The 60,939-nt window shown below is 38.4% G+C and overlaps 1 non-coding gene across 1 annotated transcript; it reads left to right on the top strand.

The window, feature by feature from the left end:
* Positions 1-21,666: 21,666 nt before the first annotated feature.
* On the top strand, positions 21,667-21,830 carry LOC119469794. Its single transcript, XR_005198634.1, has one exon. It is a non-coding gene; the product is annotated as a U1 spliceosomal RNA (small nuclear RNA).
* Positions 21,831-60,939: the final 39,109 nt, after the last annotated feature.

Here is a 60,939-nt window from a genome sequence, read left to right as displayed (position 1 = left end):
AAAAAAAAGCAGCCAGATCACATCTTGAAGTCTTTGCTGCTTAGAAATGTATTCTACCAGATATTCTTCATCACTCTGAAGTTCAAACTTCCACAAATTCCTACAGCATGGACACAGTGTAGCCAAGTTCTTTGCTAGGACATGACAGGGTGACCTTTGCTCCAGTTCCCAATACCTTCCTCATTTCCATCTGAGAGTTCATCAGCCTGGCCTTATGTCCATATTTCTATCAGCATTTTAGTCACAACCACTTAAGTCTCTAAGAAGTTCCAAACTTTCCCTCATCTTCTTGCCTTCTTCTGAGACCTTCAAACTCTTCCACCCTCTGCCTGTTACCCAACTCCAAAGCTGCTTCTGCATTTTCAGATATCAATGCCCCACTCCTCAGTTCCAATTTTCTCTTAGTCTTTTTTGCATTGCTATAAGGAAATACCTGAGACTGGGTAATTTATCAAAAAAATTGGTTTATCTTGATTCATGGTTCTTGGTTCAGGTGATACAGGAAACATGTTGCTGGCATCTGCTTCTAGTGAGGCTTTCAAGAAGCTTCCAATCATGGTGGAAGGTGAAGAAGGACATGTGCCATATGGCAATAGCAGGAGTGGGAAGTGTAGGTGCCACACTTTTAAACAATCAGATCTCATGGGAATCACCAGAGTGAGAACTCAGTCATCATCGGGAGAATGGTGTTAAGCCATTTGTGAGGGATGTGCACCCATGATCCAAACACCTTCCACCAGGCCCCTCCTCCAACACTGGGGATGACATTTCAACATGAGATTTGGTGGGAACAAACATCCAAACCATATCAACAGTCAAGCTGGTTAACTCATCCACCACCTCATGTAGTTACCTTTGTGTGTGTGTGTGTGTGTGTGTGTGTGTGTGTGTGTGTGTGTGTGTACTGTTGACCACCCATATCTATGTGTTTCACTTCCATTTCAACCAACTAGGTATTTTAAATATATGAAAAAATTATATGTGTACTTAACCCGTACACTATTTTTCTTGTCATAATTCCCTAAACAATGTAGTATAATAGCCATTTACACAGCATTTGCATTGTATTAGGTATTATAGGCTTTATAAGTAATTTAGAGATAATTTAAACTATTGACATGTAGATAGATGTGGATAGGCTCTATGCAAATATTATGCTGTTTTATATGAGAGACTTGAGCATCTATGGATTTGGGTATTCATAGGTGTTCTTGGAACCAATCCCCCACAGACACCAAGGAACTACTATATATACATGTTTTCATGTCCTGGCTACTGTGAATAATGCTGCAATAAACAAAAGGGTACAGACATCGCTTCAAGATACTGATTTCATTTCATCACATATCCAGAAGTAGGATTGCTGGGTCATCTGGTAGTTCTATTTTTAATTTTTTGAAACATTCATACTGTTTTCCATAATAGCTGTATCAATTTACATTTCCACCAATATTGCACAAGGGTTCACTTTTCTCCACATCCTCAACAACATTTGTTATGTATTGTCTTTTCAATAATCATCTTAAGAAGTGAGAGGTGATATCTCATTGTGGTTTTGATTTGCATTTCCCTGATTATTAATGATGTTGAGCATTTTTCATATACCTATTAGTCATGTCCCTGTTTGTATGTCTTCTTTGGGAAAATGTTTATTCAGATACTTTATTAGTCAGTTTTCATGTTGCTGATAAAGATATCCCCAAGACTGGGCAATTTACAAAAGAAAGAGGTTTAATTGACTTACAGTTCCACTTGGCTGGAGAGGCCACACAACTGTGGCAGAAGGTGAAAGGTATGTCTCATATGGTGGTAGATAAGAGAAGAGGGCTTGTGCAAAAAAAACTTCCCTTTTTAAAAACCACCTGATCTCATGAGACTTATTCACTATCACAAGAACAACACAGGAAGGACCTGCTCCCATGATTCAATTACCTCCCACCGGGTCCCTCCAACAACACATGGGAATTCAAGATGAGGTTTGGGTGGGGACACAGCTAAACTATATCACTCCACCCCGACCCCTCCCAAATCTCATGTCCTCACTTTTCAAAACCAATCATGCCTTCCCAACAGTTCCCCAAAATCTTAACTCATTTCAGCATTAACTCAAAAGTTCACAGACCAAAGTCTCATCCGAGACAAGGCAAATCCTTTATGCCTATGATCCTGTAAAATCAAAAGCAAGTTAGTTACTTCCTAGATACAATGGGGATATGGGCATTGGATAAATACAGCCATTCCAAATGGGAGACATTGGCCAAAACAAAAGGGCTACAGGCCCCATGCAAGTCCAAAACCCAGCAGGGCAGTCAAATCTTAAAGCTCCAAAATGATATTCTTTGACTTCATGTCTCATATCTGGGTCATGCTGATGTTGATGTGGGTTCCCATGGTCTTGGGCAGCTCCACCCCTGTGGCTTTGCAGGGTACAGCCTGCCTGCCAGCTGCTTTCATGGGCTGGTGTTGAGTGTCTGTGGCTTTTCTAGGCACATGTTGCAAGCTGTCAGTGGATCTACCATTCTGGGGGCTGGAGAACAGTGGCCCTCTTCTCACAGCTCCACTAGGCAGTGCCCCAGTAGGGACTCTGTCTGGGGGCTCCAACCTCACATTTCTCTTCTCCACTGCCATAGAAGAGGTTCTCCATGAGGGTCCTGGCCCTGCAGCAAACTTCTGCCTGGGAATCCAGGCGTTACCGTACATCTTCTGAAATCTAGATGGAGGTTCCCAAATAATTACTGACTTCTGTTAACTCGCAGGCTCAACACCACATAGAAGCTGCCAAGGCTTTGGGCTGGCACCCTCTGAAGCCATGGTCCAAGCTCTATGCTGCTCCCTTTCAGCCATGCCTGGAGCAGCTGGTACACAGTCCCAGGTTGTGCACCAAGTCCCTAGGTTGCACACAGTACAAGGACCCTGGGCCCAGCCCACCAAATCACTTTTTCCTCCTAGGCCTCCAAGCATGTGATGGAAGGGGCTGCCATGAAAACCTCTGAAATGGCTTGGAGATATTTTCCCCCTTGTCTTGGGGATTAATATTCAGCTCCTTGTTACTTAGGCAAATTTCTGCAGTGGGCTTGAATTTCTCCCTAGAAAATGGGATTTTCTTTTCTATTATGTTGTCAGGTGCAAATTTTTCGAACTTTATGCTCTGCTTCCCTTATAAAACTGAATGCCTTCAACAGCACCCAAGTCATCTCTTGAATGTTTCACTGCTTAGAAATTTCTTCCACCAGATACCCTAAATCATCTCTCTTAAGTTCAAAGTTCCACAAATCTCTAGGGCTCTTTGCTAAAACATAACAAGAGTCACCTTTGCTCCAGTTCCCAACAAGTTCTTCATCTCCATCTGAGACCACCTCAGCTTGGATTTCATTGTCCATATCATTAACAGCATTTTGGTCAAAGCCACTTAGCAAGTATCTAGGGAGTTCCAAACTTTCCCACATTTTCCTGTCTTCTTCTGAGCCCTTCAAACTGTTCCAACCTCTTCATGTTACCCAATTCCAAAGTTGCTTCCACATTTTTGGACATCTTTTCAGCAGTGTCCCACTATACTGGTGCCAATTTACTGTATTAGTCCATTTTCATGCTGCTGATAAAGACATAACCAAGACTGGGCAATTTACAAAACAAAGAAGTTTAAGCGACTTACAGCTCCACATGGCTGGGGAGGCCTCACAATCATGGCAGAAGGTGAAAGACATGTCTCACATGGTGGCAGACAAGAGAAGAGGGCCTGTGCAGAGAAACTCTCCTTTTTAAAAAGCATTAGATCTCATGAGACATATTCACTATAAGGAGAACAGCATGGGAAAGACCTGTCCCAATGATGAATTACCTCCCACCAGGTCGCTCCCACAACACATGGGAACTCCAGATGAGATTTGGGTGGGGACACAGCCAAACCAAATCAGGTACTTTGCCCATTTTTATTTGGATTATTTGTTCCTTTTTGGTATTGGGTTGTATGAATTCCTTATGTATTTTGTAAATTAACTTATTAGATATGTTATTGACAGATATTTTCTCACATTCTCTAGGCTTTTCATTTTAATGCTTGGTTCCTTTGCTATGCAGTTTCGTTTTGCTTTTGTGGCCTGTGCTTTTGGTGTCACATTCAAAAAGTCATTGTCAAGACCAATGTCAAGGAGCTCTACCCCCATGTTTTCTTTAAAAAGTTTTATGGTTTCAGATCCTACGTTTAAGTCTTTAATTAATTTCAAGTTAATTTTTGTAAGTGGTGTAAGATAGGAGACTAATTTCATTCTTTTACATGTGGATATGCAGTTTTCCCAACACCATTTATTGAAGAGACTGTCCTTTCCCCAGAGTGTACCAGCTGTCAGGGAGTGGGGTGGCCTGAGTCAGTGACAGAGAGTAAAATAAGCCACACTTGATAGTGGGGGAGTAGGAATGGCCAGGGGAACATGTGGGACAGCACCTCTAAGATGCGCTGCAAGCAAGTGAGGGCTGAGAACCCCCAACCCAGGCAGATGGAAAGGAGGCCCCAGAGAGAAGCCCCAACATGAGCTACAACCCATGTCACATGAACAGCAGTAGGTACAAAAAGGGGTGTTTACCTAGACAGGAGAAGGACCTGTGACTCACCTTGAACCATATGAAGAGGAGTCACGGTGCAGGGTCCCACACCAGGACACTAAGGTATGGATTCCTGCTCATTATAAGGACTCCACAGGAAAGGCCAGGTCAGGACACAGCTAAGGTTTTCCCCAAGGGGAAGGGGTCTTGAGAAATGGCAGTTCCTGCCCCTGATGGTTTTCTAGGGAAAGCTGAGTGACCGCCTGATGGAGGCTGCAGAGAAGAGCTGCTCTTCTCAGACAAGAATGAAGAGCACAGCCGCCAAGGGCTCAGTCAGTTAGCGCCTTCCAAATCTGTGGACTCTAAAAGGCAGTGACAAGTGAGCTTATAGAGCACCGGCTTCCTTGGGGTGCATGGGCTGAGTTTTCCATTGTCCCGAAACCTTCTATAAGCAATAGGAAGGAACTATATATAGCATGATTGGTGGCCTGGGTTCTAAAAAAAAAAAAAAAAAAAAAGATTTGAAATAAAGTTTAAAATCAGTATCATACCTCCAGCGTTTTCTTCTTTCTCAAAATTTCTTTGGCTATTTAGAGTATTTTTTAGATCCATACAAATTTTAGGTTTTTTTTTTTATTTTGATATAAAAATGCCATTGGAACTGTGATAGAGATTGCCTTGAATCTGTATATTGCTTTGGGTAGTATAAATTTTTATTTTAATGTTTTTATCACATCACTCTTACAAGAGTAATTTCATTTGTAATGAATTTAACAATATTCTTCCAATCCATGAATACAAGATGTCATTCCATTTATTTATGTCTTTTTAATTTCTGTCATAAATGTTTTATAGTATATAGACGTTTTACCTCCTTGGCTATATTTATTCCTAAGTATTTTATTCTTTTCAATGCTATTGGGTCAAAACATGGGCTTGTTTCCTCTATTTCCCTTTTGGATAGTTTTATTGTTACTGTATAGTATTGCCACTGATTTTTGTATGTTGATTTTGTATCTTGCAACTTTACTAAATTATTTTATTATTGCTAAGGGTTTTTGCTGGAGTGTTTAGGGTTTTCTACGTATAAGATTATGTACTTTGCAAACAGAGGCAATTTTACTTCTTCCTTCCTGATTTAAATGCTTTTTCTTTTTCTTGTCTACTTCCTCTGGCTAGGACTTCCAGTATTATGTTGAATAGAAATGGTAAGAATAAGCACCCTTGTCTTATTCCTCATCTTAGGGAAAGTGTTCAGCTTTTCACCATTGAATATGATGTTAGCAGTGGGCATGTTGCATATGGCTTTTGTTATGTTGAAGTACATTCCTTCTATATCCAGTTTGTTGAAAGTTCTTATGAAAGAATGTTAAATTCTTTCAAATGCTTTTGCTGCATCTATGAGGTAATCATATGATTTTTATCTTTCATTATGTTAATATGGTGTAACACATTTATTGATTTGTGTATGTTGAATCAACTGTACATCTTGTAATAAATCCAACTTAGTCATTGTGTATGATTCTTTTAATGTAATGTTGAATTCAGTTTGCTAGCATTTTGTTGAGCGTGTTTGCGTCTATGTTCATCACGGTATTGGCCTGTAATTTTCTTTTTTGTAATGTCTTTATCTAGCTTTGATATGAGGTTAATGCTGGCCTTTTAAAATGAGTTTGAAAGTGTTACTTTCTATTCAGTTTTTTTTTTTTCTTGGAAAAGTTTGAAGGGAATTGACATTAATTAAAAAAAAATACATTTGGTAGAATTTACCAGTGAAGCCATCTGTTCCTGAGCTTTTCCTTGTTGGGAAGTTTTTGATTACCAATTCAATCTTACTCATTATTGGTCTGTGCAGATTTCCTCTTTTCTTCATCATTCAGTCTTGGTAGGTGGTATGTTTCTAGGAATTTATCCATTTTTATAGGCTTTCCAATTTGTTGGCATATGATGGTTCTTTCAGATTCTTATGATTCTCCATCAGTTATAATATCTCATCTTTCATTTATTATTTCATTCATTTGAGTCCTCTATCTTTTTTCCTTAGTTCAACTAAAGGTTTGCCATTTTATAAAATCTTTGGCTTGGCATGGTGGCTCACACCCATAATGCTAGCACTTTGGAAGGCCAATGCAGGAGGATAGCTTGAAGCCAGGAGTTCAAGGTCAGCTTGGGCAATATGATGAGACCCTGACTCAAAAAAAAAAAAAAAAAAAAAAAAAAAAAAGAAACCATTTTAAAAAATAATAAAAATGTTTTCCAAAAATCAACTCTTAATTTCTTTCATCTTATCTATTGTTTTTTAGTGCCTACATTATTTATTTGTGCTCTAATTAGCATTGTTTTATTCCCTTTGCAGATGTTGTGGTTAGTTTATTCTTTTTTGTAGTTCTTTGAGGTATAACATTAACTTATTCATTGGAGATCTGTTTTTCTGACTCTAAGGGTTTATAGCTACAAAATTCCCTCTTAGAACTGCTATTGTTTTATCCCATAAGTTTTTGTTTGTTGTGTTTCTATTTTCAATTGTCTTAAGATATCGTTTGATTTTCCCTTAGAATTCTTCTTTGGCCCATTGGCTGTTCATAAGTATTTGTTTAACTTTCATGTATTTGAGATTTTTCCAAATTCCTCCTGTTATCGATTTATAGTTTTATGTTATTGTGTTCAGAAAAAATACCTAATATGAGTTTAATCTTCTTAAATTTATTATGAGTTGTTTTGTGGCCTGCTGTATGAAGTATCCCAAGAACATTTCATGTTTGCTTTAGAAAAATGTATATTTTGCTCCTGTTAGATGAAATGTTTTGTATATGTCTCTTGTTCATTCAATCTATAGTGTTATTGAAATCACAGTTTCCTTCTTGATTTTTTGTCTGAATTGCCTAATCATTTTGGAGAGGGCAGTATTAAAATCCCCTGCTATCATTATATTTCTATTTACTTCTCATTTCAATTATGCCAATATTTGCTTTATAAATTAAGATTCTCGAATGTTAGATGCATAAGTATTTTAAATTTTTATATCATTTGATGAATTGTCCCCTTTATTATTATATAATTATCTTCTTTGTTTCTCATGACACTTTTTGAATAAAAAGGCTATTTTATCTGGTAAACAGCTACTCCTTTATTTTGATTTCCATTTGTATGGGAATTGTTATCTTTTCTCTTTTTACACTTTTGAATAAAAAGGCTATTTTTCTGGCATAATTATAGCCACCTCTGATCTCTTTTAGGTACCAATTACATGGAGTATGTGTTTCTATCCCTTCCCGATCAGGCTATGTGTGTCTCTAAAGCTAAATTGAATGTCTTATACATAGCATATTTTTGTATCCTGTTTTTTATTCATTCAGCCTTCAGTGTCTTTTGATTGAATAACTTAATCCATTGTCATTTAAATAGCTATTATATGTAAACAACTTACTATTGACATTTTATTCATTGTTTCCTGACTGTTTTGTAGGTGCTTTGTTACTTTCTTCCTTTCTTTCTTTGTGATTTGATGACTTTGTGGTAGTATGCTTTGATTTTTTTCTCTTTATCTTTTTTGGTATCCACTACAGGTTTTTTTTTAATGTGATTACTATCAGGTTTATATTAAATATCTTATAGTTATAACATCCCATTTGAAGCTGTTAACAACTTAATTTATATCACATACAAAAACTGTATTTTTACTTTTTCCCTGCTACATTTTAGGTTATTGATGTTACAGTTTATGTCTTTTCTATACAGTATACCCAATAACAAATTTATTAAAGTGGTAAAATATCAATACCACTAGGCTGTGATGAGATACATGTGCATATGGCAATACATAAGGTAAACAGAAAACAATGGAAATTAATATACTCAAATATTGTAAATAAAAATAGAGGTCTATAAACTGTTCATGTAGCCTACAGGAAGACAACACAAAAGAACCAAAAAATTAGAAACAAAGGAATTAAATAGAAAAAAATAATAACATGGAACATTTAAGCCTTAACATATTAATAACTATTTTAAACATATTCAAGTACACCAAATATAATACAAAGATTGGTAAAGTAGATTTTTTTTAAATGCACCTCTGTGTTGTGTACAGCAGACTGATTTCAAGTGTAACAAATTAGGAAGACTGAAAGGAGAAGGAAGAAAATATATCTCATACAAATATTAATCAAAAAAGTAGTTGTGGCTTTATCAATGTCAGACAAAGTAAATTTTAGGGTAAAGAAATGACTGCAATTGTAGGTATAATTGGAGATACCATATGATATGGTTTGGCTCTGTGTCCCCATCCAAATCTCGCCTGGAATTGTAATAATCCCCATGAGTCATGGGATAGACCCAGATGGAGGTAATTGAATCATGGAGGCAGGTGTTTCCCATGCTTTTCTCCTGACAGTGAATAAGTCTCATGAGATCTTACAGTTTTATAAACGGGAGTTCCCCTGCAAACACTTGCTCTTGCCTGCTACCATATAAGATGTGACTGCTCCTCATTTGCCTTCTGCCATAATTGTGAGGCCTCCCCAACCATGTGGAACTGTGAGTCAATTAAACCTCTTTCCCTTATAAATTACTCAGTTTCCGGTATGTCTTTATTACCAGAATGAGAATAGACTGATACAGTAAATTGGTACTGGAAAGTGGGGTGCTGCTTGTAAAGATACCCAAAAATGTGGAAGTCACTTTGGAAGTGGGTAACAGGCAGAGGTTGGAATAGTTTGGAGGACTCAGAAGAAGACAGGAAAATGTGGGAAAGTTTGGAACTTCCTAGAGACTTGGAGGGCTCAGAAGACAGGAAGATGTGAGAAAGTCTGAAACTTCCTAGAGACTTGAATGACTTTGACCAAAATGCTGGTAGTGATATGGACAATAAGGTCCAGGCTGAGGTGGTCTCAGGTGGAGATGGGGAACTTATTGGGAACTGGAGTAAAGGTCAGTCTTGCTATGCAAAGAGACTGGCAGCATTTTGCCCCTGCCCTAGAGATCTGTGTAACTTTGAACTTGAAAGAGATGATTTAGGGTATCTGGGGGAAGAAATTTCTAAGCAGAAAAGCATTCAAGAGGAAGCAGAGCTGTTTAGAAAATTTGCAGCCTAACAATGCAAAAGAAAAACCTATTTTCTGGGGAAGAAATTCAAACCACCTGCAGAGATTTGCATATGTAATGAGGATCCAAATGCTAATCACCAAGACAATGGGGAAAATGTCTCCAGGGCATGTCAGAGACCCCCGTGGAAGCTCCACTGATCAGAGGGCTGAGGCCTAGAAGGGAAAAATGTTTTCATGAGTCAGGCCCAGGATCTCACTGCTCTATGCAGCCTCTGAACATGGTGCCCTGCATCCCAGCTGTTTCAGCTCCAGCCATGGCTAAAAGGGGCCAACGTACAGCTCAGACCATTGCTTCAGAGAATGCAGGCCCCAAGCCTTGGCAGCTTACATGTGCTGCTGGGACTGTAGGTGCACAGAAGTCAAGAACTGAGGTTTGGGAACCTCCACCTACATTTCAGAGGATGTATGGAAACACCTGAAGTTCCAGGCAGAAGCATGCTGCAGGGGCAGGGACCTCATGGAGAACCTCTGCTAGCCCCCACACATAGTCTCTACTGGGACATAGTCTCTATTGGAGCACTGCCTAGTGGAGCTATGAGAAGAGGGTAGCCCTCCTCCAGACCCCAGAATGGTAGATCCACCGACAGCTTATACCATGCACCTGGAAAAGCCACAGACACTCAATGGCAGCCTGTTAAAGCAGCCAGGAGGGGAGCTATACCCTGAGAAGCCATAGGGGTTGAGCTGCCCAAGGCTGTGGCAGCCCACCTCTTGCATCGGCATGACCTGGATGGGAGACATGGAATCAAAGGAGATCCTTTTGGAACTTTAAGGTTTAATGACTGCCCTATTGGATTTCTGACTTGCATGGGGCCTGTAGCCACTTCATTTTGGCCAATTTCTCCTATTTGGAACAGGTGAATTTACCCAAAGCCTGTAACACATTTTATCTAAGAAGTATCTATCTTGCTTTTGATTTTACTGGCTTATACGTAGAGGGACTTGCCTTGTCTCAGATGAAACTTTGGACTGTGGACTTTTGAGTTAATGCTGAAATGCGTTAAGACTCTGGGGGGAATGTTGGGAAGGCATGATCGGTTTTGAAATGTGAGAACATGAGATTTGGGAGGGGCCAGGGATTAAATGATATGGTTTGGCTCTCTGTCCCCATTCAAATCTCACCTTGAATTGTAATAATCCCCACATCATGGGAGGGACCCAGTAGGAGGTAACTGAATCATGGGGATGAGTTTTTTACATGCTGTTCTCATGATAGTGAATATGTCTCATGAGATCTGATGATTTTATAAAGGAGAGTTCCCCTGCAAACACTTGCTCTTGCCTGCCACCCTGTAAGATGTGACTTTGCTCCTCATTTACCTTCCCATGATTGTAAGGCCTCCCCAGCCATATGGAACTGTGAGTCAATTAAACCTCTTCCCTTTATAAATTACTCAGTCTCAGGTATGTCTTTATTAGCAATGTAAGCAAAGACTAATACACTATATAACAATAAAAGGATCAATCCACCAGGAAGACATAGTGATCATAAATGTGTATGTGTGAAACAACGGAGTTTAAAAGCATGTAAAGAAAAAAAAGAACTGAAAGGAGAAACGGACAAATATGTAGTTATACTTGGGACTTCAGTACTCTACTGTCAAAAATTTATTAAAGTACTAGGTAAAAAATCAAAAATTATATAGAGGAATTGAACAGCACCATTATTATGGCTTGAATGTTTCCCAAAAAAGTTCATATGTTGAAAACTCGCTTGCCACTGTGGCGGTGCTAAGAGGTTGGGTGTTTGGGAGGTAATTAGGTCATGAGAGCTCTGCCCTCATAAATGGAATAACACTGTTACTGTGAGAGTGGATGTGTTATTATGGGAGTCTGGCCCCTTTTTCCTCTGTCTCATGTGCTCACTTGCCATGAGATATCTTTCCACGATGGGATGACCCTCACAGATGGTAGCATCATGCTCTTGGACTTCCCAGACTCCACAACCATGAGCCAAATAAGCTTCTATTCTTTATATATTACCCAGTCTGTGGTATTCTATTATAGCAGCAGAAAATGGACTAAGGCCTAAAATTGGTACTGAGAAGTGGCTTGTTGCTGTAACATATACCTGAAAATATGAAAGTGGCTTTGAAGCCGGGTAATGGATAGAGGCTGGAAGAATTTGGATAATCAGGCTGATAAAAGCCTGCATTTCAATGAACAGTGCATTAAGGATGATTCTGGTAGGGGCGCAGGGGAGGAGAGCTGTAGGGAAAGTCTGAATCTTCTTGGTGATTACTTAAGTGGTTATGATCAGCATATTGGTAGAAATATTGACAAATTAAGGCCATTCTGATGAAGCCTCAGATGGAAATGAGGAATAAGATACTACACACTGGAGTAATGACCATCCTTATTATAAAGTAGCAAAGTCTTTGGTTGAATTGTGTCTATTTCCTAGGACTTTACGAAATGCAAAATTCAAGAGTGATAAGCTAGACTATCTGTTGGAAGAGATAGCTAAAGAGCAAAGCATTTGGTTACTTCTAACCACAAACAGTGAGATGTGAGGGCAAAGAAATGACTTAAAGATGGAATTTATAATTAAAAGGAAAGCATAGTATAAATATTTGGAAAGCTTGTATCCTGGCCATGTAGAGTAAAAAAGCATATTTGGGGGAATACTAAGGTGTAGCCAAGTAACCATTTGTAAAGAGATTAATATGTATAGAAGAAATCTAGGTGTTATTCATCAAGACAATAGAAGAAGGACCACAAAAGCATTTCAGAGATCTTTGAGGCTGCCCCTCCCATCCCAGGCCAAGAGCTCTAAAAGAGCAGATTAATTTCAGGGAATGGGCTTAGGTCACCCTTCTCAGGCTCATTGCCCAGAACCACCTTGAGACTCTGTTCACCACATTCTGTGCAGTCATTCCTGGCCACTCTAGCTGGGCTCAAGTGGTCCCAGCGGTGGCTCAACCTGCCACTCCAGAAGGTACAGGCCATAAATCTTGGTGGCATCTACTTGGGGTTGACTCTACAGACACACAGGAGAATGCAAGAGCTGTGGAGGTATGTCTTCTTTCACCTAGATTTTAAAGGATCCTACAGATCACCTGGAACCCCAGGAAGAAACTTGCTGCATGGTTAGAACTCCTGCAGAGAAGCTGGACTAGTCCAATGACTAGTGGAGCTGTGAAAGCTGGGCCACCACTGAAACCACAGAACTGTACGGCCACCAGCATGCAACTCCAGCCTGGGAGAGCTCAAGCATGGGCTGAGCCCAGTACAGACATGAAGAGCAGAGCTGCCTAAGGCTTTGGGCCCCCTACTCCCAGGGTATCTAGAAAGTGAAACATGGAATCAAAGGAGATTATTCTCTAGCTTTAAGGCTCAATGTTGTTTTCCCTGTTGGGTTTTGACCTTATTTGAGACATTATGCCTCTTTTCTTGCCTATTTCTCCCTTTTTATTTATTTTTATTTTAAAAAATTTGTGTGGGTACATAGTAGGTATATAGATTTATGGGCTACATGAGCTATTTTGATACAGGCATGCAATGTGAAATAAGTACATCCTGAAGAATGGGGTATTCATCTTCTCAAGCATTTATCCATTGAGTTACAAACAATCCAGTTACACCCATCAAGTTATTTTACAATGTACAGTTAAATTCTTGTTGATTATAGTCACCCTGTTGTGCTATCGAATAGGTCTTATTTATTCTTTCTATTTTTCTGAACTCATTAACCATCCTCATCTTCCCAACAGCTTCCCACTACCCCTCCCAGCCTGTGGTAACCATCCTTCTACTCTCTTATCTCCATGAGTTAAATTGTTTTGATCTTTGGATCCCACAAATGAGTGAGAACATGTAATGTTTGTCTTTCTGTTCCTGGCTTATTTTACTCAACATAACTATCTCCACTTCCATACTTATTGTTGCAATTAATTAAATCTCATTCTTTTTATAACAATATTATTTCATTGTGAAAAAAATAGTATTTCATTGTGTATATGTTCCACATTTTCTCTATCCATTCGCCTCTTGATGGACACAGGTTGCTTCCAGATCTTAGCTATTGTAAACAGTGTTGCAACAAACATAGGAGAGCAGATATCTCTTTGATATACTGATTTCCTTTCTTTTGGGTATATACCCAGCAGTAGGATTGCTGAATCATATGGTAGCTCAGTTTTTAGTTTCTTGAATAACCTCCAAACTGTTCTTCATAGTGGTTGTACTAATTTACATTCCCACCAACAGTGAACCAAGATTCCCTTTTCTTCACATCCTTGACAGCATTTGTTATTGCTTTTCTTTTGAACAAAAGCCATTTTAACTGGGGTGAGATGATATTTCATGGTAGTTTTGATTTACATTTCTCTGATCAATGATGTTGAGCACCTTTTCATATGCCTGTTTACTATTTGTATGCCTTCTTTTGAGGACCATCTATGCAAATCTTTTGCCTATCTTTTGATCAGATAATTAGATTATTTTCTATAGAATTGTTTGAGCTTCTTATATATTCTGCTTATTAATCCCTTGTCAGATGGATAGTTTGCAAATATTTTCTTCCATTCTGTGGGTTGTCTCTTCACTTTGTTGATTGTATCCTTTGCTGTGCAGAAGCTTTTTAACTTGATATGATCCCATTAGTCTATTTTTGCTTTGGTTTCCTGGGCTTGTGGGGTATGGCTCAAGAAATTTTCACTAAGACCATTGTAGTGGAGATTTTTCCTAATGTTTTTTGTAGTAATTTCAAGGTTTGAGGTCTTAGATTTTAGTCTTTAATCCATTTTGATTTGATTTTTGTATATGGCAGGAGGGGTCTAGTTTCATCCTTGTGCATATGGATATCCAGTTTTCCCAGCCCCATTAATTGAAGAGGCTGTCTCCCCCAATGCATATTTTTGGCATCTTTGTTGAAAATGACTTCACTGTAGGTATGTGGATTTGTCTCCCTTTTAAAATGGAATGTTTATCCTCTGCCTGTCCCACCATTGTATTTTGGAAGTAGATAACTTGTTTTGATTTCACAGGTTCACAGCTGGAGGAATTTGTATAAGAATGAATTGTGCTTTGAGTCTCACCCATATCTGGTTTAGATGAAACTTTGGGCGTTGGACTTTTGAGTTGGTGCTAGAATGAGTTAAGACTTTTTGGACTATTGGAATGAAACAGATGTATTCTGCATGTGAGAAGGACATGAATATTAGGTGCCAGATGTGGAATGCTATGGTTTGAATGCATCCCCCAAGGGTTCATGTGTTGGAAACTTGTCATTGTGGTAGTGTTAAGAGGTAGGGCCTTTGGTAGGCGACTGAGTTATGAGGGCTCTGCCTTCATGAATGAACTAATGACATTACTGTGGGAACGAATTAGTTATCATGGGAGTAGTTTATTTATCACAGTTCAGCTCCATTTTCTTCTCTTTCTGGCATTTTCCCATCCCATGTGTGGTCTTCTGCCATAAGATGAGCCTCACCCCAGATGCTGGTGCCACAGCTTCCAGAACTATAAGCCAAACAGAGTTTTGTTTTTATAAATTACCTAGTCTATGATATTCTATCAGCAGAAAACAGACTAAGACAATAATTAACCAAGAATATCTGATATTTTTAAAATATTGATATAAAAGTCTTAATGTAACTACTCATTATATAAAAAGCCTAAGTCCTCATGACTGAGACTGTCCAAGAGACACAGAGACAGAATTATAATAATTGGTATCCATGGGGTATATTAACAAATAATTTTCTTAGCAGATGCTGATATAGTTTGATAAAACTCTTTAGCAAAGGATTCTTCTTAAAAATTATAAAATGTATGAATAGGGGAAAACAATCTTCTCAACAAAGTTTCTGATGTTGTACTTAATTGTGAAACAAATAACCAAAAAATGTACTCAATGATAAAATACTGGGGGCAGTTTCAAAAAAGTAAGAGAGTTAACAGAGTCATTGCAATCTAATAGTGTGAAAGTTCTGATCATTATAATACAGCGTGAAGCAGAAATAAGAGTTATAACCCCTAGAAAAATGGACATATTATTTAGATATGATGATTATATTCCTAGCAAAAGCAGCTTAAACACTATTAAAATAAGTAGATTGGCTAGATAAAAGATAAGCTAATAAAAATGTATTACTTTGCTAAGTTATCAGTTGGAAAATATCAAAGAAATTCTTTCAAAGTTTGGATGTGACACTCCACCTTAAGCCAAATTTAGTTAATTCTTTTTCCCTCTGAAATAGGGAAATTATCAAAGAAATGTAAAAATCCGCTTCAGCTCTGGAAACCAGTGCAGAGTGTTACCCATTGGATAAAGCAAATTTCTTCAGAACAATCCACTTAGGAAAACAAGTGCAAGGAACCCTGCACCAGCGTGGAAGGCTTTAGGGTGGAACTGAGGAAAGGCATGAGAGAATGGGTGAAGCTAAGCCTCAAGTCTACTTCAGCTTTGATATGTACATTAGGGTAAGAAATTGCCACCTCAGGAGCCAGTGCAGCTTCTCATTGGCTTGAAAGCTGGAGCATGAACTCTAATAATTAAAGGAGAGGGCAGGCTCTAAGTATCTCTAGACTGCCCCCTCTACAGTGAGGAAGCCGCTGGGAAGAGTGAAAACACAGCAAACCCATACTTACTCCTTCTCTCATTCTCTGGTAGTATTGAAATATTTGAATAGGGACTCCAATAAATCAAAATCCATCTTAATTCCCCATACTGAACCATATTTTGTAAGGATGAGCAAAAAGAGAAAATGATTGGTAATTTGGCAGGACCAACAGGGGAACTAATGGGAAGAAAAGTAAACATTTCTTTGTGAGAGATCTTAATTTGAGAAATAGTTGGAAATTTAAAATAAACTCTTATTTGTTTTTAACACAAGCTTTGAGGGGCTGTTGCATCTATGAAGAGGTCAGGAAATACTGATTTTAAATAAAAACATAATTACAAAATTTAAAATGCAACAGAAGCAATGAAGAGCAGATAATCTCTTAATCTTAAAATTTCATCTGAAGTATTTCAGAATTCACTTAGAAATCAGAAAACAAAGATGAAAGAAATGAGATTAGAAAAACAGTAAGGGACATGGAAAGTACACCAGGGGGAAACAATTATGCGTAGTACTAACTCTGAAAAGGAGAGCAGAACAGAGGGTAAGGAACTGAAAAAAAAAAAAAAATTAAAGGAAAATTTCCCTGAACCAGACATCTGTCTTTAGATTAGACGCTTTCAGCAATTGTAGAAAAATACACTAAAAATCTCTAAACATACACGTATTCTGATATGAGTATTTTTGTCTTTTGAGACAGGGTCTCACTGTCTTATCCAGGCTGGAGTACAGTGGCAGGATCATAGCTCACTGCAGCTTCAACCTCCTGGGCTCAGGTAATCAGGTGATCCTCCCACCTCAGCCTCTCAAGTAGCTGGGACTACAAGGCACATGCTAGCCACTACACCTGGCCGAGTTTTTAATTTTTTGTAGAGATGAGGTTGCCCATGCTGGTCTTCAACTCCTGGGCTCAAGCTTTCTGCCTGCCTCAGCCTCCCAAAGTATTGTGATTACAGGCTTGGTGGGATTATGCCACTGTGCCCAGCCTGATATGGTTTTTTAAAAAATATATAAAGAATAAAGAAAAATTTTTAATGCATGCAAGCAGAAATTACAATATATCTAAAATGAAAAAAAAAAATCAGATGGCAGCAGATTGCTTCACTAAACTGAATGCCAGAAGACCATGGAACAAGGTCTAAAGAATTTAGAGAGAAAATGATTGTTATCTAATAGCTCTACAGTTAGCCAAACTATTTTTCAGAAGCTAAAGCATTCATTTAATTTTATCTTTTTATTGCTTAGTGATTTTTTCAAGTCATAATGTATTTATTTTATTGAGGTAATAACACTTAACATGAGAGCTACATGCTTAACAAGTTTTAAGTGTACAATACATTATTGTTAACTATAGGCACAAAGTTGTAAAGCAGATCTCTAAAGTTTATTCATTTCATTTCACTGAAACTCTATGCCTATTGGTTAACAAGTCCCCATTACCTCCTCCCTATAGCTTTGTATGCTTCATGTTAGTGAAATGATGCAGTACTAGTCTGTTTGTAACTGGCTCATTTCACTTAGCATAAGTCTTCAAGGTCAGCCCATGTTGTTGCGTATTACAGAATTTCCTTTTTGCATAAAGTTGAATAGTATTCATATATATGTATATATATGAATAAATATATATAATGTTCTCTATCCATTATTCTGCCAATGGACATTTAGGTTTTTTCCACATCTTAGCTATTATAAATGAATAGTGCTTCAATGAATATGTAAATGGTAATAGCTCTTTGAGATCCAAATTTTATTTTTTTATATATACACAGAAGTGGGATTCCTGGGTCACATGGTAGCATTATTTTTAATTTTTGAGAAGTGTCCATACTGTTTTTTATAGCGGCTGTATTGGCAAAACCAAACCAAAAATAAACAAGTGGGACTACCTCAAACTAAAGAGCTTCTGCAGAACAAAACAGACAATCAACAGATTGAAAAAGGAAACTATAGAATGGGAGAAAATATTTTGCAAACCGTATATCTGATAAGGTGTTAATCTCCAAAATATATATGAAATTCATATAACTCAATAACAAAAAATGAATTACATAATTTGAAAAATGAATTAAGTACTTGGACATTTCTCCAAAGAAGACATACAAATGGCCAATTAGTATATGAAAAATTGCTCTATATCACTAATCATCAGGGAAATGCAAATCAAGACTACAACAAGATATCATCTCACACCTTTAAGGATGGCTATCATCAAGGAAATGAAAAACAAGTAATTGAGATTTATAGAAGACTGATCAATAACAGCAGGATTAATATTCTTTACAAGTGCTCAATGGAACTTTCACCAAGATGAATCATGAAACAAATCTGAATATATATTTTTTAAATTTAATTATGCTGAGTCTGTTCTCTGACCATAATGGACTCAAACTAGAAGGAAGTAACAGAAATACAATAGTAAATCCCCAAACATTTGGAAATTGAAAAACACATCTGTAAATCTGTAAATACTCTGTGGATCATATGGTGGAATATTATATAGTAGTGTGTTAGTTCACATTTTTTCTCAAGTCTGCTTTCAGTAATGTCATGTTAGTGATAGTAGCAGTGGCCCATCTAGAGGGGCCACTGCCAAGATGCCAGATGCAACTGGGAGGGGGGCCTGGGCCTCCTACTCCACAGAGCAGAAAGAGCCTCCATCCTCCCCAGGTGCTGCTGCAGCTGCCCTGCCCCAGCTCCAGACTCAGGTATCCCTGCCCTCCTCAGGCTCAGAAGTGCCTGCTCCCACTGCCTGGCCTCTCCCTGCTCCCAGCACCTTCTCCAATTGTGGAGCAAGCTTGGGGCCAAACCTGGGCACTGTGACAGCCTAGCCAGGTGGGTGCACAGTTGAGGAAACACTGACACGCCAGCCTCTGGCTGTCTCAGCCCCTTCTGGTCTTTGGGTGTTGAGGAGCATGGGAAGGAAGCTGATGAGGGGCTAAGGGCAGCTCAGTGCTGGCCTGCAGATGTCCCTTGGCATTAACAGCCTGGGTGCCATGAACAGCTGCAGCAGGTGCCAGAAGGCAGACAGGTTCTTGGGCAGAAGGAGGTGGGTCCCCATTGAAGACCAACCTTCAGGCTGGGGAAGGCCTGAAGCCTGGGACGGGGCTGCCAGTCCTGTGAACTGAAGGGGAAGCTCATGGTGCTTTTTCCTGGGCTCATCCATGGCTGCCCATGAACCAGTGAGCACACGCTTCCTCCCCTCTGAAGACCATAAAAACTCCAGACTCAGCTGGAGCAGCAGATGTCAGGAGGACCAGTTGCAGAGAGGAGCTACCCTCTCCAGGGCTTCCTCTCTGCTGAGCGCTGCAGACATCAGGATGACCTGCTTGCAGAAAGGAGCCACTCTCTCCAGGGCCTCCTCTCTGCTGAGAGCTGAGCACTCATCAGGATGGCAGCCATTCATTCCAGGCCTCCTCTCTGCTGACAGCTGCAGTGATAATGGATGATCTGTCTGCAGAGAGGAGCTATCCATTCCAGGACCTCCTCTCTGCTGAGAGATGAACACTCAATGGGACAACCTGCCTACAGAGAGGAGCTACCCACTGTGGGTCTCTTCTGAGCTGTTCTAACACTCAATGACGCTCCTCTTCACCTTGCCCACCATCCGCTTGTTGGCATATCTCATTCTTCCTGGACATAGAGGGCAAGAACTTCGGCAAAGGTGCCACCAGCCACAGAGGTTTCTGGCCAGAAAAGTGACACCCCAAAGATCCCATTACATTAGTAACTTGAAATTAGCTGTGATGGGAGTATTTACAACACATAAATTGACAAATACTACAGTCAGGCCTTTCTTTCTTTCTTTTTTTTTTTTAATAACTAAACACAACACAGGCTTAGGGTTTAAGCTGCTCCAGCAGTGTTTACCTTGGGCTCTTTCATTCACTCACTATTGGGAAAAGCAAACCATCGCCTTTTTAGCTATTGTTCTCAAATTGGCCTGCTGTGTTTTCCACTGAATATCTACCGGTTATTTTGTTGTTCTCCTGTCTTAGGTCCATCAGATTGTATGCCATTACTTTCTCCTTTTACTCACACAGATGCCTGTGTGTTTCTGTGGCTATTGGTGGTTTGTCTCCATCTACTTGGATTTTAAGATCTGTGAGAATAATTTGTCATGATGTTTTGTTATAAACATTGTTGATGGGTTTTTGGTTTTGTTATCTAGTTGCTCTGCCTGTTTTTGTGTGGAGACTATTAATAGAGACTAGCAAACTATGTTCCTTCCACCACCATTTTCTCGGATTCCCTATCTATTATTTAGATTTCAGTCTTATTAACTTTACCATATTTGCTACATTTATTTTTCAAGTATTTAAAAGTAAATAGCCACAGACATTGTTTCAATTTCCTCTGAAATATTTTAGCAGGTATGTCTTAAATAAAAAGACATTTTTCTCAACAAAAATCATCATACCACTGCCACACCTGAAAAACTAACAATAATTTTCCAATTTCATCATCTCACACTCAGCCCATACCTAGATTCCTCTTTTGTCCTGACAATAGCTTTTAGAAGTGGGATTTTTTTCAAACCAGTTTCCTTATGTTGCAAGAGTCCTTCAAGTATCTCTTAATCAAGGACGATCTTCATGATAAACCTTTTTTTCTTTTATTTTTAGATTATGATATTTTCTCTATGAAATTAAAGAGTAGTACATTTTGTTTTAGAGAGTAGTGCATTTAAGGAAATCGATATCCAGAAAAGATAAGACCATCAAAAATTCTCGTCTTCCATAACTATATTCCACCCTTCAGAGTATATGCCATTGTAATTTGTGTTAAATATTTCAAAAGTAAGTAGTGAAAATAATGTATTAATAAAATTCTTTGTGCCTATCATTTAGCTTCAACAATCATTGACTAACTACCCTTCTAGTTTTCATCAATTCTTCTACACTCCATTTAAGTGACTATAATTTAAACATTTTGGATTACATCTTTTCCAATGTCCTAGGCAGATGTCACATGATACCGATGACATTATCCTAGGGAAACACATGAGAATGTACCAAGTAATACCTTGTGACTGTCACTAGAAATACAGTGGAGAGTAAAAACAAAGTTAAAGGTCATATCTATCACCAACATTGCACTCAGATATGATTGTGCCTACCAACTTTCAAAAGACATTTTGGGGACAACCATGAACATTTGCTTCTAGGCCTGGGATGAATTTTTAAAATCTTGTTAGTCTTGTTGGATATTATAATAAGAGTTTAGGATTTCTAAGAAAATACCTTTAAGTTGTGGATATGCATTCTGAGTGTTTGAATGTGAAATATTAGCAGCCCTGGACTTATCTTACAAAGGGCTAAGTCCACTGAGGGTCCCTCCCCTCTATTTCCAGGTGACTCTGGCCTTTTCCTCACTTCTCCCTCACTCTCAGAAAATTTTAATTCTGGTTTTCGCCTTTACTGGGCAGTCCAACTCAAAGAAGATAGAAAAGTTTTTGGATACTTATCTGGTAGGGTAAATACCATGATCCTGGAGGTGGTTTTCCCAGGGTGAGGCTTGTCTATTGCACTCCAAATGTGCCGACCCCTGAGATTTCTGCAAATATGGGAAACTTGACTGCATAATTTGTGGTAGTAGGGGACTGTGTTCATGCTTTCCCCTGGTCTTTAAAAAACCCAAAAAAAGAAGTATTTCTGAAGATGGTGGAAAAGCTGCAGGATGGTCACGTGTCTCCTGGTGCCTGAGTCAGGGTGAGGTTTGGGGACAGGGTACAGAGACAGCCTTTATGAGGAAATTATCCAATTTTGCTTTTATTTTACAGCTTAATTATTTGAACTGTAAAATAAATCACATAATGGCTCAGAATTCAATTAGTTAGATGAGATAAAAAGCAAATTATTTCTCTAAAATCCTGTCTCCCATTTGCCTTTTCCACAGGCAGGTGGGTAATGACTGTTATTAGATAATTTGTGTTTTTTCCAGAGATATTTTGTATATACTCAAGTGGTAGAAAACAACGTAGAGGGGTTTACACTTGCTTCTTGTTGTTGTGCTATGTCATGGAGATGCATGTGCCTAGAGTCCATAGCATAGCTGGGGCAAAGGAGTTCTTCCAAGCTCCTTCTCAGTTTCAAATGCTGTGGGCAGTCGGCCAAAACCAGGTAAATAGGAATTCTGACACCCTTTCCAAGATTAGGCCTGATGCCTGGGCAAAAATTAGGTAGAGAGGCCACAGGACAGCAACCGCAGGAACCACCCTAACCGTCTCAGGAAAACAAAACGCCTCAGGGTAGCAGTGTTCAAAGTTATTATTGGCACCGCAGAGGTCATATAATCTAGTTAGTGACTTCAAAAATCCAAAGTCTGAGCTCATAACTCTGGAGACTGTGGGTTCCGTAAGCTTGGCCCTGGGCAGATGTAGCGATGAGGACACCTAGTTCCTCCCTTAGAGGTAATTGCGGATCCTGCCTAAAAAGCAAGCATTTTAAGGCCTCAGTATTATTTATAGATGGAAAGTAGAATTTTCCTTATATTTCCATGCTTTAAATTTTTTTTTCTCTAAGTTATTGATAGAGTTTCCATACTTAAAAAATCCCATCCTAGAGGCAAAATCATAGGTCTGTATCCTGCAGGCAGAACCCTGGCTTACAGAAATAGCTGGGTGCTTGACACGCAGAGGTCACTGGGGGAGTTGGCAGCAGGGTACAGGAATAGTTAGGATATTTTTCCTCAAGTTTGTCTTCCCCGGCTTTGTGCTAATGATCATGGAGTCAGATAGGTAACATGAGGAATGCTTCTCAGTCCAAATAATTGAAACTAGGAAACCTGTGAGAAAACTGAGAGAAGACTGTAGCAAAAGTCCTCCAAAGGGCAGTGTGCTTTCCTTCACTGGAGGGCTTGCAAGCTGCCATTTGACATGCAGGTGGCAGCATTTTTCCTTTTGTCTAATGAAGCCAATCCCATAGTCACAGATTGGTCCTGTTTTCCCCAGTACCCACTAGCGGATTTTAATAGGGTGAGGCTACAGAAAGATCTCTATTGGTTTCTAACAACACCCATAGAAAATTTCAGAAACCCTCTCTTGGTTTATAAGGCCCTGTAGGGTCTCCCTTCACTCTACCTTACATAGTGCTACTCTCCTCTAGCTCACTGTATATCCTCCCTGTCCCCTGAAACATGTACTTCCCACATCCCTAGCTCAGGGTGTTTGCGTTAGCTGTTCCCTATGTCTGGAAAGGTCCCCATACCCTCTCTCCTTGGAAGCTATAGAGTTTGCTCATCTTCCTTATTTGTGGCCTAGGAAGCTCTCTGTACTTAAAGAAACACCTTCCACTTCTATCTCCCTATGCCTTGTGTTGTTTTATTTTTTACCACACAGTTACCATCTCCTAACATGATGTCAAATATTGCAATCTGTTTCTCTGTTTACTGTTTTAATTCTGTCACCCATAACAGAAGCCCACAAGATTCCGCACATGTTTTGTGACACAGCAGACACTCAATAATGCATATTCAATGAAAGCAGGATAGACACCGTGCCAGCACTTACTCCATCGCCACCTGCTTTTGAGATCTGGCTGTCTCCAACTCAATCTCTCTTTTCCTTCACAGCAGAAAATCTGGATATGAAGATTGAGAACTTGCTTAACTGAGTTACAGTAACAGTTTTTAAAATGTGAGTTTAGGGACTAAGCTAGCTGGCTTAGCTCGGAGAGAAAGGCCTGGGCTTTGATGACTCTGCATCTTCATCTGTGGAATCTGGAGGTACCTGTTACATTTTGAGAGGGAGTGGAGAGCTGAGTGCTTTGCTTACTCCATAGCTCTCTTTCTCTTCTCTGGGCCAGTGAAACAAAAAGCCAGTGAAGAGGTAAGAGAGACTTGTGCCCTCTGGGAGTCTAAACAGAAGGAAGTAGATTCATGTAAATGATGCAAGAAGAACACAATAAAGTTCCATTATATGTCTGAACCCTAAATCCCCTGCTGTCCCTAAACCCTGGAATCCAGATACTTAGATTTTTCAATATGGCTCCCAAAGCCCACTTGGGTACGCTGCTATATATTTAACTTCAACTTCTATCTCTCACCCTTCTCCCACTTTGATGACAACAAAACACTAACAGAGCACACTCCCACCTCAAGAGCTTAAAAAAACTTTTAGGTTCAGTGTTACATGTGCAAGTTTATTACACAGGTAAACTCATGTCAAAGGGGTTTGTTGTATGAATTATTTCATCAACCAGGTATTAAGCCCAGAACTGAATAACTATCTTTTCTGCTCCTCTCTTTCCTCCCATCCTCCACTCTCAAGTAGACTCCAATGTCTGTTGTTCCCTTCTTTGTGTTCATGAGTTCTCATTTAGCTCACACTTATAAGTGAGAACGTGTGTATTTAGTTTTCTGTTCCTGGTTCGTTTGCTAAAAATAATGGCCTCCAGCTCCATCCATGTTTCTTCAAAAGACATGATCTTGTTCTTTTATATGGCTGCATAGTATTCCAGAGTGTATATGTACCATATTTTCTTTATCCTATCTGTCATTGATGAGCATTTAGGCTGATTCCATGTTTTGCTATTGTGAATAATGCTGCAATGAACATACATTGTGTCTTTATGGTAGAATGATTTATATTTCTCTGGGTATATACCCAATAGTGATATTGCTGGGTCAAATGATCTGTTTTTAGCTCTTCGAGGAATAGCCATACTGCTTTCTACAATGGTTGAAATTTATACTCCCACTGATAGTGTATAAGTGTTCCCTTTTCTCCACAACCTTGCCAGCATCTGTTATTTTTTGACTTTTAATTAATAGCCATTCTGACTGCTGTGAGATGGTATCTTATTGTGGTTTTGATTTGCATTTCTCACATGATCAGTGATATTGAGCTTTTTTCTCCCCCATATTCTTGCCTACTTTTGGAATTGTATGTTCATGCTCTTTGCCCACTTTTTAATGGGTTTGTCTTTCTCTTAAAATGTAAGTTCCTTACAGGTACTGGATATTATATCTTTGTCAGAAGCAGTTTGCAAAATTTTTTTCCCATTCTGTAGGTTGTCTGTTCAAAATCTCTTAAGATTAATTAGATCTCACTTGCCAATTTTTGCTTTTGTTGTGTTTGTTTTTGGTGTCTTTCTCATGAAACTTTTGCCCATTCTTATGTCCAGTATGGTATTGCCTTGGTTGCTTTCCAGGGTTTTTATGGTTTTGGGATTTACATTTATGGTTTTGGGGTTTACATTTAAGTGTTTAATCCATCTTGAAGTAATTTTTTAAATATAGTGTAATGAAAGTGTCCAGCTTCAGTTTTCTGCATATGGCTAGCCAGTCATCATGGCACTATTTATCGAATAAGGAAACTTTTCCCCATTGCTTGTTTGTGTCAGTTTTGTTGAAGATCAGATGGATGTAGGTGTGTAGCCTTATTTGTGGGCTCTCTATTCTGTTTCATTGCTCTATGTGCCAATTTTTGTTGTTGTTGTTGTTGTTGTTTTTTCCAGTACCATGCTGTTTTGGTCACTGTAGCCCTGTAGTATAGTTTGTTTGTTTGATCTAGGGATGGAGTCTTGCTCTGTCACCCAGGCTGGAGTGCAGTGGTGCAATCTTGGTTCACTTTAACCTCCACCTCCCAGGTTCAAGCAATTCTCATGCGTCAGCCTCCTGTGTAGCTGGGATTACAGGCAAGCACCACACTCCCAAATAATTTTCAAATTTTTAGTAGAGACAGGGTTTCACCCTGTTGGCCAGGCTGTTCTCAAACTCATGACTTCAGGTTATGTGCCCAGCTCAATCCGCCCAAAGTGCTGGGATTATAAGCATGAGCCACAGCACCTGGCCCCCTGTAGTATAGTCTGAAGTTGGGTGACACAATGCTTCCAGCTTTGTTCTTTTTGCTTAGGATTGCCTTGGCCATTGGGGCTTTGTTTTGGTTCTGTATGAATTTTAAAATAGTTTTTTTCTAGTTCTGTGAAGATTGTCATTGGTAGTTTGATAGGAATAGCATTTACTCTATAAATTGCTTTGGGCCATAAGGCCATTTTAATGATACTGATTCTTCCTACCTATGAGCATGGGATGCTTTTCCATTTGTTTGTCTCCTCTGATTTCTTTGAGAAGTGTTTTGTAATTCTCACTGTAGAGATCGTTCACCTCCCTTGTTAGCTGTATTTCTATTTTATTCTTTGTATGGCTATTATGAATGGGATTGCCTTCCTGGCTCTCAGCTTGGTTGCTGTTGGTGTATAGTAATGCTAGTGATTTTTGTACATTGATTTTGTATCCTGAAACTTTGCTGAAGTTGTTTATCAGCTGAAGGAGCTTTTGGGCTGAGACTATAAATTTTTCTAGATATAGGGTCATGTAGTCTGCAAACAAGGATAGTTTGACTTCCTCTCTTCCTTTTTGGATGCCCTTTCTTTCTTTCTCTTGCCTGATTGCTCTGGCTAGGACTTCCAATACTATGTTGTATATGAGAGAGTGCATCCTTGTCTTATGCCAGTTTTCAAGGGGAGTGCTTTCAGCATTTGCCCATTCAGTATCATGTTGCCTGTGGGTTTGTCATAGATGGATCTTATTATTTTGAAGTATGTCCCTTCAATATTTAGTCTATTGAGAGTTTTTAACATGAAGAGGTGTTCAATTCTACTGAAAGCCTTTTCTGCACCTATTTAGTAATCATGTGGTTTTTGGCTTTGGTTTTGTTTATTGATGAATCACATGTACTGATTCACATATGTCTGGAACACCTTGCATCCCAGGGATAAAGCCTATTTGATTATGGTGGATGAGCTTTTTGATGTGCTGCTGGATTCTGTTTGCGAGTAATTTGTTGAAGATTTTTGCATCGATGTTAATCAGGATATTGGCCTGAAGTTTTTGTTGTTGTTGTCTCTTTGCCAGGTTTTGATATCAGGATGATGCTGGCCTCATAGAATGAGTTCAGGAGGAGCCACTCCTCTTCAATTTTTGAAAGAGTTTCAGTAGAAATGGTACCAGCTTTTCTTTCTACACCTGATACAATTTGGCTGTGAATCTGTTGTGTCCTGGGCTTTATTTGTTGGTAGTCTATTTATTACTGATTCAATTTCAGAGCTCATTTTTGGTCTCTTCAGGGAATCAATTTCTTTCTGGTTCAGTCTTGAAAGGGTATACGTCTCCAGGAGTTTATCTGTCTCTTCTGGGTTTTCTAGTTTGTGTGCACAGAGGTGTTTGTAGTAGTTTCTGATGGCTATTTTAATTTCTGTGGGGTCAGTGGTAATATTCCCTTCATCATTTCTAATTGTGTTTATTTGGATCTTCTCTGTTTTCTTCCTTATCAGTCTTCAAGGACTTTTTATTATGTTTCCCCTGTCTGTAGTGCTCTTCACCCATGATAGTCTAGATATCCTCTCATTGCCACTAGTAATCTGGCTCTCAGCTCAAACCTCACCTGCTTCTAGAGATCTTAACTTACCTTCCCATATACAACATAGTACCTGGCCCTCCGCATCTGATCACTTCCCATTCCCTTTTTCTTGCTTGATTTTTTTCCTTTATAGCCCTTATCTTCACCTGACTACATATAGTTACATCTTTGTTATCATATCTCTCCTACATAATTTAAGGTTTTTTGTAAAACCAGGTTTATTCTGCACCATATTCACACTACCATTTGTAAATGCCAGAGCCTTTGAGCACTTATAGGTACATGGGCACACAAAAGAGAAAGGGCTAGATTCAGAGTGACCTTCACTAGGTGAAGAAGATGAGATAGAAGGAAGAAACTTAGGCCTCTCTTGGGTCTGTATAAGACCTTTTATGTGACATCAGAGAAATCCCTTCCACAAAATTGGAGTTATGGAGGCAGAGTAGGGTGTGGTCCCTAAGGTTTGAGAATGTCACTGTTTTTTTAATGTTTGTTTGTTTTGTTTTTTGTTCCAGTGAATGCAGAACAGCTGAGCCTAGAGGTGGTCTTGAGGAAAAATCAAGGTATCTAACAGCCATGCTCTCCCTCTTTCTGTGCTTCTGCCCTCACCATACGATGAAAGCTAAGTTCTCTGTACTAGACAGAGGGATCTTGTTGAAACATAAATTAAGTCACATCTCTTTTACAGTAAAAACCTCTTCCTACCTCCCACCTCACTCATAGTAAACGCAGATGTCCTGTCAATGAGCTGCAACCAAGATGTTTAGTCCCTTTCCATTTATTTCCTTTTTTACCACTTTTCTTGGCTAAGACTACCCAGTCATGTTGCTAGCTTCCTCACTATTCCCAGACATTGGCCAGACACATTCCAAAGCCTCTGAATTTGCCATTAACTGAAACACTTTACTACTGATAGTAATAATTTTCATAAATTATGACATAGTTACTTGTATGGTAATGAAGTTAGTATCTCCCCCAACTAGTCTGTTGATTCCCTAATAGAAAATAACACTACCCATTCTTTTCTGTTTTTAACCAACCTAAGCCCAAAGTCTGACATGTAATATAGGAATTGAATATATGGACTAAAGGAATTGAATCAATTACTAGCAAAATGAACAATTATTATTTTTTAACCCCTACTGTCTGAGAAAAATAGCAAGAGAAAACCAAGGTAAAAAATAGAGAAAAGACATAGGGATCCAGCCAGGCCAAAACCAGGTAGGAACTTATGGGTAGCAGTATCTAGTTCAACTAACTATCTCTTTATCCATTCAACCATCCAGTCAGCCTAGCAGCCATATATCGACCCACTATTCCATCCCTTCCTCTCTCTGTCCATCCAATCCCTCCACTTTTCCATTCCTCCACTCTTTGCAACTAACCATTCATTCACACAACTGTCTACCCACCACCCATTCATCTAATCAACAATTAACCCAACCATCTATCCATTCATTCATCCATGCATTCATTTCATCATCCATCCTTTGTCTATCCACTATCAATACAGTCATCTATACAACTCTTTATCTGTCCATTTATTCATCCAAAAATTAATGCCATCATCCATCCAACCATTGATTTATTCATCCATACATCCTTTGACTCATTTATTTCTTCATCTATCCAGCTGTATGATCACCCATCCATTCATTCAAGCATGTGTTTATCATCTCTCCGAGCTGTCATCCAGCCATTTACTCATCCAACTATACATCCATAAATACATCCAACATCCAAAGATAGAGACAAAAAAATGAGCACCCTAGACTTTTTTTAGAAGACCACCTTTGTTTTGTATTTGTGGGTGTGTATTGTGTTGTGTGTAAAATAATCATAGAACAAATTGCTCCTTTCTGATAGACAAAGAGTTCCTTTTTTTTTTTTTGCCAGCTTGTGGAAGACAGAAACAGCAGCAGGTACTCACAGACTGCTCTGGAACCTTAGAATTCTGTTCAGTTCATACAAATATGTTGCAATTATGCCAGACCCCTTGCTATGTGCCAAGACCAACAGGATGAATAGATGCAGGTTTGTCCTATTGGGGCCCAATCTGTGTGACAGGAACTCTGGAGGTTGGAACCAGGATTCTTTTAATTAGTTTAGCATCTTCCACTTCATAATTTGCACAAGCCCAATTATTCCTGTGAGTTCTCACAGGGCCTCCTTGGTTCCTCTTTCCATAGAGACACAGAGAATCTTTCTGATGCAATGCAAGGCATAGGAAAGTGAGGCTCAGAGGTAAGAGGCCCCTCCCTGCCTTGCTTACTTCCACAGAGAAGCTGATGATAAAACAACAGGTAAAGTAGGAGGACTTGTAGAGTCAACTGAACCAGCTGTTCTATGGAAACATCCACTATGAGTTCAGCAAAGCACTCTTTCACAGCACAGTGAAGGGAAGCTGAACGGAGAAATTGAGGGATGGAATGATGACTCCAAAATCCTTGTGGCTGGCCATCCAAAAAGTGGTTTGAGGAAGAGAACAGAAAGGTGAAGGAGGTCCTGGGTCCTGGAGGCAGCTTTCAAGCAATACCAGCAACTGCAGCATAAGCACCAGGAGTGGGCAGGAGCTACCTCCATAAGAGGCTGCCTATGGGGGAAACAGGACAGTTGAACCCAGCTCTCACCTGGAAAATCTGTCCCTGGGATCCTCAGACATACAAATTTTCTTTATCTCCCTCTATATGAAATCCTTCCTCTCCTCTTATTCCTCTTCCTGCTCTTTCTGCTCCTTTTCCTCTGCCTCCAAATATTCCCCTTCTCCACTTCTAATCCTTCCTCATGTTCCTTTCTTCCTTCTCCTTCTATTCTCTCTTTACACTGTCATTCAACTCCCCTCTTCCCTTTTCCTTTCTTTCCCTTCCTCCTATTCTTTTCCTTCCCTCCTCTTTCCCCCCTCCTTTCCTCCTTCTCCTCTTTTCCTTTTCTTTCTTCTTCTCATCCCCTTCTTCTCTCTTCTTTCTCCCTTTTTTCCTATCTCTTCTTTATCTAACCCTTCATTTCCCTGCTCCTTCTCCTCAATCTTACCTTACATCCAGAATTATGGCAGAGACAAGCTGGATATTGAGTTCCTCTCATAAACTTATGTCATCTCAGAAGAAGGGTCCAGCATTGAAGAAGTAGGGAGGATGATGAAAAAGGAGGGAGGAAGATAGAAGAAAATGGAGATAGTAGGGGTTTTAAACTCTAAATGGAGGGTTCCCGTGAAGGGGGAGGCAAGCAAGTATGGGGTTGCTATACAGGAGCAGAAGAGCCCATGAAAACCTTTCCAAACATTTTGTCTGGAAGGGGCATTTCCTACAAGGGGCATACACAGCTAGTACACAGGCACTGAGGTGGAGCCACTGAGGCAGTGAAATTGCAGGGAGGTACTGGCTGAAGGGTATATGTGTTAGAGCAGTGGTCCCCAACCTTTTTGGCACCAGGAACCAATGAAACTGTTCTACCTCAGATCATTAGGCATTATTTAGATTCTCATAAGGAATGTGCAACTTACATCCCTTGCATGCGCAGTTCACAATAGGGTTCATGCTGCTATGAGAATCTACTGCCACCGCTGATCTGACATGAGGCAGAGCTCAGGTGGTAATTCTGGTTCACTCACTAGTCACTTCCTGCTGTGCAGCCCCGTTCCTAACAGGGCACCGACTGGTACCAGTCTGTGGTCCGGGCATTGGAAACCCCTATGTTAGAGTTTAAGGAGACCCACACACCCTAGAATCCAAGGTCCCTGTTCCACAACTCTCTCACCTGTAGGTAGAACACCTTCCATAGACCATACAGGAGTCCCCTCCAGGACCCTAGGAGACCAACTTAGAAAAGGCCTCAGGAAGGGCCACATACCTACCTAGGAAGGAAGGAAAATAACTTTATTTAAATGTAGTCAGAAAATGCACCCCAGAGGAAGTTAATAAACTTTAAGATTTAATGTACACTTAGGACTTTGTTCACGCTCACGAAGATTCATGAGTGAATAATCTTTTATCTGCATGTTTGTACACATGTCCATTTATGTCCTCTGGAATAAATTGTTGAAGGGACATGGTTGATTCGATGGTCCTGCATATTTAACCTTTGATACAACTACCAGGAGTTTATGAGAGTGACCCTTTCACCACATCTACACTAGTTAAACATTTTTGCATATATGTGCCATCATCAGCTCTTTTCTACAGGTGAACAAATGCTCCCAGAGGTTTAGCAACAATCATTACTCAGCTGGTTAATGGCAGAGCCATAGTTTTTACCATAGAAATGTTTGTTCCCAGAGCCAGTGACCTTAATTGAAATTCTGACTATCATCATTCCTTACTACCCTGAATACCTGGATCTACTATTATTTAAATACTTCATCTTTATTTCCATGATCTACCAACCAGGTTTGGGATTAACAGAGCAAAAACAAAACAAAACTAAAAGGCTACATAGGTTTTAGCCTCTGTGCAAGAGTTTTTCTGTACTGATGGTAATTTTGCTTGTTAAAGTGACAAAAACAAGAAAACCAAGCCATCTTGCTGATCAATGAGGTGGGGTGTCCTTTTTATAATTTGGCTTAATGAATCAGGTTTTATAGAAGGGGTTCTGCTACTGTTTTTCCTGTGATGTGAAAAAGTTCCTCAGGGTCCTTCTGTCTCGTCTGGACTCTTTGTCTTGCTGCCTCATCACTAGATCTTTGCCACTGACCCCTGCCACTGTCCTTCATGATATTCCTCCTCAGGGAACTTTGGTTCTAGTCTGGTGACTGCCTCAGCCATTAGCACTCAGACCTCAGTGGAGGAAATCCTGCTGTCTTACCTCTACCTCTTTACTCCAGGCATGGATTTGGGGCTTTCCCCGATTTCTCATTGCACAATGTATTAGTCTGCTTCCAATACTTCTGATAAAGATATATGCTAGACTGGGTAATTTCTAAAGAAAAAGAGGTTTAATGGACTCACAGTTCCACGTGGCTGGGGAGGCCTCAAAATCATCACAGAAGGCGAAAGGCACGTCAAAGAGACAAAATGAGAGCCAACTGAAAAGGAAACCTTATAAAACCATCAGATCTCATGACACTTATTCACTGCCATGAGAACACTATGGGGGAAACTGCCCCCATAATTCAATTATCTCCCACCTGGTCCCTCTCCACAACATGTGGGAATTATGAGAGCTGCAATTCAAGATGAGATTTGGGTGGAGACACAGCCAAACCATATCGCACAGCAAAAACCAAGCTGTAATATTTAATGGGATTTTATTGAAACTTCTTGAACTGTGGGAGAGAAGTGTAACACAAACACTAGATCTTACAACCATACATAGACCTCAGATCCATTCTTCTGAAATCCCTTACTATGCTAGTTTCCTGCCTAACTCCCGGCCCGCCTCCAAATGGTGAGCAGCAGTTTACCACCCCCACCACCAGAATTTTCTATAAGCATTTCCAGCTCAGAATCATAACCAAACTTACTACCAGCCCAAAAGAGAGTGTTGGAAAACTTTTCCTTTATTTCAGTCTAAGAAGGGGAAGTTCTACAGTGCCCTCATTTTAGGCCTTAGAACCTACCTTCATCAAGAATCTTTTATAGGGAACCATTCTTCTTTTTCAGAGGAAACCTTATCCAGATACATAGGAGGTGATTTGATAAGACAGTTGCGAATTACTCTGAACATTTATTTTCCTATGCTGTGGTTATTACCACTCTTACATAACATGAAACAAAGTTGTGTCACATTTTTCTTTTGGGCTTCTACATAAATGCCAGGTGCTAAGCATATTTTCTTTCATTCATCTTCAGAGAAAATCAGAAGGCACATTAGTATTTACATTTTCTATACCCTTACTTCCCCAAAATAAGAAAAGAATCTGAGCATCTCTCCTGTCTTAGCCATTGGAGTGGAAGCAGTGAAACAGTAGTTATATGTCTGGGCTCTAGAGGGAAACTGCCTGGATAAAAATCCTGCTTCCACTATTTGTATGCTAAGTGATTGTCAGCATGTCACTGAACCTCTCTATCAGTGTCTTAATCCATAAAATTGAGTATAATACCTATGCCTAAACTAATAGGTGCCATGGATTGTTGACTAAAAGGAATGATGTGATAAAAACATTTAAGAAAGTGTTTGTTTGTTTCATGGTAAATGTTCAGTAATATTAGCTATCTGTGAGTCACTGATTACCATGTCTCAAATCTGTCATATTTCAGATTGTCAGGATTGCAGCAGCATCTCCATACCTCTTAGGATTTGTATGACAAGTGGACACTAGTTTATTCAGTCCTTACACTTGTGATCTGTAGCCATGATAACCTCATAGGTAAGAGCTTCTTATATGAATATGTCCAAATGTTCAAGTCTAGGATAAATCTCCAGTATGTAAAAGGCATCCAATGGGTGTTCATGGTGGACAGGCGTACAAGATTGAGATCCCCAGTAAATACATCCTCTAAGTTTGAACTATCAAACCAAGGAGGATATTTGCAAAGAGTCTTTAAAACTTCAGAATAAAAGAAGTTATCATAGTTACAGAAAAAAAAATCAGTCAGAAGATAAATATTTGTCCAGCCATGGAAACAATCATAGTCAATGCCCATTCTACTCCTACTTGCAAGGCTTTATTACTAAATATTGGACTATTTTATAGTCCATTATGATGCCATTAAACAGGTAAATGACAGGCAAATTTCAGGTTGGCTCTCCCTCATTCTTGGAATCTGTGAACTCACCATTAGACTGTTTTTACACTGAATTATCTTGTTGGACCCAGTAATCAGCCACTCATTAGGCACTTGCATTATCACCCTCCCCACCACCCCACACATCAATATGCCTCCTCTCTTGAAGAACTTTCCTTGACTGATTTATGATTGGAAGTATAACCCAGTGCTCAGCAATGCACCCTGAGGGGATGTTTGCTGTGGTTCTTTCTGGATTTCTCTGCTCCTAAGAAAGTGGTACAGTCAAAAAAAAAATCCTTTTTTTTAAATGGGTCAATTTAATATTATATAGACAATATATACACATAGACATGTAAGCATGTATACATAAAGTTACAGAAAGACACAAATACGTTATAGCATTGATTTTAAAATTTTAGCTGTGAGACTGTGAGACTCACTAGTTTAAAAGGACAGTGGAACTTAAACTGTGGCTTTGTAAATGGAAAAGGGTAAAGTTTACCAGTTCCACATGACCACAGCCATGAGTTTTAGAGAAAACAGGGTAGCAAATTTACATTTCAAAGCACACACAGAGAGATAATTAAAGTTTTCAAAAGAGTTTCTGTGTGTTACAGGAAGACAAAAAATAGATGTCAAGGTAACAAAATATCTTAGGAATTTACCATAGGATATTTCCCAACTTTTATTTTAGGTTGCGGGGGGGCGAGGGGGGGGCGGTGGGAGATAAATGTGCATGTTTGTTACATGGGTAGATTGCACAAAGAGACCAAATAATTCAGCTTCTGTGTATTGCCCCATCTGGATTTGAGGACTAGAAGTGCTGCAGTTATGCTCTAGTGCCATAAAGCCCAACAGCACAAAAGAAAAGCATCATGGCAAAAATCACAACTCAATGACATTTTCATTTGTGTGTGATGTATATCAATATCTACATTGGGCATATGAGCAGTTTTCTCAGAACTGTAAAACATCAGAGTTGAAATGCTCATTTGTTTTTCAGATTAAAATTCTGAAGCCTGGTCAACTGTGCCCCATAAGAATTCATTGACACTGTGTTTTAAATGTTGTGCTAGGGGTTTGAAGAACACAGAGATGATTCACACAAGGTCCATGCCATGAGGAGCTTAACAATATAGAGGAATAACATAAATATACCATTTCAATGCTGACCTACATTGCCTATCAGCTGTGTACCTGACTACCTTTGTTATTTCCCAAAGATCTGAGAGGTATATATTACAATTCCTCTCATACAGTTGAAATAGGCTGAGATGAGTTAAGTAACATAGGTAGTTAAATGGAACCTGGATTCACATCCAGGCCGGTTGGACTCCAAAGGTAGGTCTTTTTCCATTCCCCCTGGAAATATTGCTTATATTACAGTTGTTGAGATGTAGATGTCATTTCTAATGACAGAACCACCTTCCCCCAACATAGCAGGACACTTGGGAAATTCAGAAATTCACAAAGTGGTACTAACCCTTTAAAGACTAACTTAAGAGTTCCAAAGATCTATACTGAAACCAACCAGCGGGAAGTCAAACTACCTGACATTTTTATACATCAGAAAGTATTAGGTAGCTTACACTATGACAGCAGCATTAGAGGCCCTCTCTGAGAATAATGGAGGATTTACATCATTTGAAAAGCTTGGGAGCTGGTATTGTCCCTTCTGTCATTGCCCATTAAATGGAATCAATGACTAAGAGACAGCAGTTCTTCTAGAACAACTGTTAGCCAGGAAAGGGAGGTGAAAGCCCTGCCTGAGAGCCCTGCCCCACTCACAGATGAGGAGAGCTTTACTTCCAGCATTATCCTCTGGGAGAAGCATCAGGAAAATACAGGGAGGCTCCCAGCAATCTTTCCTGGAAGTTGTTTCTTGGTCCAAGTTTATCAACTTAGACTGTGCATATTTTAATAATTTATTGGCAAACAGAGCCAACAGAGGGAAGTAAGTTAAATTGGAAAATGGTATAAGAGAAAATTTGGCTTAAAACAATTGCATGGGACTAGAGACTGGGCAAACTAGAGTGGACAACTGATTACTACCACCGCTAGTTCTGTGACCTTTAATAAGTAACTTATCCTCTAAGACCCATATGTTTGTATGATTGTTTCTTTCACTAAGATATTTGATCTTTGAGAGGGCCTTGAGTGATTAGTCTTTGCATATCAAGCTTTCAGGATACTTCCTGAAATCTAATAGACATCAATGGATGCTTAATTAAATAATTAAATTTTATAACAACACTGATTGTAATAGCCCTCTTTCCATTTTCCAATTTAGTACAGTAGATCCTATCTGTATAAGTAACAGCATATGACATCTTTGTGTATCAGGCACTGTACAACATCTTGTGGACACCTGTTTTGGGCTAGGGGGTTAGAATTCTCACACATTTTTCTTCATCAACCTACAAAGACACCAGCAAAATTATATATATACCCCATGATTTAAGCAGCATTTTTTTATACTTCAGTCCTTCTTGTATTAACTCCAGGGTTTTTGTCATAGGAAGACAGCTCATTTCATTGTATGCATATTTTTATGTATATAAGAGGATTACTTTTCATAAAAATAATTACAATGAAAACAAAAATAGCAAAATTTGGAAAGCTGATATTAACAAGAAATACAGATCTTACATATTATTATTGTGTCTTATGTGTGCTGTTGCATCTTGGCATTGTTTCCTCAATGTATGCATTGTTATTCCCTTGCATAGATGTTGGAGTGCCAGAATTTGATTCTAGGACTTATTTTATTCTAAAGCTCCAGAGTTCTACAGTATGGGAACTTCCCAACTCATGCTCTAGCAATTCCCGCTATTTACTTTCTTTTCTCTCAGTTACAGCTCCTTACAGTTTTTATCCTACCTTTTAACAATTGTAGGTTCTCTCCATTCCTGAGACTTCTCTCCATATTAAGCGACCTAATTCTGTGCATGCTTAACACTGACTCTTGTTTTCATCCCATGTGTATAATTCTGCACATGGATTTTCTAACTGGTGGAAAAGGCAGTCTACCATAGGCTCCAAGCGTCTTTGTATGTCCAGATGACAATGCCCAACTGTCCCTCAATACAGAACAATTTCTGTAGCTAGTTATGTAGGCAATTAAATAGGCTAAGGTGACCTAAGCTTAACTATTTGTGTGACTGCTCACTCCCTGGGAAAGGGAACTAACTTGTTTGCTACAAAAGGGGCAGAGCCCTTGCTCTTTGGTTTACCAGCTGTGCCGCAACACAGTGTGTGTGCAGTCACCATCTGGGCCTTATGGGACTCGAGGGAAGGGAAATTAGTCCTCTCATACTTATGCTCCTGCTGTCTGCTGGACTGTGAGTAATAAACTGTTTTGTTCTAATTTCTTAATTAGAACAAAATTTCTTAATTAGAACATCTACTTCAGAACTCATCTGCTTTTGGCAAGCCAACTTGCTTCCATGCTTAGTTACCTTCTTTGGCATCTTGCTATTTCCTGCCATTCTCTATAGGGTTAATTTTCTTCCCTGAAACTAACCCTTGTTAACAGCAACAACAAAAAAACTTTGTTTTTTAAGTATTTTTGAGATGAAGAGATAACTGTTATTTACAACTTCCTGCCATTTAACAAGAATTGTGGTTTTTTGAGGAAGGTTTTTGGTGCAAAGCTGGTAATTTATGGGAAGAATGTCATAAATCTGAGAAAGAAGCCAGATTGTCCTACTTATGAAACAATATGAGGATTGATGGCTAGTGGCAGGAGGTTGGAGGGGCAACTGGAGTTACAGCAGATGGCTGGCAGGTGATGAAAGCTTTAAACTCAGACATGGGGTGGTGGACACCCAGAAGAAGATACTTATGTAAGAAATTTGTCTATTGAAAATTTTTAAAAAATATACTTGTGTAGTGTTTCCCATATCTCAAGCCCTGTTCTACGAGCTTTAACTCATTTAGTTATAATCACAATCCATGTGGTAGTTCCTATCATTATATTCAATGTATAGATGAGGAAACTGAGGCACAGACATTAGTAAAATGAGGAAAACACATTTAATAAGTGGTGGAAAGAGAGGAGACACTTGGAGCTGCTTCGTGGGGGTATGGAATGTCAAGGCATGGAGGATTCTGATAGGTAGCTGTTGCCTACTAAGAAACATTAGAGAAATAAGAGTTATGTTTAGAGGGAAATTTATGGCATTTTTCCCTTGGGCTATGCTCGGAAATGCTCTTGTTTATTTCCCCAAAAAGGCCTACAGTTAGATGAAATCTTACCTTAAAAATAACAAACAAAAACATTATAATTAAAAAATAACAGCAACAAAAACGTCTGTGTGCCACAACAATTCCTTAGGCTCCATTCATGGTTTGCATACTGCATTTTGGACAGCACTAACTCTGAAAAGGCCATGGTCTTTGATGTTAAGCAGAGCTGGACTGGAATTTCAAGTCTGCCACCTAACACCATCCAATTTTGCAATTCTACAAAAATGCTCACTCAGGTTAATGTTGAAGATTGAGTGAAGAAAATGCATATAAATCAGCTCGCATATTGCCCAATATGCATTACATGTTTGACATTCTTCCTGTCTTTCTCTCCATTCCAGTTAAACCAGTGAATGCTATCCCCTTATTTTCCATCTCCTTCTAACCTATTTTTCTTTTCCTCCCTTCAGCCATACTGAAATAGTTTGTAGGATTCCTGAATCAGCCACCCTCTTTCATCTCTGCAGCTCTTCACATGCTGTTCCCTCTTCCCAGAATTTATTTCCTCTCTGCCCCTTCTTTACCTCAATATTTCATTCCTCTTGTAGACTCTGATCTTTGTCTCCACTGAAGAGTTTCTTAATTCTCTCAGCGTGGGTTGACTATCATCGGTGCTCTCATCCGTATGCTTCTGAGAAATGCTTGCTTTCTTAGGAAGGGATCCCCAGTCTAATTATTTTACCTACCACCAACACTCTTCAAACTCCATTTCTAGACATGGGAATGGGCCAGAGTATTGGAAGCCACAGCTGACTCTGGGAAGGATTCGTGGATTTTGCAGATTATACTACTTGCTGCAGAGGATGACTATTAGGAGAATCTGAGGTGCAATGTTTAACAGCAGTGCTGTATTGGTTCCAAATAGTTCTGCTAATGATCAGTTTGAAGACTCAGGACATAGGTGTGGGAGAATGTAACTGAGGACTGCAGTAGCTTGAATGAGTAACCCTCAAAGATATCCGTGTCCCAATCCCCAGAATCTGTGAACATATTTCCTTATACGGCAGCAGGAACTTTACATTATGATTAAGTTAAAGATCTTGAGATTGGGAGGTTATCTGGGTTATCCAGGTAGTCCCAGGTTATCCAGGTAGTCCCAGAATAATCACAAAAGGAAGGCAAGGGGATTAATATTTAGAGTCAGAGAGAAGACCATGGTAGCAGAAGTCAAAGAAGAGATAAATTTGAAGATGCTACTCTGTTGGTTCTGAATATAGAGGAAGGGCCTATGAGGTAAAAATAATATAGGCTGCCTCTAAAAGATGGAAAAGTCAAGGGATTAGATCTTTCCCTAGAGCCTCCAGAAGGAATGCGGCCTTACCTACACCTTGACTTTTGCCTATTAAGACCATTTGTGACTCCTGACTTCCAGAAATATAAGAAAATAAGTGTGCTGTTTTAATCCCTCAATTTGTGATGATTTGTTACAACACAATAGGAAACGAATATTGATTTGAGTAACAGAAGTGGGGTGTTGCCGTAATAAATACAACAGATATGGATGTGACTTTCATATTAGGGAGTGGGTAGAGGATGGAAGAATTTTGAGCACCATAACAGAAAAAGGGTAGATTGCCATAAGATTTTGAATTGATGCAATGATGGGTTCAGACTTTTGGTGAGTTTGGTATGGAGTGAATATATTTTGCATGTAGGACAGATGTGAATCTTTGTGGTAGGCTGAATAATGTCCCTTCCCCAGAAGTGCCCACATCCTAATGCCTGGAATCTGTGAATATGTACTTTACATGGCAAAAGAGACTTTGGAGATGTGACTAAGTTAAGGCTCTTGAGATGGATTATCCAGGTAGGCCCAGTGTCATCACATGGGTTCTAATAAGAAGAAAGAATGAGGGTCAGAGAGGGAGATCACAGAAGCAGAGGTCAGAGAAGAGATAGACTTGAAGATGACATGCTGCTGCCTTTACATATAGAGAAGGGGCCATGAGCCAAGAAATGCAGGATGACTCTAGAAAATGAAAAAGGGCATGAGTTCTCCCCTAGAGCCTAAATAAAGAACACATCTTTCCTGATGCATTAATTTTTAGCCCAGTAAGATAACTTTTGACTCAACCTCCAGAAATATAAAGTTACAGTAGCAATAAGAAAGTAATTCAGGAACAACTGGGGGTAGAATGCAGGGTCTAAGAATTGGAGGTAGAGTCTGAAATGGGTCTCTGAAATACTGTAGGTAATGAAGAAGCTCTATCAGTTTGTCTACTAGAACATGGACAATTGGCTAAGTCCATCTAGAGACACTTGAATGAGGGGTATGGGGCGTGCACACACACACACACACACACACACACAACACATGACAACTATGGGAAAAAACATAATGTAACTGTTATCCCTATAAGGAGAATATATATTCTAAATCTAAATATACGTTCCAGTACTATACATAGGGAAGATTGTGTTATATAAGTATCTGTGGAACTCCTGTCTGTGAAAGAGAAGTGGTTTAATAGAACTTAATTTTTGAAAAATTAAACAATCTTTAAAAATTAAAGATTAATGATGGAGTCGAACCATGAGACTACATCTGTTGGCACTGAGGAGTTAGTTGTGGGTAAGGGTGGCTAGAACTGTGCCTGTATGAAAGACATTAATGGCAGCAGTAAGAATGTGTGGCATGGTACCAATATGTGGAAGATGGCTAAGGAAAAGGTGCCAAGCACTCTTTTCCATATAGGACCAAAATAGCTAGTAGATAATCACGTGTCAAATAGAACATCTAAGAGAGAACACTGGAATTAAGCAAGGAAGTGACAGGAACTCTCCAAGGCACAGAAGGAGAAAGAAGTGAAGCAGCCAGTCAAGCCAGGATTGGCTCAGAGACAGGAGGGATTCCCCACTGCAATGAAAAGGTAAGTGAGAGATCCCCAGTAGTTTACTTTCCTACTGCAGACATTGGCAGTTTTAGCCACAGAAGAGCCCCTCAGCCCTCACAGGCCCTGAGCCTAGTAGAAGGAGCTGCCTGGAGTCCACGCAACTGCATTGTTCCAGAAAGGGAAATCACACTGGGTCTTACACATGCCCTGAGAGCAAAACCACTGTAGCAAAGTGCAATTTTGAGAGCCCAGCCCCCACCAGACTCCATTCTGTCCCAGGGACCAACCGCTTCTGCATCTCCACATCCCTGGAACCCTGCTGACATTCACCCAGAGGCCTGCAACTCTGTGATAACAGCTAAACCCAGCAGTGCAACTGGGTCCCCCATACTCTAGCCCACACAGTGTACTACACCCCAGGAATAGGTAGTAAAGCACACAATGGAGGCTTCCCAGGACAAAGGAAACCAAAGAGTATGCTTTCCAGATGCTGGAAGCTGCCAGCCATGGGCCACCAACAGTAACCCCACTCCTTCAAGCTGTGGGGCTGCCATGCATTTGTGTACACCCCCAAGAGGCCTGAAGGCCAGCCTTCCCCATCTACAATAAACACCATTTGTGGATCTGGGGATTGGTTCACCCTACCTACTGCCACCAATGCCCAGGCATGCCGTCTAGGAACCTGAGGACAGGCCTGCCTCACCCACAACTGTTGGCACTATGCACGCCCTCTAGGGGCCTGAGGATCTGCCCGTCCCCTGTGCATGCCATCTGGGGACCAAAGGATGGATCTGCCCCACCCATGTGCACCATCCAGGGTACCAATCAATGGCTTGACTTGTCTGCTCTCACTTCTGCCTTCTGTATGAGCCAAAGAGGGGTTGGAAGACAGGCCCACCCTGCTTGGCACCACTGTTGCCTATGCACCTAACACCATTGCTGCAGCTGATGTGTATGTGGGACTCCAAGGAGTCCATGAACCAGCCCACAGAGATTACTGCTGCAACTATCCACCTACATGCACCATTCAGGAAACTGGTGACCAGTTCACCTGGCCCAACACAGCCAACACTGGTGCCTGTATGCATTGACTTGAGGCCCAAGGACTGGCCCACTCACACTATCACAGCTGGCACCACACATGGTGGTCCAGAAACCAGAAGACCCATCTGCCTGACCTGCCACTGCTATTGACAATGCCCAAGCATAGAGCTTGGAGATCTGGGGGCCAGCCCACCTGGGCTTCCCACAACCACTACTGGTAGCCACATGCACTGATTAGGGCCCCAAGTACCAGCACACCCAGCCTACCACCACCACCACTTAAGGACCAGTCCAGTGGTGTTGACATACACAGAAAAGCCTCACTATATCCTTCACCAACAACTGCAGCCTAAGCTGTTAAAGAATCCATGGATACCACTGATACTGATTACAGCTAAAGAATCATATGGATACTACAGTACTGTGTATACTAAGAATGAAAGCCAAATCACTGTACCAAATCAACACTATAGATACATGTAAAGAAAATATTTTCCCTAAAAAAGCATATTCATAAAGTTGAAAAAAGTGATTCTTAGACCAGACATGCAGCTATTAATGTCAGGATACAAGAAACATAAAATTCAATGACATATGACATCTCCAAAGGAACACAATAATTCTCTGATATCAGATCCAAAAGAAAAGGAATCTATAAAGTGCCTGAAAATCAAAATAAATGATCTTAAACTCAGTAATATGCAAGAGAACATAAACAATACAAAGAAATCAGGAAAACAATTCATAATCTCATTGAGAAATCAACAAAGAGATGGATATCATAAAAAATAACCAAACAGAAATCTTGGAACTGAAGAATTTAATGAAAGAAATTAAAAATATAATCAGGAGATCCAACAATAAACCACATAAGGCAGAAGACGTTCTGAACATAAAAACTGATAATTTGAAATAACCACATCAGACCAAAAAAACAAAAAAGAATTAAAAAGAATTAAGAAAGCCTATGGGATTTTTATGGGACACCATAAAAGAAAGAAATATTTGAATGTTTGGAGTTCCAGAAGAAGAAGGAATGAGCAAGGCACAGAAAACCTATTTTATAAAATAATAACTGAAAATGTCACAATTCTTACAAGAGATATAGACATCCAGATATGAGAAATTCAAAGGCCCTAAATAGATTCAACCCAAAAAGGTCTTGAAGACACATTAGGGTCATCAACCCAAAAAGGTTTTCAAGGCACAGTACAGTCAAACTGTCAAAAGTTAAAAACAAAGGAGAATTCTAAAAACAGCAAGAGAAAAGCATCAAGTCATAGATAAGGAAATTCTCATCAGACTAACAGAAGATATCTCAGCAGAAACTGCACAGGACAGGAGAGAGTGGGCTGATATATTCAAAGCACTGAAGAAAACAAAACAAAACAAAAAACTCAGCCAAGAAATGAGAGGAAAATAAAGTGTTTCCCAGACAAGCAAAAACTGAGGGAATTCATCCCCAGCAGAATGAACCTATAAAAAATTCTTAAAGGAGTCCTGTATCTGGAAGTGAAAAAATGATCTCCATCATCATGAAAATACAAAAGTATAAAACTCAATGGTACAGCACATACACAAAGGAAACACAGAAAGGAATTAAACATTATCACCACAAAAAAGCCCCACCCACCTGGGCACAGTGGCTCATGCCTGTAATCCTAGCATTTTGAGAGGCAGAGGCAGGAGGATTGCGTGAGCCCAGGAGTTTGAGACCAATCTGGGCAACATAGTGAGAACCTAATCTCTACAAAAAAAAAAAAAATTAAAAAATTAGCCGAGCATGGTAGTGCATGCCTGCAGTCTCAGCTACTTGGGAGGCTAAGGAAGGATGATTACACACCCAGTAGTGGGATTGTTTGATCATATGGTAGTTCTATTTTTATTTTTATTTTTATTTTTGAAAAACCTCACTGTTGGTGAGAATGTAAATTAGTACAGCCATTATGGAAAACGGAATGGGGTTTTCAAAAAAAATAAAAATAAAAATAGAACTACCATATGATCAAACAATCGCACTACTGGGTGTTTATCAAAAGGAAAGCAAATTAGTATATTACAGGGATGCCTGCACCACCATGTTTATTGCAGCTGTACTCATAATAGCCAAGCTATGTAATCATATTAAGTGTCCATCAACAGATAAATGAATACATAAAATGTTGTATAGATACTCATGGCATACAATTGATACAGCTTGGATGTTCTGCTCCAAGTCTCATATTGAAATGTGATCCTCAAAGTGGAGGTGGGGCCTAGTGAAAGGTGTTTGGGTCATGTCTTGGTGCCATCTGTATGGTACTGAGTGATTTCTTACTCTATTATTTCATGCAAGAGCTGGTTGTTTAAAAGAACATGGCACTCCTCCATCTCTGTCTTTCTCCTTCTCTCGCTATGAACATGCCGGCTCCCCTTTCCTCCCTTCCCTCCCTGAGGCCTCATGAGAATCTGAGCAGATGATAGTGCCATGCTTCTTGTATAAACTAGAACTGTGAGCCAAGTAAACCTCTTTTCTCCATTAATTACCCAGTGTCAGGTATTCCTTTATAGCAATGCAAAATGGACTAATACAGAAAACTGGTATTGAAGAGTGGAGCATTGCTACAAAAATACCTGAAAACGTAGCAGCAGCTTTGGAACTTTGTAATGGGCAGATGTCTAAAGAGTTTTGAGGGCTCAGAAGAAGTCATGAAGATGAGAGAAAGCTTAGAACTTCTTAGAGACTGGTTAAGTGGCTATATTAGTCCCTTTTGTGTTGTTATAAATGAATACCTAAGACTGGGCAATTTAAAATGTAAAAAGAGATTTATTTGACTCATGGGTCTGCAGGCTGTACAAGCATGGCACCAGCATCTGCCCAATGTCTGGTGAAGCCTCAGGAAGCTTTTACTCTGGTGGAAGGTGAAGAAGAGTTGGCATTTCACATGGTGAGAGATGGAGCAAGAGATGTCAGGTTCTTTTAAACAATCAGATCTCATGATTACTAATACAGTGAGAACTCACTCACTACCACAGGGAAGGCACCAAGCTAATCATGAGGGATCCATCCTTATGACCTAAAGGGTCTCCCACTGGGCCCCACCTCCACCCTTGGAGATCACATTTTAACATGAGTATTGGAAGGAAGAAACATGCAAACTACATCAATGTTTGTGAATTTCTTTTTTGACTGGGATCTGTTGTTGAAGAATCATTGTGTTCCTTTGGAGATGCCATATTTCCTTGCTTTTTTGTGTTTCATGTGTCCTTATGTTGATATCTGCACATGCAGTGTAATAGTCACTTTTTCCCATTTTATGAATTTGCTTTCATAGGGAAAACATTTTCTTAAATATGTATTTGTGGCATCAGCTAGATAGGGCATGCTGGCTTTGATTCTTGGTGCATGCAGTAGTGAAGTCATTGCATGATTTCTTCAGCTGTCAACAGCATCAATGGTTTCTGTGATTTTTTTGGTGGCTTAGGGTTAAGTTATTAGTGGAGGCTGTGGGACTGGGATGCCATGTAGGTCAGTCTTCAGGCCCTAGTGGTGGTAGCAGTGAACTGAGCATGCCTGTCTTTGGGCCCCAGGGCAGTGTACCCTGACAGTGATGTTAGTGGGTGCAGGCAGGGGCATTCTTGGGCTTCCAGGTGGCTTACTTGGATGGCAATAGTGGCAGTTGTAGGCCGGGTGGGTGGGTTGGTTCCTGAGTCCCTGGGCAGGTGGTGTGGGGTAGGTGATGCCAGTGACAGTGGCAGGACAACCCTCTATGTCCTGGTTTGTGCATGTTGATATTGGTTGTGGTTGTGATTGGCTAGATAGGCAAGTCTTCAGACCCACAGGTGTTATAAGAAAGTATGTCAGCTTAGTTGTAGTAGTTCAATGTGTAGACCCAACTGGGAAGAGTGTTCAGGTGCTGAAGATTGTGGACAGGACTGGGTAATCCCCTGGATGTGTGCTCTGGGTTGGTAGGGCTGGTCCTCACATCCCCTGATGCTATGTACAGGCACCAGCCATAGTAAATAGAGGCTGGGCTATCCCCAGGCCATCAGCAGAATGCTGAGGGGGTAGCAGTGGCCAGGCTGGGGTAGGGCCACCAGCAGGCAGGGAATGTACATGACTGAAATGCCTCAGCCCCTACTGTGGCATCTGTACCACTCATGCCTCAGCTCCAGGAGCAGCAACCTGCTCTTTTCTTGGATCTCAGCCCCAACACTATTGGACCTCACTATGGTGTACAGTCTGTTGGGGACAGGACTCTAAAAATGGCACTTTTCTGTAGCTGCTTAGATCTCAGGGAGTTTGTGGGATCCAGCAGGTGCTCCCTCCACAGAGCAGTGCCATCACACAATCTCCTGGCAACTCCTTATGTTAGTTTCAGGGTCTGCAAAACAAGTCTTAACAAATTTGAAAAGATTTAAATCCTCACAAATACCTTTTCTGACCACAGCTATAAAACCAGACATCAGTAACAGAAGGAATTTTGGAAATTCACAATTACATGGAAATTAAACAAAATACTTTGGAACAACCAGTGGGTCAAAGAAGATATCAAAAAGGATTTTTGGACAAAGAAATTTATCATAACATAGCAACATGTATGGGACATAACAAAAGCAGTTCTAAGAAGGAATGCCTAAATTAAGAAAGAAAAATATTTCAAATAATAAAAACTATATACTTGAAGGAACTATAAAAAGAACAAACTGAAACCAAACTCAAGAGAAGGAAGGACATAAAGATTAGAGCAAAGATAAATGAAAATCAGACTGGAAAGCCAACAGAAAAGATTAACAAAACTGAGCTGGGTTTTTTGAAAATATAAACAAACTTGACAAACCTTTTAGCTAGACTTCAGGAAAAAAGAGGTAGGACGCAAATAAATCAAAGAGAATACATATATAACTAATACCACAGAAATACAAAGGATCACAAGATAATACTATAAACAATTATATGCTAACAAATTGGTAAACCTAGAAGAAATGAATAAATTCCTAGAAACATACAATTAACCAAGACTGAATCATGAAGAAACATAAAGTCTTAACAGACCAATAATGAGTAAAGATATTTAACCAATAATTGGCAATCTTCCAACAAAGAAAAGCTCATTATCCAATGGCTTTACAGGTGAATTCTATCAAGCATCTAAGGAAGAATTAATGCCAATCTTTTTCAAACTCATTCAAAAAAATTGTAGAGGGAGGAACACTTCCACTCATTTCACAAGGCCAACATTACCCCATACCAAAGCCAGATAGGAGATTATAAGAAAATTATAGGATAATATCCTTGATGAACATACGTGCAAATTTCTCAGCAAAATACCAGCAAAGTGAATTCAATGGCACATTAAAGGGATTATACAACATGACCAAGCAGGATTTATGCCTGGGATGCAAGGATGTTTCAACTTATGCAAATCGATAAATGGGATACACCACATTAACAGAATGAAGGATAAGATTATATGATCATGTGAATAGATGTAGGAAAAGCACTTGACAATATTCAATATCTTTTTATAATAAAAATTCCCAACAAATTAGGTATAGATGGAAATTTACTCAACATAACAAAGACCATCTATGACAAGCTCACAGCTAACATCATACTCAACAGTGAAAAGCTGAAAGCTCTTTCTGTAAGATCAGGAAGAAGAAAAGGGCACACATTTTTCTCACTTCTATTCAATACAGTACTATAAGTCCTAGCCAGAGAAATTAGGCAAGAAAAAGAAATATAAGTGTTCTAAATCATGAAGAAAACAGTAAAATTATCTCTGTTAATAGCTTTAAATATTTCACCAAAAAATCTAATAGAACTAATAAATTCAGTAAAGTGTCAGGATACAAAGTCGACCTACAAAAAATTAGTAGCATTTTCTATACACTAGCAATAAACATCTGAAAAAGAAATTTTAAAAACAGTATCATTTATGATAGCATCAAAAAGAATAAAATATAGTGAATAATTTAATCAAGGAGGTGAAAGATCTATACACTGAAAAGTATGACACTGACGAAATAAACTGAAGAATACACAAGTTAATAAAAAGATATCCCATGTTACTGGATTGGAAAAATTAATATCATTAAAATGTCCATAGTATTCAAAGTGATCTACAAATTAAATGCAATCCCTATCAAACTTCCAATGGCATTTTTTACAACAATATAAAAAAATCCTAAAATTTGCATGAAATCATCAAACCAACTCAAATAACTAAAAGAATCTTCAGAAAGAAGAACAAAGCTGGACATATTACATGCCCTGATTTCAAACTGTATTACAGAGCTATAGTAATCAAAACAGTATAGTACTGGCATAAAAACATACATACATATATATATACTTATGAAACAGGATTTAGAGCCCAGAAACAAACTCACAGATATATGGCCAACTAATCTTTGGTAAAAGCACCAAGAACACAATAGGGAAAGGATACTCTTTACAAGAAAATGATTTTGGAGAAATTATATCTCTACACACAAAAGAATGAAATTGGATCCTTGTCCTACACCATAAACAAAAATTAACTCAAAATGCATCAAAGACTTAAATGTAATATCTGAAGCCATAAACCTCCTAGAAAAAAATGTAGGGAAAATGCTTCTTTACATTGGTCTTGACAATTATTTTTGGATATGATATCAAAGCATAGGCAACAGAAGAAAAAATAAATAAATTAGACTACATTAAATAAAAAGCTTTTGCACAGAAAAGGAAACAATCAACAAAATGATAAGGCAACCTATGGATTGAGAGAAATATTTATAATCTATATATTAGATAAGGGTTTAATCTCCAAAATACATAAGAAATTCATACAATTCAATAGCAAAACAATTCACAAATAACCATATTTTAAAATGGTCAAAAATTCCAAAAAGGTATTTTCTTCTAAGAAGACATACAAATGTCCAACAGGTATAGAAAAAGTTTCTCAAAATCGCTAGTTATCAGGGAAGTGCAAATGTAAACTGTAACTGCAGATCACTTCCACTTGTTAGAACTGGCTATGATAAAAAATACAAGGAGTTAGGGAGGATTCCCTCTTTTTCTATTGTTTGGAATACTTTCAGAAGGAATGGTAACAGCTCCTCTTTGTACCTCTGGTGGAATTCAGCTGTGAACCCGTCTAGATGCAATGCTGCTTCAACATAAGCAAATCAGTAAATGTAATCCATCACATAAACAGAACCAAAGACAAAAAACCACGATTACCTCAATAGATGCAGAGAGGGCCTTCAACAAAAGTCAACAGTGCTTTATGCTAAAAACTCTCAATAAACTAGGTATTAATGGAATGTATCTCAATAAGAGCCATTTATGACAAACCCACAGCCAATATCATACTGAAAGGGCAAAAACTGGAAGCATCTCCTTTGAAAACTAGCACAAAACAAGGATGCCCTCTTTCACCACTCCTATTCAATATAGTATTGGAAGTTTTGGCCAGGGCAATCAGGCAAGAAAAAGAAATAAAGCATATTCAATTAGGAAAAGAGGAAGTCAAATTGTCTCTATTTGCAGACGACATGATTGTATATTTAGAAGACCCCATCATCTCAGCCCAAAATTTCCTTAAGCTGATAAGCAACTTCAGCAAAGTCTCAGGATGTGCAAAAATCACAAGCATTCCTATACACCAATAACAGATAAACAGAGAGCCAAATCATGAGTGAACTCCCATTCACAATTGCTACAAAGAGAATAAAATACCTAGGAATACAACTAACGAGGGAGGTAAAGGACCTCTTCAAGGAGAACTACAAACCACTGCTCAAGAAAATAAGAGAGGACACAAACAGACGGAAAAACATTCCATGTACATGGTTAGGAAGAATCAATATCGTGAAAATGACCATATTGCCCAAAGTAATTTATAGATTCAATACTATCCCCATCGAGCTACCATTGACTTTCTTCACAGAATTGGAAAAAAACACCTTAAATTTCACATGGAACCAAAAAAACCCCTGCATAGTCAAGACAATCCTAAGCAAAACGAACAAAGCTGGAGGCATCACGCTACCTGACTTCAAGCTACACTACAAGACTACAATAATCAAAACAGCATGGTACTGCTACCAAAACAGAGATACAGACCAATGGAACAGAACAGAGGGCTCAGACATAATGCCACACATCTACAACTATCTGATCTTTGACAAACCTGACAAAAACAAGCAATGGGGAAAGGATTCCGTATTTAATAAATGGTGTTGGGGAAACTGGCTAGCCATATGTAGAAAGCTGAAACTGGATCCCTTTCTTACACCTTATACAAAAATTAACTCCAGATTCATTAAAGATTAAAACATAAGACACAAGGCCATAAAAATCCTAGAAGAAAACCTAGGCAATACCATCCAGGACATAGGCATGGGCAAGGACTTCATGACTAAAACACCAAAAGCAATGGCAACAAAAGCAAAAATAGACAAATGGGATCTAATTAAACTAAAGAGTTACTGCACAGCAAAAGAAACTATGATTAGAGTGAGCCAGCAACCAACAGAATGGGAAAAAATTTTTGCAATCTACCCATCTGACAATGGGCTAATATCTAGAATCTATAAATAACTTATATTTACAAGAAAAAAACATCAAAAATTGGGCAAAGTATATGAATAGACACTTCTGAAAAGAAGACATTCATGCAGCAACAAACATGAAAAAAAGCTAATCATCACTGGTCATTAGAGAAATGCAAATCAAAACCACATTGAGATAGCATCTCACACCTATTAGAATGGCTATTATCAAAAAGACAAAAAAAAACAAATGTTGATGAGGTTGTGGAGAAAAGGAAACCCTTGTACACTGTTGGTGGGAATGTAAATTAGTTCAACCATTGTGGAAGACAGTCTGGTGATTCCTCAAGGATCTAGAAATAGAAATACCATTTGACCCAGCAATCCCACTACTAGGTATATACCCAAAGGATTATAAATCATTCTGTTATAAGGATGCATTCACACGTATGTTTATTGTGACACTGTTTACAATAGCAAAGACTTGGAACCAACCCAAATGCCCATCAATGATAGACTGGCTAAAGAAAATGTGGCACATATACACCATGGAATACTATGCAGCCATAAAAAAAGATGAGCTCATGTCCTTGGCAGGGACATGGATAAAGCTCAAAACCACCATTCTCAGCAAACTGACACAAGAACAGAAAACCAAACATACTCATAAATTCTTAGTCATAAATGGGTGTTGAACAATTAGAACACATGGACACAGCAAGAGGAACATCACACACCGGGGCCTGTCAAGGGTTCAGGGGCTAGGGGAGGGATAGCAGGGTGTGGGGGGATAGAGGAGAGATGGCATTAGGAGAAATACCTAATGTAGATGACAGAATGATGGATGCAGCAAACCACCATGGCACGTGTATACCTATGTAACAAACCTGCATGTTCTGCACATGTACCCCAGAACTTAAAGTATAATAAAAATAAAAAATAAATAAATAAATAAAATAAAAATACAAGAGACAAGTATTAGCATGGATGTGGAGAATACCGAACACTTGTACATTGTCAGTAGGAATGTAAGTTGGTACAGTCATTATGGAAAACAGTACAGAGCTTCCTCAAAATATTAAAAATAAAACTATCATATAACCTAGCAATCCCACTTCTGAGTATATATCCCAAGTGAATAAAATCACTATCTCAAAGATATATATTTAATTGTGCTCACTGCAGCATTATTCACAGTAACCAAGATATGGAAACAACCAAACTGTCCACCAACAGATGAATGAATAAATTGTGGTATATATGTAAATACAATTGAATATTATCCATCCTTAAAAAAGAAGAAAATCCTGCCATTTATGACATCATGAATGAACCTGGAGAACCTTTTCCTAAATGTAATAAGCCAGACACAGAAAGATAAACACTGAATGGTCTAACTTGTATGTGGAATCTAAAAAAATCAGACCTACAGAATCTGAGGGTGGAAGAATGGTTAGTAGGGGTAAGGGTGTGTGGGAAATGGGGAGATGTTGGCCAAAGCGCACAAAATTGCAATGATAAGATAGCTAAGTTCTGGAGACCTAAAGTACAACATGGTGACTATAGTTGGTAATAAGGTATTATATACTTGAAATTTTTTAAGAGAGTAGATCTCAAGTTTTCTTACCCTCCCCCCCGCCACCCACACAAAATAGTAACTAGGTGAAGTGATGGATGTTAGCTTGATTCTGGTAACCATTTCACAGTGTATACTTATATCAAAACATCACCTTATATACCTCATATATACACAATTTTTATTTTTCAATAATACTTCAATAAAGCTGGAAAATTTTTAGTAGGAATTAACAGCTCAGAAACATTGAGTCTTCTCATGCACGAACACCATGGCTCTCCACCATTTATTTACATCTTTAATATCTCTCTACAATCTTTTATAGGTTTCAGTGTATAGGTCTTGCACAGCTTTTGTCAGATTCAACTCCAAGTATTTTATATGTTTGATGCTATTATACATTTTTTAACATTCAATTCAATGTTTTTAACATTCAATTTTCAGTTTACCATTATATAGAAATATACTTCATTTTTATATTGATCTTATATCCTATAGCCTTGCTAAACTCACTTATTATTCATAGCAGTGTTTGCACAGATTCAATCAGTTTCTTTTATTGCTTCTGATCTTATAGGAAAAAAATTCAGTCTTTCATCATTACAAATTATATTAGCTGTGTGTTTTTCACAGATGACCTTTTTCAGTTTGGGGACGTTTCCTTTTATCACTAGTTTGCTGAGAGTTTTTAATATGATGGATAATGGATTTTGTCAGATGCTTTTTCTGAATCTATTGAGATGATTATATGGTTTTCCTTTTGTAGTTTGTTAGTACAGTGAATTACATTGATTTATTTTCTTACTGTCAAACTATCTTTGCATTTCCAGGGTAAGCTCCACGTAGACATATTATCCATTTTACATACAATTGTATTTGAGTTCTCAAAAGTTTGGTTAGACTATTTCACCAATATCCATGGAAAATACTGGCTTGTAGTTTTGTTTTGTCTTTGTACTGTCTTTGCCTTGTTTTGGTATAAGAGTGTGCTGATCTCATAGAAACAGTTGAGAAGTATTAGCTACTCAATTTTCCGGGAGTAATTTGTATACACTTGGCATTATTTCTTTCTAAAATATTTTTCAAAATTCACCAGTTAAGTCACTTAGTCCTAGAGATTTATTTATAAATCTTATAAAAACCTTTATAAATCTTATAAAAACCTTTATAAGAAGGTTTTTATTTTCAAATAGAATTTGTTAAACAAATATAATCCTACTCAGGCAATCTATTTCTTTTGGAGTGTGTTTTGGTAGTCTGTATCTTTCAAGTAACAGGTACGTTTTATGTGTGTTGCCAGATATATTGACACAAAGTTGTTTATAACATAGCCTTATTTTTCTTTTAATATCTGTAAGATGACATGTATGATGTCATCTTATTCCTGGTATTGGTAATTTGTGTCTTCTCTGTCTTATTTTCCTGATTTGTCTGGTGAGAAAATTTATTGATATTGCCAGTCTTCTCAAAGAACCAGCATTTGGTTTCATTGACCTTATCTTTAGCATTTTCTGTTTTCTATGGCATCAATTTCTGCTATCTTTATTATTTCTTATTTTGAATTTTATTGGCTCTTATTTTTCTAGCTTCTTATGGTAGATGTTAAAGTAATTGGTTTTAGTCCTTTTTCTTTTAAAATATAGGAAGCCAGTGATACTATATATTTTTAAGTATTGATTTAGCAGCATCTTACAAATTTTATGTTTTTTATTTACTTTAAAATACTCTCTAATTTTCTGTTGATTTCTTCTTTGATCTGTAGTTTTTCAGATGTTGTAATACAGTTTCTAACATTTTGAGGTTTTCCAAAGAAATCCTTTTATTTATTTCTAGTTTAATTTTATTATGGTTAAAAAAACATATTTTTTATTAGTTAAGTCTATTTTAAAGTAATCATACTTGTTTATGGCCCAGAATATATTCAATCACGGTAAGTGTTCCATAAGTATTTCATGAGACTGTATGCTCTGCTACTATTAGGTGCAGTGCTTTATGCTATGTCAAGTTTGCTAAGTTGCCTAAGTCCTCAACTTCTAAATCCTTACCAATGTTTTGCCTACTTGTTAATGAGAGAAAAGTATTGGAATATCTTACTATATCTGTGAATTGATTTTTCCTTTAGGTATTTTGAAGCTCTGTTCTTCTAGTAAGTATTATTAGCATTTCTAAATGTTTGTGATGAATTATTACAAATTTTTTATAACTTAAAAGTCATTAATTTGCCTTCATTTATGGAATATATTTTAGATGAATATAGAATTTTTAATTGGTTCATTTTCTTTCAATATTAAAAAATTGTTGCTTTATTGTCTTCTTGCTTTCCTTTTTTCTGAAGCAAAATTTATCATTCTAATTTTTGTTCCTATACACATAATAATTTTTGTCCTCTGGCTATTTTCAAGTTTTTCTCTTTGTCATTGGCTTTAAGAATTTAATTATGATACTCTCTGGTATAGTTTTCTTTACACTTCATGTTCTTGGGATTTGTTGGGCTTTTTGGATGTGTGGGTTTATAGTTTTCATAATATATAAATTTATTCCATTTTCTCTTTAAATAATTTATTCTGTATCAGCTCTCTCTTTTCCTGTGGGAACTTCAATTTTATGTAAATTTGGCTTCCTACTTCTTTTTCCTGTGTTTCATTTTCAATGCTTTATAGTTGCACGACTTCAGGTTCAGTAACATTTTCTCTACAATGTCTAATTTGCCAATTAATTACCTCCAGTGTATTTTTTTATCTCTGACAATGTGATTTACATCTCTAGAAGTTTGATTTGTGTTTTTAATATATTTCACATTTCTAACTAACTTTTTGAACCTTTAGAATACATTTATAATAATTTTAAGTGTCTTTTTTGATAATTCAAACGTTTATATCAGGTGTGTGATTTTAATTGATTAATAACTAATTATGTTATAACTAACTATGTTATCATTTCCTACTTCTTTGTATGCCTGGCAAACTTTGATTGAATGCCAGGAATTGTAAATTTTACCTTATTGGGTACTAGATGCTAATATTTTTATGCATATTCTTCAGTTTCATTCTGGAATGAAGTTAAAATGCTTGGAAATATTTTTATTCTCTTGGGCCTTTAAATTTTTTTTTTTTTTGAGAAGGAGTTTCACTCTTGTTACCCAGGCTGGAGTGCAATGGCGCGATCTCGGCTCACCGCAACCTCCGCCTCCTGGGTTCAGGCAATTCTCCTGCCTCAGCCTTTAAAGAGAGATCAGAGCTGTGTTTAATGCAGGATTAATTATTCTCCACTACTATTGCTAGTCTTTTCTGGATATTTTATCCATTGCTTTGTGAAATATGAGGTTTTGCTATGTGAGTGGTAGAAAAGAGGTACAATTCATGGTTATGTGTGCGAGTCAGGCAGTGTTCCCTCTCAACTCTGATGAGTCTTTCCTTGGCCTTGGATATTTTCCACACACAGGTGACAAGTACTGCTGAAGACTAGAAAGAGACTCCTCACAGATCTCCAGAGTTCTTTTTTTGTGCAGCAATCTCTTCTCTGATACTTTGTTCTGGGAACTTTATTTAGTCTTCCCAATCAGTCCTATCTCCTTAAGTCAGGGCATCTGCTGCACTCCAGCTGGGTTTTCCCTCCCTGCCATGGCCTGGAAGATCTCTAAAAGCCATACATTGGGCCAATAGTTGGGTTCACCTCATTCATTTCCTATTCCTCAGAGTTCATTTTCATTTGTTGCCTGATCTTGTTTATTGTATTTTTATTTGTGTATCTGTGCTTTCCCTGTGTCCTTATAATAGAATGTCAGCTCCATGAAGTTCAGGCCTTCAGTTCAGTGTTGAGAATAACAGCAGCTACCATCTTTCTACTATGTTCTAACACTTATGCTCACTGTCACCCGGGGAGGTAAGTTTTATTAGTTTTATTTGCACTTGAGCAACCATGCTGTGAATGCTAGAGAGACTTGTCCCCCCGTAATACAAAGCATGTAAGAAGTGACAAAGTTTCTGTTTGACCTGAAGTCACTTAGGGAAGCCTAGTGGGATTTTGTTTTGCTGTATACAGTATCATTAGGCAGATTTATATCAACATGACTGAAGGCTCACTAAGGACAGTCACTACAATTTTTCTCCATTTTTACCTCTGACTCAGTCCAGTGATGAGAACACAGTAAGAAATCAAGACTTACCTGATACATCTTTCTTTTTGCGGGCAGTAGGGCCATTTTAAATAAAATTTTATTTATATGAAATGATATGACACTCTTTTATTGGATTGAGAATTATCCAGTAGGAAAGAGATTAGGATCTAGGAGTCTAATAGATGGAACAAGAGCAACCAGGAGTTAATGATGGTCATAACTCAATGGTTGGCACAAGGGTTTTTCTTGTATCATTCCATCTAATTCTTTTATTTTTGATACTTGCCATTGAAATAAATAAAACTGATGTTATATAATGGGATTCATTCCATAATGATATTTTTTAATAACTCTTCCACACATCATTTTGGATTTTTCTCTAAGTATCAAAACAAAAGTTAAATTAATTCAACAATTAAAGGGAGGTGGATTTCCTGTCATTTTGTGAATGAGGAATTTATCTATGTTGAAATAAAGCTATTTCAAGCACCAAAGTTATCTGCCTGCCACATTTTTGGAAGCACTTATTTTGAAGGAAAAGGACTTGAAATTTTAAGACTTTTGTTTGAATCACACATGTACAACTATTGCTATGTGACTCTCTACATTCTAAAAATGATAAATCATATATGTTCTTGAGAAAATTAAATGAGATAAAGCATTACAGCACCAAGCATAGTACTAAAATATCAAAAGGACTCAATTAGTATTATTATGATGTTCTTGTTTTTAGAGCCAACATTCAAATGTAGCCATTGTCATTACTGGATACAACTCTAGTGTTTAGAAACTCATCATATTATCTCCATTTCCTTAGCATAAAAGTATGTTTTAGACAGTTCTGATAGCAAGGATATTAGATAGAACAGGGTGCAAGATGACAAAGAACACAGTGTCTAGTTTCTAGTCTACTGGTTTTTCTTTTTGGTCAGGAAATATCCGCCATTTTATTCCCTTTGCCCCCAGGTCTGTTATGGTACCCAGTGACAAAAGTTAATACCTTAGGAATCATCCAGACTAATACCTCTTTCTTCCACTTCCCAATTTATGTTTCGATTTCTTTATTCCAGTGTATTCTATTTCCATATTTCCCACAACAGCCCACACCACCTCATTATTCATTGTCTTTCTAGACATACTCTGTTCATTTTATGCATGCCATGTATTAGGTACTGGACTCAGAGCTGGGGATACAATGGTGAAGGAAACATATTCTTTGACCTTTAGCAGGTCTGGGACTAATGGGTGATTCAGACAAAGAACTGCATGTTTACAACACAGGAAGACTAGGGTTTTGCTAGAGGAAGTACAGAGTGCCATGGGAGCTTTGAATCTCATGTAATTAATAATCCTATCTGGGTCTGTTTCCTTGAGCAGGAAAAGAGGGGTTGTCCCTTCCTATATGCATGTCTTTAGCAACAAGAGAACCCTTCCCAGAAATGCTCTGTTCCCAAATTCCATTTACAGCTAATATTTTATTTTCTGAGCCTGAATGAAACCTTGGTTATATTTGGGATATTAAAAAGAGCCTTCACCACATTCAATATAGTGACATTCCAAGTCACTTAGTTGTGCTTTTTCATTCAGCTTTACTTGTGGTAGATGAAAAGAAAATTGATATTGGAAAAGTTTTTCCATCTGCTATTACTGCTGTTACCTTCATCCTAACAGCTGAGTCATGCAACTGTGATGGTGTCTCTCTTTACACCAGTATATACGAGGCTCTACAGAAGCTGGACTGAGTCAAGCAGACATAGATCCAGCTATCATGGGGCTCATAAGATAGTATAATAAACTGTGATGAGTGCTTTCTGATATGGGGAATACAGGAATACAGGATGCTAGGACCATTAGTGCAGGAATCCATTCGAGTTTATGAGAAATTATACCATTTCTGTGTTTTCCATATTGGAAACACAGCCAAGATTTTGAACTCTTTTATTTATTGGGTGTTTTATGCTACTATAAATTATAATATTAGGGTGTAAATCATTGGAAACATTCACAGATCATGCTGTGGCAAGTGGTACTAGCAGTGGAGAAATTGATATTTTAGGAAATGGAATTTTCATAGACAGTTTTGTTGAATCTGTTGGAAAGTCCAAATGGTATAACTTTAGGCTTCTGCAGAATTTCTAGAAGAATTCCTGCAGTTAACTGGCTGCAGATTTCTGTCTCAAAAGCATCCAGAACGTGAACCTCTTGCATTAAGAATATAGTTCACTTAGGATACCGCCCTTTGCAATAAGAGTTCCATTTAGCACTTTCAGGCAAAATAGTATCAAGTAGCAAAAAAGAGGCTGCCTCTGCTGGTGAGCCTCTTTATAAATATGAACCAACTTCTTCTAGAAACTCATTAACCCCAAATTCCATTTTCGGTTATCATTTCTGAGCCTGCATAATCCATTGGTCAATTTGGGATGTTAGAAATTATCCTCCATCATGTTTCACTCAGGAAAAACATCAGGTTCCAAAAATGTCACTGAAATTGGCATAGTAAAGACCTCTGAAAAAATTTCTCCTTTATAAAAGCAATGAAAACACAAATGAAAAGTATCATAATTAGCATTTTCAGAATGTTGGAATAAACAAAAAGCTTGCAGCAATCTGGAGAGTATTTATTCAGGAAAAATAACAGAATCTCAATAATAGGACACTTTGTAGTGTTTTAATTTACCCTATTCCCAATATTTCCACATTAATTTTAAAGGTGCAGTTTTCAACAAAAAGTTATAAGACATGCAAAGAAATGTAAAAGTATCACCCATACACAGGATAAAAGGCAGCCAATAGTGAATATCCCTGAAACCCAGATGTTGAACTCATTAGACAAAGACTCCAAATAAGCTATTATAAATACTTTCAAATAAGTAAAGGAAACCATGTCTGTAAAAATGAAAGTATAGGAATGATTTATTACCAAATAGTATTAATAAAGATATGAAAATTATATTTTAAAATAATATAAATTTTAGAGTTGAAAATTACAGTAACTAAAATTTAGAAATTTACTAGAGGAGTACAACAGCAGATATGGGCAGGCAGAAGAACCAGCAAACCTGAGATTATCCTGTTCAAGAAACAGAAAGAAAAGAAAAACAGAATGAGAAGAAAATGACCAAAACCCTCTACATTCCAGCATGTCAACATGAGCTTAATGGAAAAACCATAGCAGAGAAAGACAGGGACAGAAACAATATATATTTTTTTAATTGCCAGAAACTTCCCAAATTTGATGAAAAAAAAAGCAATCTACACATCTATGAAGCTAAGAAACCTCCAAGTAGGATCAATCAAAGACATATACTAGTCACATCATAATGAAACTGTTGAAAGTCAAAGACAAAAATAGACTCTTGATTTGGAAAGCAGCAAGAGAGTAGCAACACATCATGTACAAGGAATCCTCAATAAAAATACCAGCTGATTTCTTACCATAAAGCACGGAGAATAGACTTTTAATATGTCATAACATATGTCACTTTTAATGTCATATCAAAAGTTCTGAAAGAAAAATGCTATCAAACAAGAATCCAATAGTCATCAAAACTATCCTTGAAAAATAAAGGAGACATTAAGACACTCTCATGTAAAGAAAAATGGGAAGAAATGTTGCTAGCAAACTTAACCTACAATAAATAACAAATTTATTTAGTATAGTATAAAAGACAATATAAATATATTTTTGTTGTAATTCTCTTTTCTCCGATCTAATTTGAAAGACAACTGCATAGAGCAATAATTATAAATCTGTCTTGATCGGCATACAGTTTGTTAAGATGTAATTTGAATGATAATAACAGACAAAAGAAGGGTGAAGAGAATGGAGCAATACAGGAAACACTTTTTTGTATACCATTGTAATTTTATTGATATTAACAAACTACAATGCTATAAATTGTTAAGAAATTAAGTTTTAAGGCCGGGAACCAAGATGGCTGTTTAGGAACAGCTCGGGATTGCAGCTCCCAGTGAAAGCCCAGAGGGTGAGTGGACACCGCATTTTTATTTCCCACAGACTAGGAAATTCCCAGGCAGAGGAGCTCCATGGGTTGCCAGCGCGCAGCCAGCACCGCTGTTTTACCCCACGTGGCTGCTTTATCAGTGCCCCGGCGCAGCGGTTGTCCATATGAAATACACTGGCCCAGGTGCCCTTTTGGCTGGCGATTGGAGCCACAGGAAGTCACCCACTGATCTATTTGAAAAGGGGACTAAACAGGGAACCAGGACAGTAGATTCCAGGGCAAAAAAAGAGCCACAAATCTCAGTGCGGCTATTTAAACCAGCACAGTGAGTCGCCGCAGGGGAAAACACAGAGATCCAGGCGCCTCTTCAACAGGCGACTGAAACACCAACTTAAAAA

The sequence above is a fragment of the Cebus imitator genome, unplaced genomic scaffold, assembly GCF_001604975.1.
Source record: "Cebus imitator isolate Cc_AM_T3 unplaced genomic scaffold, Cebus_imitator-1.0 Scaffold844, whole genome shotgun sequence".
Classification (NCBI taxonomy): domain Eukaryota; kingdom Metazoa; phylum Chordata; class Mammalia; order Primates; family Cebidae; genus Cebus; species Cebus imitator.
Note: the sequence above shows the minus strand (reverse complement) of the source record. Positions and strands in the feature narration are given on the sequence as shown.